This window comes from Cibotium barometz, chromosome 46, assembly GCF_041138505.1.
Source record: "Cibotium barometz isolate CiBa-2024 chromosome 46, ASM4113850v1, whole genome shotgun sequence".
Classification (NCBI taxonomy): domain Eukaryota; kingdom Viridiplantae; phylum Streptophyta; class Polypodiopsida; order Cyatheales; family Cibotiaceae; genus Cibotium; species Cibotium barometz.
Genome location: NC_141091.1, coordinates 19,782,047 through 19,854,135, shown reverse-complemented (window position 1 = coordinate 19,854,135; position 72,089 = coordinate 19,782,047).

Genomic DNA, 72,089 nt, shown 5'->3' with positions numbered 1-72,089 from the left:
AAGAGATGGGGCTTGAGAGATTGTATCTCCGCCTCCGTAGTCAGGAGGAGCTCCTGGACTCACAATTTGCAGATGACACAACATCGTACCTATCAGAAGATGTGGGGAATCTCCAAAGATTTGTTCGTTGAGGTGATCAATATCTCCTGTTACACATCAGGAGCATAGATCGACTGGCACAAGTCGTGTGGTTTTTGGGTAGGCTCTACACACGCCCCGACTTGGCACCCAGTTAAGGATTTCCAGTGGATCCCAAGGGGGCCTCCACTTGACTATCTTGGATGTCAAGTGGGCATCGATATCTCTCTTGAGCAACAGCTCACCCCTCTTTTTTTGAGCATTTGGAAGAAGCTTTTATACTAGAGTTCTGTGAGGCTCTCCCTGGCTAGTAGAGTGGTGACAGCGAACCAGGTCCTTTTTGCCACCATGTGGTACATGACTTCTTGTTGGGTCTTCTCCCATGCATGTATTGGTTAGGTACAATGGTTGATCCATAACTTCTTATAGGCCCACAGTTACATCGAGAGTGATCATTCATCCACAACATAGAGGCGGCCTAGGCATCGTTGACCCGGCTATTCAGAGCCCTGCTTTGCTGGGCAAGCTAATTACTAGAGGACTCCTTCCTAGTGATGACCCTTGGAAGGACTTCCTCTTGGCTTGGATTTTAGCCCATACTCCAAGTCTAGGGGGACCTTGGCCACATAGTACTACATGGATCTCCACAAAGGCGCATGCCTATGGATGTAGCCTAGTTTTTAAGGATAGAATTGCATCTAGTTTACTCTGAGCTTGGGATCGCCTCATGTCGGCCCTTAGGCAGCTAACTCTAGTAGCCTTAGAGGGAGCATCTTTGGTAACTGTTGATTTAGAACCCCCTGATTCGTTTACCTAGTGGCCGTACGTTGGGAGCTCATTTATCATGGGGCACGTTAAGAATAGGACTAGCCAGGTCCCTTGGAGATTGGCTTCACACATGTAGTTACCCTCGGAGGTTCAGGAGAGAGGCCTAACAGGGATCTGGGGTAGACAGAGGTTCATCATCGACATCAACTCTGCTATTCCTCGAGAGTGGCTGACTCCTACTATCCCAAACTGGAACCTCCCATTGTGGCTAGGAGTGTTTACCATGCATGATATTCTATCGGCAGTCAATGGAGCGGATGAGGGCTGTGGTTAATCACTTTTTCTATTGGTCCCCATGGCAGCTTAGAGAGATTCGAGCCCCCCTTGGTTCATTCGTTGCACTTTACAAAGGGTGCAGGTGATTGGATTTCAAGCACGTGAGTGGCACATAGACCCCCCGCCAACCAAGGTGACCAGGGAGAGATTCTGATGGGGTCTATGGATATGGGAGAGCCGACCTCTCACGTTCCTCCAGTGAGACCCGAGAGAGTGGACTTGGCGTGATCTTATTTATTGGGAGGAGACTCTAGATGCTCCCTTTTTTTGCATACACAGTGTGGCTAGGTCGTAGGGTTTAGATGTCAGAGATTGATGGCACCCAGGCAACAGCAGTACATTGCTAGTCACCAGGCCTCTCCTATCATTTCCTCTCACATTTTTGGAAGAGGCTCTGAGAGATTTTTTGGCCTCGAAACAATACTCTTTCTTTGGCTAATGGGACATAGTAGGTTGTTAGTCGGCACGTGATTGGCCATTGGAGGTCGACAGCAGCTTGCGCGAGGTGTCTTTGGGATTGCTTGAAGTCTCAATAGGTTTGGATGCAAATTCTCTGCATCTTCACGATGGACCCCTCAACTGGCAGAATCATTACATGGGGCACTATCGGTTGGGCCACAGAGGCTGAGGTTGTCAGGATTTATGAGAGGAGGATGGTGGGGGGATAGCCATTTAGGTCTCTCAACCTTCATATTTCGGTAGTACCGTCAAAGCCACATCTACTAACCCACAAGAGACCCAACTCATGCCAGAGTTGGGAGATTTGTAGTAGCATTACAGCCTACTAGCACATATGGCGAGCTAGATGCAGCGAAGCCATCGAGGGTGCCCACACTCCGCCCTCTGTGGAGTCCATCAGGAGCATTTGGCTCAACATCATCCATACCCTCCGTGGTTGGTGAGCCTTGATCACCATGAAACTTGGCAAGTATAGGAAAGAGGTCTCTCTAGGCATGCTTGTAAAGTTTCATGGCCATCAAAGCTAAGATGGGTTGGGTGGTGTGCTGGAATTGCACAAACCATAACCATAACCGTACATTCATGGGGCACTGGGGAGACGTTGAGTATTGCAAGAGCAGCTGTTGCTGCATCGGCCTCATGAACAACACAAAGCCCTGCTAACACTACCACTGCTACCATGTTTGCCTTCCTGCTGCACTCCATACCTCTCTCTCCCTTTCTCTCTCTCTCTCTATTTATGCTCAAGGGTAGTATATGAATTGCTTCTCTGAGTACTAAGGTACTGCTCATTGCCCCTTTTATACAGTGACACGTCCCCCATGGCAGTTACTTTCTACCATGGAAAAGGCCAAGTAGCAACTGCCTTACAGAGGAAGAGCTCCCTAAAAAAGGCCAGATCATCAACGTGCCATGTGTCTATATATATATATACATATTATGGTTACTCACTCGATATTATGGTTATTCGAAATATTATTACTAGTGGGTTAACCCCCTGCTCTGTACTTCACGTCTCCAACCTCCCAAATTCAAATTCTACCCCAACCTCCTCGAACTCTTCTCAAACCTCCACATGGTAGCTTTGTGAGATTCTTCTTTAAGATAATATATAGAGAAGCGATAGAGATGGGGAGGTCATTTTGGTGTGTCTATATTATGGTTAGTTTAGGTGCTATCGTTATCATTATGTGGATGTGTCTATGTGGTTAATCTAAGTGGAGGTCATTTTGGTGTATCTAGGTGGTTAATCTAAGTTATTGTGTGGACGTGTCACTTTCGGTGTGTCTATATTGTGGTTAACCTAAGTGCCATCGTTATTATGATGTGGAGGTTCAGATGTCCCTTTACTCTCCACTTTGTCTAAACTGCTCAAAATTTGTGTAAATCATCTTTAAAAAAACACCTCAAATAAATTTTAAGCAGGCCAAAATGCTATGAAAAAATCATCCATATGCAAGTAAATACATTTACAAAACTATGACAATTTTTATATAAAAGGTCTCAACATTTTCAACATCCCCAAGTTGCATTACACGATGTTGTTTTTGGGGATTTTAAATTTTATTAAAAAGTGTGACTTCTTTATTTTGGACATTTTAATCAACAAAACAATACTCGATCTTTTCTATATATCTAAAAAGAGTATCTAAGAAGTTTTTTCAAGTTTTACAATCATATAAGAAAGTTTTATAAGAATTACATAAAACTGTCCCAAGACCTGAGCTAGTTTAGTGGCTCAAGCCATTATTGTGTCTCAATTTACAAGACTAGCGGCTAACTCCAGACGCCCCCCTTCTCTCTCTCTCTCTCCTTCTCTCTCTCTCTCTCCTTCTCTCTCTCTCTCTCTCTCTCTCTCTCTCTCTCTCTCTCACTGTTACACACATACACACTATCTCTCCTTGTCACTGTCTCTAGCCACATCAACATCTACCACCCCATGTTTAGATGTCAAGCTCAACTAGAGCTAACACTCATGGTATGCCTGGATGACCGTTCGCACCGCATTCATATCATTGGTGTGTTTAGTAGTAGCTCCTCTATGTATCGTGTCCACACTATAGACACTAGTTCACTTAGGACACTCTTATATCTAATACAATTCCAACAATATTTCCATTTTTTCTCATCACTCCACATCCTTTCACATTAGTCCTCATCTTCCCACATTTTTTTTCATCGATCCCCATCACATCACATCACAGCATTCCCACATCAAATCACATCCAATCGCATCATCACACCAATCCACATCATCCATACATCCATCCACTTCAATCCACATTATCCATACATCCATCCACTTCAATCCACATTATCCACACATCCATCCACATCTTCCATGCATCCATCCACATCTTCCATACATCCATCCACATCAATCCACACGTCAATCCACATCATCCATACATCTATCCACATTAATCCACATTATCCACACATCTATCCACATCTTCCATACATCCATCCACATCAATGCACATTATCCACTCATCCATCCACATCAATCCACATTACCCACACATCAATCCACATCATCCATACATCCATCCACATCAATACACATTATCCACTCATCCATCCACATCAGTCCACATTATCCAACATTCATCTTCCATACATCCATCCACATCAATCCATACGTCAATCTGCATTGCTCGCACATCAATCCACATCATCCATACATCCCTCCACATCAATCCACATTATCCACTCCTCCATCCACATCAATCCACATTACCCACACATCAATCCACATCATCCATACATCATCCATATCATCCACATCAATCCACATTATCCACTCGTCCATCCACATCAATTCACATTATCCACACATTCATCCACATCTTTCATACATCCATCCACATCAATCCATACGTCAATCCACATTATCCACACATCAATCCACATCATCCATGCATCCATCCACATCAATCCACATTATCCACTCATCCATCCACATTACCCACACATCAATCCACATTCATTTCATAAGTATTCCCATTCTCATCACATCTTTTTCTATCTCATCACTTATTTCTTCATTTATCCTCATCAGATCATCTACTTGCATCTACCCATACATCTCATCACTTCACATGCATTAACATCCATCGAGTTTACATCTCATCTTATCACATCCATTTCATATCACATCTCATTCATTCACATCTCGATTCACATGCTAACATATTCATTCACGTCCCTTATCGTTCATTCACATCCCGATTCACATGTTATCACATTCATTCACATCCTATATCATTCATTTACATCCTATATCATTCATTTACATCCTGATTCACATGACATCACATCTCATCTATTCATTCACATTTATCTGATTCGCATCACATATCATCACATCTATTTACCTTTCATTCTCATCACTTCTATTCTCATCACATCCATCCATCCATTCTTTCTCATCTATCCGATTCGCATTACATCTCATCACATCTATTCACCTCATATTCTCGTCACTCCTATTCTCATCGCATCCATCCATCCATTCATTCCCATCTATCTGATTTGCATCACATCTATTTACCTCTCATTCTCATCACTTCTATCCTCATCACATCCATCCATCCATTCATTCCTATCTATCTGATTTCGCATCCCATCTCATCACATTTGTTTACCCCTCATTCTCATCACTTCTATTCTCATCACATCCATCCATCCATTCATTCCCATCTATCTGATTCGCATCACATATCATCACATTTATTTACCTTTCATTCTCATCACTTCTATTTACCTTTCATTCTCATCACTTCTATTCCCATCACATCCATCCATCCATTCATTCCCATCTATCTGATTCGCATCACATTTCATCACATCTATTTACCTTTCATTCTCATCACTTCTATTCTCGTCACATCCATCCTCTATTCATTCCCATCTATCTGATTCACATCACATATCATCACATCTATTTATAGAATGTAAGAGGATTCTTATTTTTGATATAAAGATTCTTTACGCATCTATTTATGCATAAGAACAACTTCAGTGGAAAATAACACTTTTATGAAAATCCGTTTATGCATCTATTTATGCATAAATTCAATTTTAAGGAGAATAACACTTTCGAAATAAAATTAAATATTTTATGCATCTTTCTATGCATAAATTTAGTTTTAATGAGAATAATTCTTTTGAAATAAAAATAAATTTCTTTATAAATTAATGAAAATAACTCTTTTGAAATTTAAAAAAAATATTTATGCATCTTTCTATGCATAAAACAAAAACTAATGAGAATAACTCTTTTAAAATAAAAATAAATTTCTTCATGCATCTTTCTATGCATAAAATAAAAATTAATGAGAATAACTTTTTTGAAATAAAAATAAATTTCTTTATGCATCTTTCTATGCATAAAATCAAAATTTGATGACAGTAACGCTTTTATAAAAAAAGTTCTTTTATGCATCTATTTATGCATAAATTCAATTTTAATGGAAGTAACACTTTTATAATAATTTTTTTTTAATGCATCTATTTATGCATAAAAATCAATTTAGATGAAAGTAACACTTTTATAATCAAAATATTCCCAATATGCATCTTTTATGCATAGAAATTAATTCTAATGAAAATAACACTTTTATTATAAAAATATTTCTAATATGCATTTTTCTATGCATAGAATAAAAATAACACTTTTTCAATACACAAGCGGTGGGGATTACTCTTTTTGAATAATAAAAGATAAAACTTATTTCACAAAATTTAAGAAAATTTTGCCATAACCTCCTTTGTATGGCTGACCATTTTTTAATTTTTTTCATTCTCAAGTTACTTAGAAATTATCCCAAATGGATTAAAGCATTCTAAACTAATCAAATTTCACTTTTTAAAGAGAAACAATATGAAAAGTTTAATTCTAATAATTTGATTACACATCTAGGATAAAGAAAGGCCGAATTCAAGAATGAAGAGAGGGGGAAAGCCTTTCGAACAAGGCATAGCATCATTTTTCATAAAGAAAACAAAAATTAAAAAACCATGAAATGGAATAAAGAAAAAGTAGGACTTCTAGCTTACATGATTTTTTGTGAGCTTTCCTTTGGCTTGATGGTTTGAGGGATCTACTCTTGTTTGCAACAAGAGTGGCCACCAATTCTTTTGAAGAGGAAATGGTCAAAAACTAATGAATTATCAATAAATTCACTGTTTTTGGCTCTAGGGAGGAGTAGAGTAACACTGCATAAAACACTATTAACCATTTACGAAGGGGGAGGCTTCATTTATAGGAAAAAGTGAGCCTCTAACCAAGCAAACTGATTTTAGAATTTTCCAGATCAGTTTGGTCAATTTTTGACCATTTTTAGGTCAGTTTACCTTACTTTTTGGATCTAGTTGAAGCAGGAGAGATGAAAATATCTCATTATTTGTGAGTTTAAAACTTAACCACACATGTGAAATAAGCACCTCCTTCATGAGGGGAACTCCCCCACACTGAGGTGTAGAAAATGCATCATTTCTTCTAAATATCTCTTCTTTTTGAACTAATAACCTTGTCCTTAGACAACTCTTCATCTTATGTCAGTATTCACTCATTTTTGGGGGGATTTCCTTTTATTCTTCAATTTATCTCCTCCCTACATTTCGATTAATCTAATTGGTCCATAGGAACCTTAATTCAAAAGTTTCAAAAAAACTGGACCCTTAAGGTTCTTTTTACGTGATTTCAATTTATTCCAATTGCACATTGGAAATTTCTTTTTGAATATCTGTTTCACGGGAAACCATTTTAGACACTAGGAGGATTTTTATATCCAAAAATATCTCAATTTTGAGTTACCTCCCTTTAGACATTAAACATGATCTTTCTTTTATTTCAGAGGGGAATAATTATATGATTAGAAGGGGAGGTTTTTACACCTGCACACTTCAAAAGCCGGAGGGAGGAATCTTACATCCTACCCCACTTAAAAAACGCGAGATGTCCTCATCTCGTAAAATTAGAGGAGAACTCTTTTCCTTAAGATCCAACTAATTATGGGGTTCCTTATAGTCTGGTGATCCCAACAGAATCTTGGGATAAAGATCCCTTATATAAAACTCATCATCAAATAATAATTCACTCAGATCGTATCATTCAAATCCTTATCACAATAATGGTCCATTAGACCAAATTTTCTATCTGAACAGTACTTCATGAAAATTTTCAATTATACATATTTTTAATTTGACATCCCTTAACTTGATCCACTGGGTCAAATGTTAACAACAGCAATCTGCCAAGCGCAATCCACTAATCTCATAGTGATTTGCTAAAGTCATTAACGTGATTCCAGCTATGAACATCATCACAGGGAGTCGTCCCATTCATCCTCATTGTGGTTTTGCTTAGTTTATTACATTTCAACCAAAATTCAGGAATCTTTATTTTTCAATTAGAATCCAAATCAACTCATCAGTTCTCAACCAGAATTTAAAATCATATCAATCACATTCGAATTCATCATCTGGATAGTATTAATGCTTATAATTTCAAGTCTTGGATTTACTCGTATATACTACCAGTAAAGAGCTGCAGTTATACCCTCGGTATATACGGGTAGTCACTGTCCTTGGAACTATAAGGTAAATACCATCATGTCTAGGCCTCAAGCAAGTCAGGGATTCCATACAATTACGGTACTTCCATCTCAAGACCCAATTACCAATTTACGAATTTCAGTTTGAATATCAATTCATATGAATTTTTTCACACAATTACAACCTTTTATTGCTTCTTCATAAATTTTTGACATTTTTGGCTTTTCGGTTGATCCTCATTAGCCAATTCGCTCTGATACCAGCTGTGAGATCCCTATCCCCACCGCGCAACAAATTCAGGGGTTCTAGCAGCGGAAGTAGCACTTCTTGCGCAGGGCAAGGTCTCACACTCGGAGCCTCACCCACCATGGATATCTGGAAAAGAGACTAATCCATTGGTTCTTCCAAAACCGCTCTCGGAAAAACTTCCCTTGCCCGGAAGGCACGGGCGATTCCTCCAGGATAACTTTTCTCTAATGTACTCAAAAGCCTTAACTAACTGAACTTATCTGACAATCAAACCCGTAAGTCCCAAATCAGATCAGGGAAAAGATTGCACTTGGATCATAGAGACCAATGCTTTTTTCCTCATTGAGAGGCATAACCGTTTGATTCTTTTCCATTAAATAATTTTTGTCTGGGATTAACTTCATCTATCGTACCATAACAGAATTGAGTCTCAATTTAAGGATCCATCAGTCCAGCCTAACCCCATCCAGTCCCATGGGTTAGCCAACCGCCCACCAACCACTGTAGTGATGGGATCCAATTAAGAATTTGGTTGGGTTTTTTCCCGCGTACCAGGGAAAAGAGTTTCCAGGCCCCCTAGCCGAATATTCATGCAAACTTAAAACTAGTCACACCACTTACACACCCAATATGAAATTGCCTTTTTTCTCAGCATCAGCTATCTTTAAAAGAGTCATTTAATGAAACCATTGTCACTGATCACAATCCTCAAAATCTCCGCTTGAATCCTTATTTTCAATCATTCCTTCATTGGTGTACCTATGGCATCATTGGCAACCTTAACGCTCACCACCTCTTCACTCAGGGGCCTTTTTGATAGTTCATAGCTCATAGTAACCGGTAATATATTCACATATCAAAATGGAATCTCCGTTGAAGATCAACCAACTGATCCATATAAAAGAGCCATGGACTCATCCGTTGAGGACCAGCAAGGTCAACCAACAAGATCCATGCCCGAATTTAGAAAACAACTCTTACTCCTTGTTCCAATATCTTCCCCGACGTACGTGTGGGTATTTTTGGCAACCCAGAGCCCAAGCACCGTATGGTCAGCACCCTCTAGGATCCTTCGTAGGTTAGCTAGCACTTTACTCATAGGCTGCTTCCTTGGTCCCTCATCCACCACTGTACCATAAGCTCACCATTTAAATCAAACTGAGGCTGGTCGACCTCGGCCGACCTTGCTATGCGAGACGTCCTCCGTTGACTCTCCGTCATAGTAGTTGCAACTTTTACAGATAGGTCTCCACGACCTCATTCACAAGATGGTCAAAATGCTTCCCCTGCATTCTTGACGTAAAACAGTCATTTAAAAACAGATTTCACATACAAATACAATTCCAACAATATTTTCATTTTTTCTCATCACTCCACATCCTTTCACATTAGTCCCCATCATTTCTCATCTTCCCACATTTTTTTTCATCGATCCCTTATAACATCACATCATTCCCACATCAAATCACATCCAATTGCATCATCCACATCATCCATACATCCATCCACTTCAATCCACATTATCCACACATCCATCCACATCTTCCATACATCCATCCACATCAATCCACACGTCAATCCACATCATCCATACATCCATCCACATTAATCCACATTATCCACACATCTATCCACATCTTCCATACATCCATCCACATCATTCCATACGTCAATCTTCCACATTTTCCACATATCAATCCACATCATCCATACATCCATCCACATCATCCATATCAATCCACATTATCCACTCATCCATCCACATCAATCCACATTATCCACACATCCATCCACATCTTCCATACATCCATCCACATCAATCCATACGTCAATCCACATTACCCACACATCAATCCACATCATCCATACATCCATCCACATCATCCACATCAATCCACATTATCCACTCATCCATCCACATCAATCCACATTACCCACACATCAATCCACATCATCCATACATCCATCCACATTATCCACATCAATCCACATTATCCACTCATCCATCCACATCAATCCACATTATCCAATCATCCATCCACATCAATCCACATTATCCACTCATCCATCCACATCAATTCACATTATCCACACATCGATCCACATCTTCCATACATCCATCCACATTAATCCATACGTCAATCCACATTACCCACACATCAATCCACATCATCCATACATCCATCCACATCATCCACATCAATCCACAATATTCACTCATCCAGCCACATCAATCCACATTACCCACACATCAATCCACATTCATTTCATAAGTATTCCCATTCTCATCTAATCACATCTTTTTCTATCTCATCACTTATTTCTTCATTTATCCTCATCAGATCACATCTACTTGCATCTACCCATACATCTCATCACTTCACATACATTAACATCTATCCAGTTTACATCTCATCTTATCACATCTATTTCACATCACATCTCATTCATTCACATCCTAACACATTCATTCACATCCCGATTCACATGTTATCACATTCATTCACATCCTATATCATTCATTTATATCCTGATTCCCATGACATCACATCTCATCTATTCATTCACATTTATCTGATTTGCATCACATATCATCACATGTATTTACCTTTCATTCTCATCACTTCTATTCTCATCACATCCATCCATCCATTCTTTCCCATCTATCTGATTTGCATTACATCTCATCACATCTATTCACCTCACATTCTCATCACTTCTATTCTCATCGCATCCATCCATCCATTCATTTTCATCTATCTGATTCACATCACATCTATTTACCTCTCATTCTCATCACTTCTATTCTTATCACTTCTATTCTCATCACATCCATCCATCCATTCATTCCCATCTATCTGATTCGCATCCAATCTCATCACATCTGTTTACCTCTCATTCTCATCACTTCTATTCTCATCACATCCATCCATCCATTCATTCCCATCTATCTGATTCGCATCACATATCATCACATTTATTTACCTTTCATTCTCATCACTTCTATTCTCATCACATCCATCCATCCATTCATTCCCATCTATCTAATTTGTATCACATTTCATCACATCTATTTACCTTTCATTCTCATCACTTCTATTCTCGTCACATCCATCCTCTATTCATTCCCATCTATCTGATTCGCATCACATATCATCACATCTATTTATAGAATGTAAGAGGATTCTTATTTTTGATATAAAGATTATTTACGCATCTATTTATGCATAAGAACAACTTCAGTGGGAAATAACAACTTCAGTGGCAAAAAACACTTTTATAAAAATTCGTTTATGCATCTATTTATGCAAAAATTCAATTTTAAGGAGAATAACTCTTTTGAAATAAAAATAAATTTCTTTATGCATCTTTCTATGCATAAATTAAAAACTAATGAGAATAACTCTTTTGAAATAAAAATAAATTTCTCTATGTATCTTTCAATTTATAAAATCAAAACTAATGAGAATAACTCTTTTGAAATAAAAATAAATTTCTTTATGCATCTTTCTATGCATAAATTAAAAACTAATGAGAATAACTCTTTTGAAATAAAAATAATTTTCTCTATGCATCTTTCTATGCATAAAATAAAAACTAATGAGAATAACTCTTTTGAAATAAAAATAAATTTCTCTATGCATCTTTCTATGCATAAAATAAAAATTAATGAGAGTAACTCTTTTGAAATAAAAATAAATTTCTTTATGCATCTTTCTATGCATAAAATTAAAAGTTGATGAAAGTAACGCTTTTATAAAAAAAGTTCTTTTATGCATCTATTCATGCATAAATTTAATTTTAATAAAAGTAACACTTTTATAATTAAAAAAATCTTTTATGCATCTATTTATGCATAAAAATCAATTTTCATGAAAGTAACACTTTTATAATCAAAATATTCCCAATATGCATCTTTCTATGCATAGAAATTAATTCTAATAAAAATAACACTTTTATTATAAAAATATTTCTAATATGCTTTTTTCTTTGAATAGAATAAAAATAACACTTTTAGATTACACAAGCGATGGGGATTACTCTTTTTGAATAATAAAAGATAAAATTTTTTTTACAAAATCTAAGAAAATTTTGCCATAACCTCCTTTGTATGGCTGACCATTTTTCAAATTTTTTCATTCTCAAGTTACTTAGAAATTATCCCAAATGGTTTAAAGCATTCTAAACTAATCAAATTTCACTTTTTAAAGAGAAACAATATGAAAAGTTTAATTCTAATAATTTGATTACATATCTAGGATAAAGAAAGGTTGAATTCAAGAATGAAGAGAGGGGGAAAGCCTTTCCAACAAGGCATAGCATCATTTTTCATCATAAAGAAAACAAAAATTAGAAAACCATTAAATGGAATAAAGAAAAAGTAGGAGTTCTAGCTTACATGAATTTTTGTGAGCTTTCCTTTGGCTTGATGGTTTGAGGGATCTACTCTTGTTTGCAACAAGAGTGGCCACTAATTCTTTTGAAGAGGAAATGGTCAAAAACTAATGAATTATCAATAAATTCACTATTTTTGGCTCTAGGGAGGAGTAGAGTAACACTGCATAAAACACTATTAACCATTTACAAAGAGGGAGGCTTCATTTATAGGAAAAACTGAGCCTCTAACCAAGCAAACTGATTCTAGAATTTTCTAGATCAGTTTAGTCAAATTTTGACCATTTTTAGGTCAGTTTACCTTACTTTTTGGATCTAGTTGAAGCAGGAGAGAGGAGAGATAAAAGTATCTCATTATTTGTGAGTTTAAAACTCAACCACACATGTGAAATAGGTGCCTCCTTCATGAGGTAAATTCCCCCACACTGAGGTGTTAAAGATGCATCATTTCTTCTAAATATCTCTTCTTTTTTAACTGATAACCTTGTCCTTAGTCAACTCTTCATCTTATGTGAGTATTTACTCATTTTTGGGGGGATTTTCTTTTATTCTTCAATTTATCTCCTCCCTACATTTGGATTAATCTAATTGGTCCATAGGAACCTTAATTCATAAATTTTAAAAAATCTGGATCCTTAGGCTAAGGTCCTTTTTACTTGATTTTAATTTATTCCAATTGTGCATTGGAAATTTCTTTTTGAATATCTGTTTCAGGGGAAACAATTTTAGACACTAGGAGGATTTTTATATCAAAAAATATCTCAATTTTGAATTACCTCTCTCTAGACATTTTCTCTCTCTCTAGGCCAAAATAGGGTAAAATAGGATCTTTCTATTATTTCAAAGAGGAGAATAATTATAAGATCAGAAGGGGAGGTTTATATACCTGCACACCTTAAAAGCCAGAGAGAGTAATCTTACAGCCACTCTTTGAGGCCATCTGTAAAAAACATGATTCATGTGCACCGCTCACCCCGTCCAGGCTTGGATGGCCATAAAACTTGGCAAGCCCTCATCCTTTTGCTTGGATGGCTATGAAACTTGGCAAGCATGCCTAAAAAAACTTGGCAAGCATGCCTAAAAAAACCATCATCCTTTGCTTGCAAAGTGTCATGGCCATTTAAGGTCAGACGAGTTGAGTGGTGTGCTAGATTCCCCTAGTTTTTGGCCCTAACCCCACCACTTTGGAGCCATATGCAGAAAGTGTGATTTGAGTGAGCTGCCTAACCTGTCCAAGCTCTAATGGCCATGAAACATGAAAACTTGCTTGTAGCTCAGCTCTAGATCTTAGACAAGCTTTGATGCCATGAAAAGAGTGGGAGGTGAGAGAGCTTGAGCTCTTGTAGAAGCACACACACAACACAATGGAGAAGACACACTCACAAGGTGGGAGGGTAAAACCTTACTTCTTCTTACCACAAAATAATGTCTACAAAAGATAACATAAGAGTTGTATGTGAAATCTAATTTTAAATGATTGTTTTATGTCAAGAATGCTGGGGAAGCATTTTGATCGTCTTGTGAATGAGGTCGTGGAGACCTATCTGTTAAAGTTGCAACTGCTGCTGATGACAGAGAGTCAAACGGAGGACGTCTCGCGTAGCAAGGTCGGCCGAGGTCTTGACCAGTCTCGGTTTGATTTAAATGGTGATCTTCTGGTACAGTGGATGAGGGACCAAGGAAGCGGCCTATGAGTGAAGCGCTAGGTGACCTGCAAAAAGGATCCTAGAGGCTGCTAACCATACGGTGCTCGGGCTCTGGGTTGCCAAAAATACCCACACGTACGACGTCGGGGAAGATATTGGAACAAGGAGAATAACACTTTCGAAATAAAATTATGCATCTATTTATGCATAAATTCAATTTTAAGGAGAATAACACTTTCGAAATAAAATTAAATATTTTATGCATCTTTCTATGCATAAATTTAGTTTTAATGAGAATAATTCTTTTGAAATAAAAATAAATTTCTTTATAAATTAATGAAAATAACTCTTTTGAAATTTAAAAAAAATATTTATGCATCTTTCTATGCATAAAACAAAAACTAATGAGAATAACTCTTTTAAAATAAAAATAAATTTCTTCATGCATCTTTCTATGCATAAAATAAAAATTAATGAGAATAACTTTTTTGAAATAAAAATAAATTTCTTTATGCATCTTTCTATGCATAAAATCAAAATTTGATGATAGTAACGCTTTTATAAAAAAAGTTCTTTTATGCATCTATTTATGCATAAATTCAATTTTAATGGAAGTAACACTTTTATAATAATTTTTTTTTAATGCATCTATTTATGCATAAAAATCAATTTAGATGAAAGTAACACTTTTATAATCAAAATATTCCCAATATGCATCTTTTATGCATAGAAATTAATTCTAATGAAAATAACACTTTTATTATAAAAATATTTCTAATATGCATTTTTCTATGCATAGAATAAAAATAACACTTTTTCAATACACAAGCGGTGGGGATTACTCTTTTTGAATAATAAAAGATAAAACTTATTTCACAAAATTTAAGAAAATTTTGCCATAACCTCCTTTGTATGGCTGACCATTTTTTAATTTTTTTCATTCTCAAGTTACTTAGAAATTATCCCAAATGGATTAAAGCATTCTAAACTAATCAAATTTCACTTTTTAAAGAGAAACAATATGAAAAGTTTAATTCTAATAATTTGATTACACATCTAGGATAAAGAAAGGCCAAATTCAAGAATGAAGAGAGGGGGAAAGCCTTTCGAACAAGGCATAGCATCATTTTTCATAAAGAAAACAAAAATTAGAAAACCATGAAATGGAATAAAGAAAAAGTAGGACTTCTAGCTTACATGATTTTTTGTGAGCTTTCCTTTGGCTTGATGGTTTGAGGGATCTACTCTTGTTTGCAACAAGAGTGGCCACCAATTCTTTTGAAGAGGAAATGGTCAAAAACTAATGAATTATCAATAAATTCACTGTTTTTGGCTCTAGGGAGGAGTAGAGTAACACTGCATAAAACACTATTAACCATTTACGAAGGGGGAGGCTTCATTTTGTAGGAAAAAGTGAGCCTCTAACCAAGCAAACTGATTTTAGAATTTTCCAGATCAGTTTGGTCAATTTTTGACCATTTTTAGGTCAGTTTACCTTACTTTTTGGATCTAGTTGAAGCAGGAGAGATGAAAATATCTCATTATTTGTGAGTTTAAAACTTAACCACACATGTGAAATAAGCACCTCCTTCATGAGGGGAACTCCCCCACACTGAGGTGTAGAAAATGCATCATTTCTTCTAAATATCTCTTCTTTTTGAACTAATAACCTTGTCCTTAGACAACTCTTCATCTTATGTCAGTATTCACTCATTTTTGGGGGGATTTCCTTTTATTCTTCAATTTATCTCCTCCCTACATTTCGATTAATCTAATTGGTCCATAGGAACCTTAATTCAAAAGTTTCAAAAAAACTGGACCCTTAAGGTTCTTTTTACGTGATTTCAATTTATTCCAATTGCACATTGGAAATTTCTTTTTGAATATCTGTTTCACGGGAAACCATTTTAGACACTAGGAGGATTTTTATATCCAAAAATATCTCAATTTTGAGTTACCTCCCTTTAGACATTAAACATGATCTTTCTTTTATTTCAGAGGGGAATAATTATATGATTAGAAGGGGAGGTTTTTACACCTGCACACTTCAAAAGCCGGAGGGAGGAATCTTACATCCTACCCCACTTAAAAAACGCGAGATGTCCTCATCTCGTAAAATTAGAGGAGAACTCTTTTCCTTAAGATCCAACTAATTATGGGGTTCCTTATAGTCTGGTGATCCCAACAGAATCTTGGGATAAAGATCCCTTATATAAAACTCATCATCAAATAATAATTCACTCAGATCGTATCATTCAAATCCTTATCACAATAATGGTCCATTAGACCAAATTTTCTATCTGAACAGTACTTCATGGAAATTTTCAATTATACATATTTTTAATTTGACATCCCTTAACTTGATCCACTGGGTCAAATGTTAACAACAGCAATCTGCCAAGCGCAATCCACTAATCTCATAGTGATTTGCTAAAGTCATTAACGTGATTCCAGCTATGAACATCATCACAGGGAGTCGTCCCATTCATCCTCATTGTGGTTTTGCTTAGTTTATTACATTTCAACCAAAATTCAGGAATCTTTATTTTTCAATTAGAATCCAAATCAACTCATCAGTTCTCAACCAGAATTTAAAATCATATCAATCACATTCGAATTCATCATCTGGATAGTATTAATGCTTATAATTTCAAGTCTTGGATTTACTCGTATATACTACCAGTAAAGAGCTGTAGTTATACCCTCGGTATATACGGGTAGTCACTGTCCTTGGAACTATAAGGTAAATACCATCATGTCTAGGCCTCAAGCAAGTCAGGGATTCCATACAATTACGGTACTTCCATCTCAAGACCCAATTACCAATTTACGAATTTCAGTTTGAATATCAATTCATATGAATTTTTTCACACAATTACAACCTTTTATTGCTTCTTCATAAATTTTTGACATTTTTGGCTTTTCGGTTGATCCTCATTAGCCAATTCGCTCTGATACCAGCTGTGAGATCCCTATCCCCACCGCGCAACAAATTCAGGGGTTCTAGCAGCGGAAGTAGCACTTCTTGCGCAGGGCAAGGTCTCACACTCGGAGCCTCACCCACCATGGATATCTGGAAAAGAGACTAATCCATTGGTTCTTCCAAAACCGCTCTCGGAAAAACTTCCCTTGCCCGGAAGGCACGGGCGATTCCTCCAGGATAACTTTTCTCTAATGTACTCAAAAGCCTTAACTAACTGAACTTATCTGACAATCAAACCCGTAAGTCCCAAATCAGATCAGGGAAAAGATTGCACTTGGATCATAGAGACCAATGCTTCTTTCCTCATTGAGAGGCATAACCGTTTGATTCTTTTCCATTAAATAATTTTTGTCTGGGATTAACTTCATCTATCGTACCATAACAGAATTGAGTCTCAATTTAAGGATCCATCAGTCCAGCCTAACCCCATCCAGTCCCATGGGTTAGCCAACCGCCCACCAACCACTGTAGTGATGGGATCCAATTAAGAATTTGGTTGGGTTTTTTCCCGCGTACCAGGGAAAAGAGTTTCCAAGCCCCCTAGCCGAATATTCATGCAAACTTAAAACTAGTCACACCACTTACACACCCAATATGAAATTGCCTTTTTTCTCAGCATCAGCTATCTTTAAAAGAGTCATTTAATGAAACCATTGTCACTGATCACAATCCTCAAAATCTCCGCTTGAATCCTTATTTTCAATCATTCCTTCATTGGTGTACCTATGGCATCATTGGCAACCTTAACGCTCACCACCTCTTCACTCAGGGGCCTTTTTGATAGTTCATAGCTCATAGTAACTGGTAATATATTCACATATCAAAATGGAATCTCCGTTGAAGATCAACCAACTGATCCATATAAAAGAGCCATGGACTCATCCGTTGAGGACCAGCAAGGTCAACCAACAAGATCCATGCCCGAATTTAGAAAACAACTCTTACTCCTTGTTCCAATATCTTCCCCGACGTACGTGTGGGTATTTTTGGCAAACCAGAGCCCAAGCACCGTATGGTCAGCACCCTCTAGGATCCTTCGTAGGTTAGCTAGCACTTTACTCATAGGCTGCTTCCTTGGTCCCTCATCCACCACTGTACCATAAGCTCACCATTTAAATCAAACTGAGGCTGGTCGACCTCGGCCGACCTTGCTATGCGAGACGTCCTCCGTTGACTCTCCGTCATAGTAGTTGCAACTTTTACAGATAGGTCTCCACGACCTCATTCACAAGATGGTCAAAATGCTTCCCCAGCATTCTTGACGTAAAACAGTCATTTAAAAACAGATTTCACATACAAATACAATTCCAACAATATTTTCATTTTTTCTCATCACTCCACATCCTTTCACATTAGTCCCCATCATTTCTCATCTTCCCACATTTTTTTTCATGGATCCCTTATAACATCACATCATTCCCACATCAAATCACATCCAATTGCATCATCCACATCATCCATACATCCATCCACTTCAATCCACATTATCCACACATCCATCCACATCTTCCATACATCCATCCACATCAATCCACACGTCAATCCACATCATCCATACATCCATCCACATTAATCCACATTATCCACACATCTATCCACATCTTCCATACATCCATCCACATCATTCCATACGTCAATCCTCCACATTTTCCACATATCAATCCACATCATCTATACATCCATCCACATCATCCATATCAATCCACATTATCCACTCATCCATCCACATCAATCCACATTATCCACACATCCGTCCACATCTTCCATACATCCATCCACATCAATCCATACGTCAATCCACATTACCCACACATCAATCCACATCATCCATACATCCATCCACATCATCCACATCAATCCACATTATCCACTCATCCATCCACATCAATCCACATTACCCACACATCAATCCACATCATCCATACATCCATCCACATTATCCACATCAATCCACATTATCCACTCATCCATCCACATCAATCCACATTATCCAATCATCCATCCACATCAATCCACATTATCCACTCATCCATCCACATCAATTCACATTATCCACACATCCATCCACATCTTCCATACATCCATCCACATTAATCCATACGTCAATCCACATTACCCACACATCAATCCACATCATCCATACATCCATCCACATCATCCACATCAATCCACAATATTCACTCATCCAGCCACATGAATCCACATTACCCACACATCAATCCATAGTCATTTCATAAGTATTCCCATTCTCATCTAATCACATCTTTTTCTATCTCATCACTTATTTCTTCATTTATCCTCATCAGATCACATCTACTTGCATCTACCCATACATCTCATCACTTCACATACATTAACATCTATCCAGTTTACATCTCATCTTATCACATCTATTTCACATCACATCTCATTCATTCACATCCTAACACATTCATTCACATCCCGATTCACATGTTATCACATTCATTCACATCCTATATCATTCATTTATATCCTGATTCCCATGACATCACATCTCATCTATTCATTCACATTTATCTGATTTGCATCACATATCATCACATGTATTTACCTTTCATTCTCATCACTTCTATTCTCATCACATCCATCCATCCATTCTTTCCCATCTATCTGATTTGCATTACATCTCATCACATCTATTCACCTCACATTCTCATCACTTCTATTCTCATCGCATCCATCCATCCATTCATTTCCATCTATCTGATTCACATCACATCTATTTACCTCTCATTCTCATCACTTCTATTCTTATCACTTCTATTCTCATCACATCCATCCATCCATTCATTCCCATCTATCTGATTCGCATCCAATCTCATCACATCTGTTTACCTCTCATTCTCATCACTTCTATTCTCATCACATCCATCCATCCATTCATTCCCATCTATCTGATTCGCATCACATATCATCACATTTATTTACCTTTCATTCTCATCACTTCTATTCTCATCACATCCATCCATCCATTCATTCCCATCTATCTAATTTGTATCACATTTCATCACATCTATTTACCTTTCATTCTCATCACTTCTATTCTCGTCACATCCATCCTCTATTCATTCCCATCTATCTGATTCGCATCACATATCATCACATCTATTTATAGAATGTAAGAGGATTCTTATTTTTGATATAAAGATTATTTACGCATCTATTTATGCATAAGAACAACTTCAGTGGGAAATAACAACTTCAGTGGCAAAAAACACTTTTATAAAAATTCGTTTATGCATCTATTTATGCAAAAATTCAATTTTAAGGAGAATAAGGCGGTTGGCTAACCCACGGGACTAGGCTGGACTGATGGATTCTTAAATCGAGACTCAATTCTGTTATGGTACGATAGATACAGTAAATCTCGAACAAAAATTGTTCTATGGAAAAGAATCAACGGTTGTGCCTCTCAATGAGGAAAAAAGAGTTGGTCTCTATGATCCAAGTGCAATCTTTTCCCTGATCTGATTTTGGACTTACGGGTTCGGTCAGATCAGTTCAGTTAGTTAAGGCTTTTGAGTATGTTAGAGAAAAGTTATCTTGGAGGAATCGCCCGTGCTTTCTGGGCAAGGGAAGTTTTTCCGGGATCGATTTTGGAAGAACTGATGGATTAGTCTCTTGTCTAGATACCCATGGGCGAGGCCCCAAGTCTGAGACCCTGCCTTGTATAGGAAGTGCTACTTCCACTGCTAGAACCCTTGATTTCGTTGCGCGGTGGGGATAGGGACCTCATAGTGGCGAGGGTCAAAAGGTAGGGGAATCTAGCAAATTACCCAACCCATCCGAGCTCTGATGCCTATGATTGCAAGAATGGCCAGGGGGACTGGCTAGGCCAACTTACCAATTTTCATGGCCATTAGAGCTAAAATGGGTTAGGCGGTGTGTTGGAAGCACGCTTTCTACATATGGCCTCAAAGATTGGTGAAGCCTAAAAAGTAGGGAAATCCAGCACATCGCCAAGCCCATTTAAGCTTTAATGGCCATGAAACTTTGGAAAATGGGGAGGGGGACTTGGCTTCGCCCGCTTGCCAAGTTTTGTGGCTGTTGAATCTCGGATGGGTTTGGTGGTGCGTTGGAATCATGGTTTTTTTATATGGCCTCAAAGGTGGACAAGGGCCAAAAACTGGGGGAATCTAGCATAGAACCCAACCCATCAAAGCTTTGATGGCCATGAAACTTGTAAGCAATGGTAAGGTGGCCCCTCTAGGCCCAGTTTCCAAGTTTCATGATGACCATTGGAGCTTGGATGGGTTGGGCGGTGCATTGGAATTGTGCTTTTTCCAAATGGCCTCAAAGGGTGGTGAGGGCCAATGTTGCGTGACGAGTGAAGATCAATGCAAGGATGCAACAAAAAGATACTTAGGGCTCTTGTAAAGAGTTCCAAGTTGTAGATGAGTGCGGGAGTGGGTTTGACAATAATCCCACATGGAAACTTTTGGGAGTTTTAGAGTTTTTGTATAAAAAGTGCTCATTTGAGAGCTTAGGGACACATTGGGCAAACTCATGTTTGAGCTCTCTTGAGACTAGCTCTCCCTCTTCTTCCATAGAGGTGCAAGCTCTTCTCTCTCCCCATCTACATTGTTGTAAGTTCTATGTTTGTTAATTCAATGCAATGAGTTGATATTTGTCTCTCTTCTCATGTCAATTCTCTAGTGTGTATGTTTCTTATTGATAGCTTCAAGGTTTGTGTGCATGCTAGGGAAATGAGTATTTGAGAATGAAGAATGCTTTGATCTTGTGTATGCAATAGCTAAGCTTTCTTCTTGTTTGGATGCATGGATGAGTGGAATGTGGAGTTGAGTGAGCAATAGCAAGATTGAGCTTGTGTGTGTGTTAAGTCTATGTCAATAGTAGTAGTATTCTTAGCATTCTCTCCATCAAATGGATAAGCTTTTGTGCACCGGTATGGGTTGAATCCCTAGCTCCGAAAGGGATGCAAATCCCATTGGATTGAGCTACGTGTGGATCATACTACTCTTGCTACAAGTGAGAGAGTTTTTCGTCTCTTCATTGGCGCCGTTGCCGGGGAGAAGACTCAAATCCGGTTGAGAGTGTGTGGAAACCACCACCATTTCCTCTTTTGGTTGCAAAACCATTGAGTGATTAGGTTAAGTGCGGGTGTGCGATCCCGGTGTGAGTGGATAAGGTTAGGATAAGAAAAAAAAACATTGAACGGTTAAGGTTTCTCCCGCATTGTTTTTTATGTTTTATTGCTTTTATTCCTTTTCAAGGACCATCATTATGCTTACATTCATTGTTTTTTTTCCCATTTCATGCTTTCATGCTCTTCGTTAACATGTAATTAGTAAAAAAAATAAAAATAAAAGAGGTGCGTTGCTAAGCTCTTCCATAGCTTATGCAAGTTCTATAGGCGCCCAAGTGAGAAGCCCCCTTAAGGATGAGAGGAGAGAGGGAAAGAGAAGGGAGAAAGGAAGAGAGGAGAGGTTGAAATTTTGTTTTTTATTTTTTGTTATATATGTATATATATATATTTTAAAGAAAACACATGAAATTCGGCTGGCTATAGGCGTTGTAGAAGGTCGGCGTGGAGTGGTGAAGGGCTGCAGCGTGGAGTTGAGAGGCCGTAGGTGGGCTGAAGCTGCGTGGAGGCGGAAGGCGTTGCGTGGAGTTGAGAGGCCGTAGGCGGGCTATGGGAGGCGTGAAGTTGAAGGCGGTTGGAGAGTAAGCCTGCGTGGCTGGCTTGAGAGGCCGCGTGGAGGCAAGACAGTGTGGAAGAGAAGGAGGCCGTCGAAAGAGGTGGCCGAGCGTCGACTGGCAAGGGCAAGCGAGAAGTAAAGCGAAGTGCGAGGAGGTCGTCGGAGAGGAGGCGGCGGCTGGCGAAGGTTGCGTGGAGAGCAACGTGGAGTAGCCGACGTGGAAGGAGGGTCGAAGAGGAGAAGGCGCCTGAGAGCGCCTGCATTGCTGTGGCCAACGCAGCAGTGTGGGCGCATTGAAGAGGGCAGCTGCTGCTGCTGGCGCTGGGCTGGAGCAAGCGGGCAGAAAAAGAAACAGCACGTGAAAGCGGCGAAGAATCCGGAACGGAGCTGATAAGGTTAGTGATTTTTTTGTTTTTTTTTATTTATTTATTTTTTATTTTTGTTAATTTCCTTGTAATTGTAATTTTTTTAAAAAAATAATAAAAATAAAAATAAAAATCATAAAATAATAATTATTTTTTTTAAAAAAGAAAGAAATAAAAAGAAAAAGAAAAAAAATAAAAAAACAATTTTTGTGTTTGTATTTTGAGTCCACTTTTCATTTTTTAAATTTCTGTAATTTTTTGCATAATTAGTGTAACTTGCATTGTTTTAAACTTTTGTAAATTCTGTGCATAATTAGTATTTTTGTTTAATTAGTAAAATATATATATATATATATATAACAAAAAAAGAAAAGAAATAGAAATAGAAAAAATTCTATAAATTATGTGTTCTCTTTAGAAGTCCATATTATTTGCATATTTTACAATTTTTTATTTTTAAATTTTTGTAATTTTTTGCATAATTAGAGTACTTGTATTTTTTTATTTTTTTTTGTAATTTTGTGCATAATTAGTATTTTTTTAGCGTAATTCATATTTTTGTGTAATTAGGAAAAAAAGAAAAAAAAGAAGAGTAAAAAAAATAAAATCATTAAAAAAAATTTTAAAAAAATAAGATAGGTATTTATACACATATTCATTTTAGTTGCATTTAGTGGTTAGGTAGGGTAAAAAGTATAAATATATATATATATATAATTTAAAAAAACATAAAAAACCAAAAAAAATTTGACCTTATGCACTTACGATCGGGACGTCACAGACACTGCCATAGGGCCTAGGGCACCTTCTAGAGTACCTATGCAGGAAAGTGGGACCCAATCAGTAGGAAATTTGGCAGATATTGCTGAAACCTTTTCTGAATCCCAATCTGAGACCCTTTCCAGAACAACTAGCTCATTGTCCATGGACAATCTAGGGCCGTCAAATAGTCATCCCTTAGCCCCAAATAGGACACCCACAAGATCTTTTAATCCATTTGAAGCCGACACTATGGGGTTAACACTCAATGTGAGACTCCAATATGTCTACACGAATGCTCAAGGAGCTGAGATCTTTAGGGATCCACAACAACGGTATCTTGTTAAGATCGCAGACATTTTCTCAGAACTTGATAGAGCACCTCTAGTCAATGACCAGGGTAACATGTACATGGGTGGAGATGGTGTTCGCTACGAAGTCACCTACCATCCAGAGAATGTAGACAAATTAGGGGAGCTCTCTAAAACCGAGTTCTTAGACTTATCAAAGCTTTCCAGAGAAAGGGAGTCTAGAGATGACTGGCTCATTGAGCCGGACATGCCAGGACCATCCAATACCCAGTCCTCAAAGCCATCCATAGATGATTTACTTCTTGTAGATCTAAATTTGGAAAGGGATAGGAAAGGCAAGAGCAAAATGGATCAGGGGGCTGAGAACCAATGGGAGTTTGTACGACAAATTCCAGTGACAAAGGTCTTACAGGACGACCCACTTCAAGAGGTCTATAAGGACTCTTTAGAGGGATATTATGCCACAACTAGATTGCCAGAGCTAGATCTTCCTCTAGCATTTGTGGTGGTAGTTGAGAAGCTCACAGGACACATGAACCGAATCGTTGATGGGCCAATGAATACCGAACCTTAGATTGGAAGGAACCCACACCACACATGAATGTACTCGCATTGCAAGAATGAGACAGGAGCGTGAGCAGCAAAGGGGTGGAGTGGCTCCACAAATGCATCAACAATATACTAATTTTGAACGTAAGCCACCGATGGCACAAGAGCAAGCACGACCTGTTCTTGGTGCTCAACCTCCTGCTCCTGGGACTGCTCCTGTGAGGGTTGTTGACTACGACAATTCAAATATGTGTAGAGACTTGGTAAACCCAGGCTATGTGGAGGACAAATATGCATCATATTCATCCAAGGAAAATCTCTTTGAAAGTCCCGCATATCAAAGCCAAGCACTGGAGACTCAACCAGGGGAACAAAATTCTTTGATGTTGCTAGGCGACTACCAACCTAGGACTCCAGGCCCCTCAGGTCAATGGCAGCAAAGGAAATTAGAAGCCAAACTAATGGGCCCCTGTTATGAGTGCGGAGAACCCCATCGTGATTGTCCACATCGCTCAAGGCAAACAGCTCGATCCAATACAACAGTACCATAGTTTCCACCAATTGAAAGATATTGTCTAGGGTGTTGTGTAGAACACTTCCCAAAGGATTGTTTGCTGAAACCACATGAGGAAGGCACCTCTCAACCAAAGGTCTCACTCAACCTTGTAGAGGCAGTTCCATCGCCACCTTCATCTGAGAATGAGGATGTTGTGCCACTTAGAGTCATGACTAGATCGCAGACACGAAATGCCAAAATGCAAACTGATGAGACACCTCAAACTAGGGATGCAAAGGCAAATCTAGTGGACAAGACCCTACATTCCAATAGAAAAAGAACCACTAGGAGGAAAAAGAACCACAACAAGAAAACTAAAAGTGCATCCACTAATTCTCAAGAAGCCTCTAAACAAAACATGAGGGATAAAACTTTTACATCCCAAGAAGTGCATGAGGAGCATCAACCTCAACCTGGGCCTAGTGCTAAGCAAGATGAGTTCTATTTTTGTGGATAAGGTGAATGAGACTCTAGATGCTATCATTGATGCTCTTTATAAGTCGCATTGCAGCTTTATCTAAGCTACCCAAGAAGCTTCAAGAATACCCAAACCCTCGTGAGGAGAAGATCATATTAGCTGTACATCAGCAACTCATTAGGGAAGCTCAATCAATACTTGAAGGACCACCTCCACCTATTCCTCGGGGCCCAACCTCTCTTAAGCCAACATTAGAAACCATACCAGAAGTGTCATCAAGTCGGAAAATGAAAAGTGAGCTCATTTCACAAGCTCATAGATCGAGAGGTCTGTACCAATTGACACCCCATTGAAAGAAGGAATTCTGCCACCACCTAGCCTTGCCTTCCCATGCAATGATGAAGTTATTGATGCTAACAAGGACATGGCAAATGAGATGTGGACAGCAGTTCATGAGAAAGTTAATGAGAACATGTCCTCTATTAGTTCACCTCCATTCTCTGAGGTGGATTTTACCAGGGGCACAGAAAACAATTCTAGATGCCTAAGCATCCAGGAGGAAATTCAAACAATTGTTTCTCCTAGAAGTAAGCATACAATGAAAACCTTACCATCATATTTGGGAGAATATGAGAACTGTTCTCAAACCTTGAGGATACCCTCCATGCATAGAAGGTTGACAAAGGAGATGGATATGGGTATCGTGCAAGATATTTTGTCAGCACCAGCAGTGGCTTGTACCTTACCTTTGCTTGATTTGATAAAGCTTCGACCTGAGTTGTGGAATGATATTGCCACATGTTTGTCAAAGCAGGTATTGCTACAAAAGGGTCACCATCAGTGTACTATACACCCTGAGACAAAGCATGTTATGCCAGTTCTTATCAACAAAGTAGGAAAATTTTGTGAGGACGATCAGGGAAATGCTACCCTCCCATTAGAAGTGCTTAGAACATCCCCTTGGGCTGCTTGAGAACATATTGGTCACCACATGTGGGATTGAATATGAGCACACCTTTGCAGTAGTGGATTTTGGAAAACATCCAAACTATGAAGTGATATTGGGCATGCGACAATTTCAAATGATTCAAGATTGGGGATACAATTATTTGTACCTCCGACATGATTCTGTCATCACAAAGGTCAACCTAAAGAATCACTCCTATCGTGATGTAACAAAGTCTCCAATAGATGAGTTTGATTTTGCTTCATCTGAGGGCTCAAGAGTTACATTGTCAGACGGGCGAGAAGATCTGTGGATGTGTGGAGCCTCATGTAAGGATTTCAACACTGAGAGACTTAAGGAGGGTAATCGAAGTGTATCAGATGAGGCATACATTCCACAACCCTTCCCTGAGCATTTAATTGATCCACTAGAATGGATTCATGTCCTTGCAACATTATGGACATGTGCTTTACCTAAGCCAATTCAATTTTGTGACTCAGATGGATATGACATTATTCTTATACGACTGGTACAACCACGTGACCTAGATGATTTGTACTATAGGAATGCACCCACAACAGCACTGCATGTAGAGGAAGTCAGATGGATATGACATTATTCTTATACGACTGGTACAACCACGTGACCTAGATGATTTGTACTATAGGAATGCATCCACAACAGCACTGCATGTAGAGGAAGTCTCAGTGGAGGATTTAACACTCGAATCTGCTAATGATGCTGATAAGGAAGATGGATGGGACTCTGATTTTGATAATAATATGATAATCCCTGAGGAAGAGTTAGGAAAGGCACGCCTACTCTTGAGAGGAAGGGAGGTTCAAGTAGAGATCCCTCGAAGCCGACCTAAATGTAAATGCTGTAAGAGCCATAAGAGAATCCGTAAACAAGATGAGAGGGAACGACGTGAGAGACTACAAAAAGAAAAGAAGGAGGTTAAGAATGAACTCTCTAGACCACCACCTCATTTCTCAGGAAAGAACGGATATCTATACTATGTCCAAGCACAAGATAGTATCAAAGACCAAGTAAAACGATCAGATGGATTCCAAGCAAGAGAAAAGCTAAAAATTGTTAGCAAAAATCGTAAAAAAACGAAGAAACAAAAACCAAAACTCAAGTCTAAAACTGATTCAAAAGAGAATGTCGGAAGTGCAAAGATAACGGTTGAACAAAAAAATCCGATGCAAGATGGCAAAGGAGAGCTCAAAACCACATGGTCTTCAATGAGTGACGACTCAAGTGGACAAGAACAAGGTCTCAATGTTCCCCCCAACTTCACACAGTACACTCTTCAAGATCGGAAGATTGTTCTTCAATAGCCCATGCGACAACAGCCAAGCATGCCAGGGGTTTCATATGATGGTCCAGAAGATGCAAAAAAGATTGATATTGCTAAGCCAGGAGAAGAGCCTCGCTATGTGTGGATTGCCACAGACTTGTCCTTAGATGAGGAGAAGTTATTAATTCAAACAATAAAGGAGTATCACGATGTTTTTGCTTGGAGTTATAAAGACCTCAAAGGAGTTGATCCAAGCATATGCCAGCATACAATTCCATTGCGAGAGGATGCAAAGCCTTCCAAGCAACGTCCTTATACTTACAATGAGAATTTTGCACGGAAGATAAAGGAAGAAATAGACAAGGTCTTAGAGGCAGAATTTATCTATGAGATTGAACACACTGAATGGGTCTCCCCTATTGTAGTGGTGCCCAAGAAAAATGGAAAACTTCGAGTATGTGTAAACCTCAAGAAGGTAAATGCAGCTACCGTACGTGATCATTACCCACTTCCAATCACGGATCATGTTCTGGAATGAGTTGCAGGGAAAAAGGCATATAGTTTCTTGGATGGATTCTCCGGTTACAATCAAGTGTCAATTGATCCAAAGGATCAACACAAGATAGCCTTTGCTACTGAAGATGGTATCTTTGCCTATTGTGTTATGCCATTTGGTCTAACAAATGCACCAGCAACCTTTCAGCGGTTAATGAGTCATGTATTCAAGGAGTACCTTAGGCAATTTCTTGAGATCTTCATGGATGACTTATGTGTTCACTCACAAGAGCGTGATGATCATATAGAACACCTCAGACTTGTGTTTCAAAAGTGTCAACTTTATCGTATATGCTTGAATCCTGACAAGTGTAAATTCATGGTAAGACAAGGGAAAATCTTGGGCCATATTGTTTCTCGCAATGGGATTTCAATAGATATGGATAAAATTAATGTCATTGTCTCATTACCTCGGCCTATCAACCCTAAAGGGGTACAAACATTCATGGGACATTGTGGCTATTATCGTCGATTCACCTACATGTACGCTGTCCTAGCCAGACCATTATATGCTCTTCTTGTAAAGTTTAATTGGACTGATGAGTGTGAGGAATCCTTTGAAAAGTTGAAGCAAGCATTAGTGACTGCACCCATCTTACGGGCACCAGATTGGAACCAAATCTTTCATGTCCATATTGATGCTTCAAACTTTGCAATTGGATGTATTTTGGCTCAATCGGGAGAACATAATAAGGATTTCCCAATCTCATATGCTAGTCGACAGTTGAACAATGCTGAGAAGAATTATACCACAACAGAAAGAGAAGGTTTGTCCATGATATATGCAGTGAAAAAGTTTCGCCATTACCTTTTGGCAAACAAATTCATATTTTTTGTGGACCATCAAGCATTGCTATATTTGGTGGATAAGCCTTGTGCAACCGCACCAATAAAAAATTTTATTCCTTTCTTTTCTTTTCTTGTTTGTTAATAAACATTTTGCAGAGATCTCAGCTAAACAAGAGCATCAAACACGCCCCAACAATCCACCTACCGTGCACACAAATTAGGAAGGGGAGAGACATGCAATGCCTACAAAGAGCAAAGAGAAGCAATCTGAACAACATCAACGAGCACTAAAACAGGTGTATTCAAATCATAATCTTTTGTTCTTTATGTGCTTTTAACTTTTGGATACATTGTTTGCATATTCACACACAGTTGGCTGGTTTAAGTTTTAAATTAGTTGTTAAATATGGTGAGTAATTTCTAGATTCTTAGAGGACTTAGTAGAAGATATTTCTATTTAAAGATAGTGTAGGATATATACCAATGGAGTATGCCAAGTTCTTATGCTCTCAAGGTATATTAGTTATCCCTAGTGGTAGCTACCTCTTAGGTATGAGCTAGGTGCTAGGATTAATAAAAAAATTTACGAAAATATACCCTAAAAAAATATATACAAGTGAATCGAGACATGACGTGTCTACAGCCATGTGGAATGCTTGGTAGGACTTGGGGTTGTCTTAGCACCTTGGGGCCGATGCCTTGGTTTCCATGGGGTGAACACTGACGTCTAAAAGCTTCAGAAAAAGTCCTTCAAGGACTCTATCGCCTTGATAGATGTTGGTAGGACTCTAGGGTACATTATGGGCCCTCGAGACCGATGCCCTCATCTTCATGGGATACTCCTTAGGACAAAAAGAAAGAAACGGGTTTGTCGCCTTTGAGATACTTAGCGGCCTTTAGATTCTCTTGGCGGAGGCCTCTTGGCCATTGCTTGGGTCTCATTGGGATGGAACCTTCCTCTTTATTCATCTTTTACAAAAAAAAAAGGGGAGATAAGAAGAAGAGATCCAATCACCATTGCTCATATTTAGGAGTAGGCTTGCCACTTAGGAATAACTTGAATACTTGTAGGACATTGAGACTGCGGTCATAACCTGTGGTGTGTAAGCACACTTGCCTTTGCATAGCACTATCTACCACTTAGTCTCACTTTGACTAGTCTTTACTCCCTATTTTAGTACTCTTTAAAACTCTAATCAGCCTTTCACTTGTATGCTCACGTGTGAAATTGTCATTGCTGGTTTTTTTTTCTTTACTTTTCTTTTTTTCAATAAAAGGGCTTTACTTGTATCCATTGTTTTTTGCAGATCTTGCTTCTACCGCGCTCGAGGACGTGTGCAAGATAGGAAGGGGGGAGTGTTGCGTGACGAGTGAAGATCAATGCAAGGATGCAACAAACAGATACTTAGGGCTCTTATAAAGAGTTCCAAGTTGTAGATGAGTGTGGGAGTGGGTTTGACAATAATCCCACATGGGAACTTTTGGGAGTTTTAGAGTTTTTGTATAAAAAGTGGCTCATTTGAGAGCTTAGGGACACATTGGGCAAACTCATGTTTGAGCTCTCTTGAGACTAGCTCTCCCTCTTCTTCCATAGAGGTGCAAGCTCTTCTCTCTCCCCATCTACATTGTTGTAAGTTCTATGTTTGTTAATTCAATGCAATGAGTTGATATTTGTCTCTCTTCTCATGTCAATTCTCTAGTGTGCATGTTTCTTATTGATAGCTTCAAGGTTTGTGTGCATGCTAGGGAAATGAGTATTTGAGAATGAAGAATGCTTTGATCTTGTGTATGCAATAGCTAAGCTTTCTTCTTGTTTGGATGCATGGATGAGTGGAATGTGGAGTTGAGTGAGCAATAGCAAGATTGAGCTTGTGTGTGTGTTAAGTCTATGTCAATAGTAGTAGTATTCTTAGCATTCTCTCCATCAAATGGATAAGCTTTTGTGCACCGGTACGGGTTGAATCCCTAGCTCTGAAAGGGATGCAAATCCCATTGGATTGAGCTACGTGTGGATCATACTACTCTTGCTACAAGTGAGAGAGTTTTTCGTCTCTCTAGCCAAAAACTAGGGAAATCTAGTACATTGTCCAACCCGTTTGAGCTTTGATGGCCATGAAGCTTGGCAAGTATAGGGAAGGGGTATCTCTTGGCATGCTTGCCAAGTTTCAGGGCCATCAAAGCTCAAATGGGTTGGGCGGTGCTCAGGAATCGTGCTAACCATAACCATAACCATACATTGGCAACTATAACCATAACCATAAATGTGACCATAACCATAAGAATACATTGGAAAAACTATAACCATCACCACAAAGGTGACCATACTGTGACCTTACTGACCATAGCCATGGCTATGAACCATAACCATGGCCATCCAAAAACCATAAACCATAAACATGACCATAACCATATATTAGAAACTATAACTATAACCATAAACATGACCATAACCATAAACATGACCATAACCATGACCATAACCATGACTATGAACCATAACCATGCCCAACCAAAGATCATAAATGATAAGCATGACCATAATCATAAGCAAAAGCATACTCTAGAATGATGGGATTAGTAACCCTAAACCTAACCCTAAATCATGACCATGAATTACCTTTAAAAAATGAAAAACATTACTAGTATATATCAAAAAATGGCTCAACATGTGGGACTAACCTAGTAGAATGTGAGTTTAGTCATCATAAACAAAAGTGTCATTAAATGTACCTAAACATCACTAAAGATGTACAAAAGGCAATAGGATGGCTAGACATGTAGTACTAACCAAGCTAATTTGAGTTTAGCCTTGTGATGATCGGTAGTCAGGATCGTGTGTCTCTGGGGCCTCCGCATATGAATCCACCTTAACAACAATAGGATAAATGTGTTATAGCTTGCTAACTGTCTTGAACTCAATTTGCAATGGTGCTCAAAGACAACTCCGATGGAGTTGGTCCAAGAGGTGGGATCTTCCTGGTGCAAATGCCGTGCAACTGTCTTTGTGCCTTTTCCTCACTCAAGACACATTGTCAGTGCTGTTATGGACAAATGTCGACCTCCACTTGCTCCATCCACTCTCGACAGGTTTGTTGCCAAAAATCAATCATCTTTTGAATAACTATCTCCTTAATTAGGATCCATAGTTGTTACATTGGTAACAGAGCTTGGTGAGGAGATTTATTAACATCATATAATATTACTCAGAGGAAAAATATTTCAATTACAAAGTTTCTTTCTCGGCTACTATGAAGACTTATTGAAAAAATTGAAGGCTTCCTGGGACAACAACGGAGCAATTTCATGGTGAAAGTCTCTCTATAAAATTGAAAATCATTGAAACTTCAAGAAACATGAAAGGCTTAAAGAAGCATCAAATCTAAAAGGAAAAGGAGAAAGGGCTTTTCTTTCTTGTCTTGAAGAGAAAAGTTGAAAGGAAAAGAAACATAACATTTATCTTTCTTTCTTACAGTAAAGTAAAAAGTAAAAGAAACAAAATATTTTGCTTTTTGTTCCTTTTACTAGTGTCATGACACATATCCGTTAAAAGGTCTATGACGTGCTTGAAAGCTTGTGCACCAACACACATCCACATATTTGCTACTTTTCTCTCATTATTCTAGCTTGAACACCAAAATCCATTGTGAAAATTTTAGCACTCTCTCTCTCTCTCTCTCTCTCTCTCTCTCAAATCTAAAGACGGTTATTAACCTCCTTTTCTAGATAAGTTTTTAGATATCCTTATGAATTTTTCTCTCTACCATTCTCACCTTGATTCTTATCTTCCCTACCATTACCACTTTCTAATCTTATGCATCCTTACAACTAACCTCCATCTCTCCCTCTCTCTCTCTCTCTCTCTCTCTCTCTCTCCCCCCTTTTCTCTCATACACACACACACACGCACAAAATGTTTTTCATCTTATTTTGTAATTTACTTAACCATTTTACTCTCTACTATCCTTACCTTGACTCCTATCTTGCTTACCATTCCACTTTCTAAACTTATGTATGCATGCTACCAAACCCTACCCCCTCTCTTCCCCCCAATGTTTCCCCTTCTCCTTTATAATTTACTTTCTTCAACATCCTAATCCATGTCTATTCAACCTGTGCCTCTCTTCTCACCCTTATCTTGTCTATTGCCATGTCTTTATCCAACGCCAACCACAACTTCTTGTTTCCATTTTGACCTCTCTCCGACCCTGCTTGTTCACAAGGGTGCAGGGGCAAGGATATCCACACCTAGACCATAATCACCTCCACAAGGAATCTTGCTACAAACCTGTTGATAGATAAACCTCATTAGCAACACCACCTAAGCTTTGCAATATCCCATCCCTCTTTTGTGTGTGTCACTCATAGAGAATTGTTATATCTACTCACCTCAGACCTGCACTTGCTCAATCTCATGCCCTTTTTCTCTTGACAACATGCATACATGCACACACACTCACTCTAGGGGGATGGATGCATGCTAAGGTGGACTCGAAACCTATGTCCTAGACATGGCTTTTAAACTAGTTTTTAGACATTTGAAAAAGTCATTTTCTCCCACATTTTATACGTTTGAGAAGCCTGAAAACAAAAAACAGTTTACAAGTAGCTCATGGTGCACTCATTTCGCCACCTCTCCCACATCTCTCTCTCTCTCTCTCTCTCTCTCTCTCTCTCTCTGTGCTTGTTGCAGGCCCCTTATTGTTGTTTCACCAACACACACACACACATACGCATGGACCTTTCACACACCCATCATAGATCCCCAAGCATTTAGAGGCAGATGTAGAAGTTCATCCTGTGTAGAGGGTTGTGAGTCATGCGTAAAGTTTTCTATCATTGCAATCAAGGATTATCATGTGCAGAGGATGCAAGGATGAAGTCTAAGGTACAAGAAAAATAGGAGCACAATGTAAGTGATGGTGCAAACAAGCAGAAGTGTCAAAAAATATGCAATGACGTTGTTTAGTACTTTAATCAACGAACCAAGGGTCTAGATGAGAAGACCGGGTTTGATATATTAGCTTAAGTTCTCCAACATCACTCCATGAAGGAAATTTCCATCAGTTTTTCACTATGAAACCACACAACTCTAATAGATGGCATACGACATACACTTGAAGCAATCAAAGTTCCTAGAAACTCTGAGGATATATTTCTTAAAAGGTCTATTCCAATGATTCTTATGAATGGCGTCAACACAAATACATCCTCTCTTAACATTGCAGAGGCTTCAAGGCAGTTGAACATGCACAGACGTAATTTCTATGTAGCAAGAGAGTGTTTGCAAACCTCTACTAAATGGTATTTTGTCATTATCTTCATGCCATCGGTAAGCCCGTACAGTAGGCATAATTAGTGAGATGAGGTAAAGAGCTTGTTTTCAATTTTTGGTTAAGCCATACTCATGATTCACCCAACAAAAATGATGTATGTCGTCGCAAGCGCCTTCTCAATCAATCTCAAGTAGCAGCAACAACCCATGCTCCCAACACCTGTGCTGATTTGGTGTGCTTTTATTTTGAAATATGCAAGTGAATGGGTGTGTGCGGGAACAAGCCCTTAGCTAGAGATTGTAAAAGGGAGTCCGTAATTGAGTGGGTAGCAGTGAAAAGATGAGAGAAATCTACTAGATGAGAGAATCAAGGATAGCATGAGTGAATATAGAGGTGTGGAAAGATTCTAGGAAAAGGTTCCCCCCAAATGTAGGGGAGGTGGCACAAATCAAGGAGAAATCAATGGTGGGGAGTGGGTGCTTGGCACTTTGTGGAAGTAAAAGATATAAATTGAGGCATTGGCCTAATGAGAATTTGCTGGTTTTTGAGTATCCATGCCTACATTATGCTATTAGATTAATTGTGCACTAATCTTACTTTAATGACTCTCTAATTGCTTACTAATCATGTTGATTCTTGCATTTGATCCACCATAGCTCTTTACATTGTTACAAATTCAACTTTTTATACATTGCATATTCCTTTAGTATAGATTTAGATACTAGATTAGATGTTTCCAACCCATATACAAACAAATGCCAAATTCTTTACTCTTCTATGATTTTATCTTCCTTGTATGTGCGTTGTTTCCTTCTTTTATTATGTGTCTATGTGTACTATGTCTCACTGTCAAATTTCAAGTCAGTCTTAGACTACTTGGGGAAGTTAAGTACTGGAAAATCTAGTAAATAAAAAGAAACCATCCTCCCTCACAAGACAAGGCATGGTTCAAAACGGTTTTCAACTTGGGGCAGCAATAAACCAAACCAAGGATGTAGGATGATGTGGATTGGTGTGGATGGATGTATGGATGATGTGGATGTGTGGATAATGTGGATTGATGTGGATGGATGTGTGGATAATGTGGATTGCTATATGGATGATGTGGATTGGTGTGGATGATGTGGATGGATGCATGGATGATGTGGATTGATGTGTGGATGATGTGATTGGATGTGATTTGATGTGGAAATGATGTGATGTGATAGGGATTGATGAAGAAAAAAAATTTGTGAGAAGATGAGAAAAGATGGGGACTAATGTGAAAGACTGTGGAGTGATGAGAAAAAATGACAATATTGTTGGAATTGTATTTCTATGTGAAATCTATTTTTAAATGACTGTTTTATGTCAAGAATGCTAGGGAAGTGTTTTGACTATCTTGTGAATGAGGTCGTGGAGACCTATCTGTTAAAGTTACAACTGCTAACGGAGAGTCAACAAAGGACATCTCGCGTAGCAAGGTCGGCCTGACCAGCCTCGGTTTGATTTAAATGGTGAGCTTCCGCCCGGTGTACAGTGGATGAGGGACCAAGGAAGCGGCCTATGAGTGAAGGGCTAGGTGACCTGCAAAGGATCCTAGAGGATGTTGACCATACGATGCTCGGGCTCTGGGTCACCGAAGATACCCACACATATGTCAGGGAAGATATTGGAACAAGGAGTAAGAGCTGTTTTCTGAATTCGGGCATGGATCTGGTTGATTGACCTTGCTGGTCCTCAAAACGGATGAGTCCATGGCTCTTTTATATGGATCCGTTGGTTGATCTTGCCGATCTTGAACGGAGATTCCATTTTTGATATGTGAATATATTGCTGGTTACTATGAGCTAGGAACTATCGAAAAGGCCCTTGAGTGGACAGGTTGTGAGCGTTCTGGTTGCCAATGATGCCATAGGTACACCGATGAAGGAATGATTGGAAATAAGGATTCAACCGAAGATTTTGAGGATTATGATCAGTGACACAATGGTTTCATTAAAAGATTGTTTTTAGAAGATTATTCTATGAAAAAGGTAATTTCATGTTGTGTGTAAGTGGTGTGACTAGTTTTAAGTTTGCATGAATATCCGGCTAGGGGGCCTGGGAACTCTTTTCCTTAGTACCCGAGACAAAACCTAACCAAATTCTTAATTGGATCCCATCACTACTACAGTGGTTGGGCGGTTGGCTAACCCATGGGACTGGATGGGGTTCGGCTGGATTGATGGATCCCTAAAATGAGACTCAATTTTGTGATGGTACGATAGATGAAGTAAATCTCGGATAAAAATTGTTTTATGGAAAAGAATCAACGGCTGTGCCTTTCAATGAGGAAAAAAGCGTTGGTCTCTATGATCCAAGTGCAGTCTTTTCCTTGATTTGACTTTAATACTACGAGTTTGGTCAGATCAATTCAGTTAATTAAGGCTTTTGACTATGTTAGAGAAAATTTTTATCCTGGAGGAATCGCCCGTGCTTTTCGGGCAAGGGAAGTTTTTCTGGTTTTGGTTTTGGAAGAACCGATGGATTAGACTCTTGTCCGGATATCCGTGGGCGAGGCCTCGAGTGTGGGATCCTACCCCGCGTAAGACGTGCTACTTTCGCTGCTAGCACCCTTGAATTTGTTGCATGTTGGGGATAGGGATCTTACACAAATGCTGCAAAAATAGTGGGATAATGTCTTTTATGTTGGCTATATATAGAATGTCTCTATATATATAGCCCTAGGATCTCCTCTATATATACTCATCTATTGTGTGTATTTCACACACCTTTGGGGATGTATATGACGTGTCTCTCTCTCTCTCTCTCTCACGTTGGTTCAACATGGTATCAGAGCGTGGTTACTTTTTCGCTATGAAAAGCATTCGTTTTTGGCTTCGCGCGGCTCCGCGCAGCGCGCGCGCAGAAAAATCTGCAATTCTGCGAAACGTAAAATCGCCATAATTTTCTGCTCCGGACTCGGAATTCAGTGTTTTTGAAGTCGTTTTGGGGGTATATGGTGCGTTTCGGAGCTGTCTAGCATATCAGATTTATCAAATTCTACACCGATTATAATCTGCAGCAGCAGACTGATAGCAATCTTTTGACCGTTGGCTATCAAAACTTCTGTCTGGACAAAAGAAGATAAGTGATTTAGTTTTCTCAATCTTTACAATGATTTATTGCTTGATTATGTGTATGTTATGCATGAGAAATTTTTTAGAGAAGATCTCGTTATCCCTTATATGTATGATGTTCGTATTAGATAGAGATTTGTGAAACTAATAAAATATTTCATGAGCATCGATTTTCATGTATAGATTGCATCATACTTGTGAAAAAGAAAATATCGTTTGTTTCTCATAGAAAATAAAGGTTTCTAGGAGAAAGAAGATCTTTCATGAGTATATGTTTGCATGTATATATTTCTTCATACTTGTGAAAGAGAATATATTGTATGTTTTTCATGGTTGCAAGATCCCCTTAAGAAGTTTTAGGTGACTTCTCTTGAATCATTTCAACTTTGAAGATAGTTTATAGGTTGATACGACGGCTTCTACAGTGGTTTACTTCCTACGACGGCTCATGGCAATTTTATCAAAACTAAGAGAAAATTCATATTTAGCGTTAAAAGATCTCTTGCATCATGCATAGAGTTTAGCCATCATCATGATGGTATTTGATATTGATGAGATGCATATTCCTTAGAGTTGTTTGTCCATGATAATCAACATATTTGATTCTTTCTTTCATGATGTAAGTAGAAGAAGATCTTTCATATCTTATGCAACTCATGCCATGGTCTGGTATACCTCTTATGCTACCCTAATGTACTTCTACAATAATCTTGATCTTTTTGATTGCTTCATGAGCTAATATGTTGTGATCTTGTTTTAGTGCTAGCTACAGGAATCACATGATTAAGCTTGGACGTTCATAATGTATTTATTGACAATCCAAGGTATTATCACATGATGGTAATTATGTCTTTCTTTTCGATCGATTGATGTTATGTATATGGATTTTGTTCATCAATATCATGATGGTATTTGATATTGATGAGATGCATATTTGTTAGAGTTGTTTGTCCATGATAATCAACATATTTGATTCTTACTTTCATGATGTAAGTTACTAAGTAGAAGAAGATCTTTCGTATCTTATGCAACTCACATTGATCATGACTTATGCCATGGTCTGGTATAACTCTTATGCTACCATGATGTACTTCTATAATAATCTTGATCTTTTTGATTGCTTCATGAGCTAATATGTTGTGATCTTGTTTTAGTGCTAGCTACAGGAATCACATAATTAAGCTTGGACGTTCATAATGTATTTATTGACAATCCAAGGTATTATCACATGATGGTAATTATGCCTTTCTTTTCGATCGACTGATGTTATGTATATGGATTTTGTTCATCCTGCCATGGTTTTATTTTGTGATGCTCATTATGATGATTTCTTTATATTCGTTGATGACGTTTCCATGGACTTTATCCATGATGTCATGGTTTTGGCTTGCTATCCTTTTGGTGTACGTCTGCTTAATATTACTTACATATCTGATGTTGGATCTTACTTTTTGAATGGTTACTCCTTCTCTAAATATCAATTCGTAGCCCTGTGCGTGTGAGCAAAAATCCCGCATACCAAACCAAAGGTGTGCATTAGTTTGTTTGAAATAGGTTGGTTCTAATTTGTGCCCATGAAATGCTTGTGGTAAATTCAATGATCCTGACTTTAGAATCGTTACAGTTACTTACTCATGGTCATCTCGGTGATGATCTGATAGTTTTAACTCATGATTTAGGAATTGTTATAGTTACTTGCTCGTGGTCATCTCGGTGATGATCTGATTGTTTTATCTCATGACTTCAGAATCGTTACAGTTACTTGGTCATGGTCATCTTGGTGATGATCTCTCGTTTGATTGTTCTCACAAGGAAGTTGTGTATTTGTTCTTTCTATGGCTTCGAGGAAGTTTGTCTTATGTGTAAAGAGGACTTTATTGATGCTTAGCATGCTGTTACTACTCGAGAGGCTTTGTAAGCATGCAACTATTTCTCGAGAGCCTTTGCAAGAAATAGTTAAAGGTGCCATGTGTTCTACCTTTGCTTGTTACATTACAACCAGCCTCACGGACTTAACAATTATTATTTTAAGTATGCAAGCCTCGGTGATTCTGACAGGTTTGGTGAGTTTGTAATTTTGGTGCCTTGGTATGATGCCATGGTGGTGATGGTTACACATTTTATTGATATATGTATATGTGTTCATTGCATTGATGTAATTCACTCACTACAATCCATGATGCCATGGAGTTGTTCCATGATGATGGTTACATGTTTCGTCAATGATGGTTGACTACGTTTCCATGGATTGTATCCATGATGCCATGGTGTTGTTCCATGATGATGGTTACATGTTTCGTCAATGATGGTTGACTACGTTTCCAATGATGATGGTTACATGTTTCGTTAATGATGGTTGACTACGTTTCCATGGATTGTATCCATGATGCCATGGTGTTGTTCCATGATGATGGTTACATGTTTCGTAGATGATGATTGATTATGTTTCCATGGATTGTATCCATGATGCCATGGTGTTGTTCCATGATGATGGTTATATGTTTCGTTGATGTTGGTCATTCCAAGCTATATGTTTTGTTGATGTTGGTCATTCCAAGCTACATTTTTCGTTGATGTTGGTCATTCCAAGCTACATGTTTCATTGATGTTGGTTCACTTGGCTAATCTATATTGGTTGATTATGTTTCCATGGATTTTATCCATGATGCCATGGTGTTGTTCCATGATGATGGTTACATGTTTCGTGAATGATGGTTGACTACGTTTCCATGGATTGTATCCATGAAGCCATGGTGTTTGGATGCACCGTGCCTTGGCTTTGGCTCATCAGATTGACTAGGTTTATTTAAGTCTATCAATGTCTTTTGTGGTCGACAATGCAACCATGCAGGTCTAAATGGCTATAATGGTGGTCAAGTCTTGGAATTCAATCTATGGCAACTAACAAGAAATTCCGTCGAGCATATTTCCCGAGAGGTTTGATTTCTCGTTCCGTCAGCTTATGAGGTTTATGTTCACGTCATGTCATCTTGACTACATGATAGAGGTTTGATTTCTTGTCCCGTCATCTTACGAGGTTGGTTTACGTTCACGTCATGTCATCCCCTGACTACAGAGGTTTGATTTCTCTTCCTGTCAGAGGTTTGATTTCTCGTCCTATCAGCTTATGAGCTTTATGTTCACATCATGTCATCATGGCTATATGCTGCTTGTGGATGTCAAAGGTTTGATTTCTTGTTTCGTCATCTTATGAGGTTTACTATCCTGATTGTGAATGTCACACGTTTGATTTCTTGGCCTATCATCTTATGAGGTTTACTTTCAAGTACGTCATGTCAGAGGTTTGCTTTTTCATCCTGTCAGAGGTGTCTACATCATAATTATTGTTTCATGTCAGAGGTTCGCTTTTTCATCATGTCTGGTTATCCTACCTATGGACGTAAGAGGTTTGATTTCTCGTCTTGTCATCTTATGAGGTTTACTTTCATATCATGTCATCTTGGAGGTTTGATCCAAGTTATAGTTGTCTCATTATCTTGACTCATAATATTGGAGGTTTGATCTTATGTCATAGATTTTTCCCATGGCAAAGATATGATTCTAGCTTTCCATGATATCCTTACTAACTAGAATGAGTGTCATTTTCTATTTTAGTGACAGGTCAATCTTCCAAGTCAACTTCTCCAAGTAACCAGATTTCCTTACCAAATCTAGTTCATTTGCCATTGATTGGATGATCTTCCACAAGTTGACATTGCCATGCATATCCTTGCGGATTGACTATATTCCTAAGCAACCATATAATAGATACCTTTATGTCTATTTCTTTATGTACATCTTTTCGTGTACATCTCATATTTCTATAACAAAATTATGGTTTTCCATTTGTTATGGAGACTTCTTCCATATTACAGGGTTTATGGATCAGGATTGTATTTGGATATTGTTAAGCTTCAATATAGAGAAGAGACTACAAAAATATTATTTGGCATCGACACCTCATGAAGATAGACTCGCACCCAACCTACATGAATGGATCAAGACAACATGAAAATGGATGACCTTCAAAGCCTTCGTTTGGCTATTGTACACATAAGAGTGATGAAGTATATATGGGAGTGATGTAGCTCCTTCATGGCTATTGTATATATGGGAGTGATGTAGCTCCTTCATGGATATTGTATATATGGGAGTGATGTAGCTCCTTCGCAGCCTTCATGGCTATTGTATATATGGGAGTGATGTAGCTCCTTTGAATAATACTTTGTAACTATAAAATAATTTAATATAGCGGTAGGTGTATATAGAGCTGTGGGTTTTTCCCTTGAGCCCCCAAGGGTTTTTTCATCCACAGTTAGAGACCCTTCTTTGAGCGGGGGTGTTGGCTATATATAGAATGTCTCTATATATATAGCCCTAGGATCTCCTCTATATATACTCATCTATTGTGTGTATTCCACACACCTTTGGGGATGTATATGACGTGTCTCTCTCTCTCTCTCTCACGTTGGTTCAACATTTTACAGGTGTCTCCTTGTAGACTTGTTTTATGCGTTTCCTTATTTGAACTTTTCCTATGACCTCTGTGACATACTCATAAGTCTTCCACTTTACCAGTTCTTGATTTGCTACATCAAGCTCACATGGACAAAAAAAAAGGTTTCGGACAGTTCTTACATGTTTGCAGCAGTAAGCATGCAAGCTTGTGCCACTCAATTGACTCTTCCTTTGGGCATACTGTTGACATCCACAATTCTGACACACTGAAGAATACGTGGCTGCATAGCCATTGCACTTTTCCTCCTCATTCGGCCTGCAAACCATACACAAGTAATCACATGCATCTCCATGTAATGATTTTGTATCGGTCCTCATGGAATTCACAGCAAGCCGCATTAAATCAATTCTTGTATGGTAAACACCATAGCACGTGTTTCTCTCCTTAAGTTTTCTAACAAAATAAGGCTTCAAGATTTGAAAAGCATGAAAGCTGATGTTAATGGAGGGATGTTGTTCTTTGAAGTTCATGAAGAATTCTGCCTGCATAACCAAAACAAAAAATTTACAAAATCAAGAGTTTGTAAGTATGAACTCTGATACTACACCAATAGTAGTTTTAGTGGTTTTAGTGTTGATACTGCTAGTACTATTAGTACTAATAGTCTAAATAATTCGAAGAAGAAGATCAAAGAGGTAATATCATGCTGAAGATAATAATGATGTAGATAGTGCCCTTGACTCCCTTTGGCAGAAGAAGAAGAAAGCAATACTTGGCCATTTAGGTGCTGAAGGGAGTTTTGATTGATGTATCTCTTCTAAAGTAAGATTTTGTCTACACTTGGATAGCAATTTAAGGAGCCAAATTTCCTTTCCTAAGAAAAAAATACTGATTAGATATACCTCGGTAAACTCCAAGTAGTGGCTGTGATGAACTCTGTAGTTTTTTTGACTTATCTGCTACCGCAGACATCGTTCTTGTTTGGAGACACCCTTGCTTGTCCAAAGTTGAATGACAGAGTGAACAACCTCTTCACTTAGACAATCATTCTTGCGTTTGTGACCTTCTCCCACCCATTTGAACTGTTTAGCTTATACATCAGCACCATGTTTCTTCAAATTTCTTGGTTGGATACCAAGGGCTTTAGCAAATCTCCTATCACTGTATTGTTTTGTTGCCACATTGTTAGCAACCATGTGAAGTGCTGCTCTCTTTTCAGCTAGCTTATCTGCACTTTCCACACCTTTGACCATGCTCAGTGATGTCTTTATGCTCTCTACAATCGCCTCCGAAATCATCTGGTTAGGAAACACTGTCTTCTTCACAATTTCTTGTAGTTCTGGATGTCGTAAAATCCTACCAAGAATTTCTGATCATCCTTCTCTGTCAACACTGCTAGTAACATTGAGGAAGTAACACAATGTAGACAATGCAAGACCACGCTTGTTCCTGTGCGAGCACTTTGAGATGATCCCGTGAACACGCATGGCTTTGTTGAATGTTCCATAAAAATGAGATATCTAGAGAAAGAACAAGCGAGGCAGGGGGAGAGGGAGAGGGAGAGGCAGAGAGAGGGAGAGGGGGGGAGGGAGAGAAGCGTGGTAGTGGTGGCAGAGTAGGAGAAAGCTTCTGAGAAATGAGAATCACATAAATCGGGGAAGATCGAGCACTCAATGAAGTCGAAGCGAACTACCATGCACGTCCAAATTTTTTTGAATTGTGGGAGGATTTCTATTTTTTGAGTTCTAAATTATCTTGCCATGTATCTTTATTTGATACTAAAAGTATGCTTAGTACCGACCGCCAAGATTTTGCCAAAAACACTACTACCGTACCATGCTTTCACCCCATGATCAAACAGGATTGGGGAGTATCTTGTTACCATTGGATTTCAGATATTCAATGCAAATTTTTCACTATATGTGAAAAAGACAGATAGAGGGATCGTGCTATTAGTCATCTATGTGGATGACTTGATTATCACTGGTGATTAGTGATGCAGACATACATGATGTCAGGATGCTTTTGAAGCAGAAGTTTGAGATGAAGGATTGGGTGAGCTGTGGTATTTCTTGGGCATAGAGGTGGTGAGATCACCTCATGGCATTTTGGTATTTTGTAGAGGAAGTATGGCTTGGACATATTGTCCAAGTATGGTATGACATGCTGTAAGCCTATCCAGTTCCATTGGAGTAGAACACAAAGCTTTCTACAAATACAGGTTGCATGGGTACACAAATGCTAATTGGGCAAGTGGTTTGGCAAACATGAGATCTACGAGTGGTTTTATGTTCTCATTTGGGAGTGCTGCTATGAGTTGGAGAAATAAGCAAAAATGAACAGTTGCCTTGTCAAACAAAGGCAGAGTACAGGGGTGCTGCTATGGCAGCGTGGTTTCAAAATCTACTTGGTGACATGGGAGAGCCTGGGATAGGGTAGTTGTCATATATTGTGACAACATGAGCATCATACAGTTGGCTAATAACCTAGTATATCATGCTAGAACGAAGCACATTGAGGTGCATTATCACTTTGTGAGGGAGAAGGTTCTAGTAGGAGATGTAGATCTCGTATATATGAGCATAGAGGATCAGGTGGCTGACATCTTCACAAAGGCATTGGGCACAGAGAAGCTCCATAGGTTTAGGAGCTTGCTTGGAGTGTAGTGTGTGGAGTTGAGCTCGAGGGGGAATGTTGAGATATCGAGCTCAACTAGTGCTACGGCGGGCATTAATGACCTGCCTGGGTGTGATAGCTTCAACATCTACACCACTGGCATGGTTGGTGAGATTATGGGTGATATGCGGCTAGTGGGATGACAGGCTATGTGACAACCATTTTGAACTACTAGAGACTGGCATAGTTATAGCGCTAGCTCATTTAGTTGGGTTCACATTATGGACCGACCCTTGTATGTTGTAGTAGTTGAGTACTAACCCATATAGTGTGTACTCTTATCTTTATGTTATGTTGGTTGAGTAGAGAAGAAGAAGACAGAAGAAAATTCAGCTATCCATCTCTCTCTTGTGTCTTGCTCTCTCTTGTGTGTGTTTTTACTTGCTAGGGTTTGAAGCTCTCCCTCTCCCCCACATTCTCTTTAATTGTGACCATGAATCATAGCCAATTAACATGAACCATAAAACTCAACATGAATATGAAACGTAGCCATAAGCATAAACAATGTCCATAAACCATAGACTATAAACAATAACCTAATACACATAAAAAATGGTAAACATTGTATACATTAAAAAATTGGTAAACACCATAAACATCATGGGCCTCACCGAGACATTGACATACATCACACTACTTGGCCCATCTATAGGCATCACCTAGGACTATTGGCCACACTGACGACCTGCTTGGAGGATTTTCCTCCCGTTGGCATACATCACACTGCTTGGCCCATCTGTAGGCATCACCTAGGAATTGTTGGTGGCCCACCAGAGACCTTATTGGAGGATTTTCCTCGTGGTAAACTTGAAAGGTAAACTTGTTATTTACCGAGTAAGTAGTGTGACGAAACTTGGTAACTGAGTAGGGCTTCCCGATGTGTGGTTGACTCAACATCGGAGAGCCTTCCACTGGCATAGTAGACTGGCCAAAACCATTTCTTCTTGGCCTCCTACATCAAAACACTGCCAATTGCCACATTAGAGGCATCCACGAAGACATTAAAGGGCAATTCCCAGTTTCGGGGATGACAGGTGCTTTGGACAGCATGATCTTGAGACACTGGAATTCGATGTTGCATTTCCCAGTCTAGTTGAAATTGGCCTTCCACAACTGCTCTATCAAAAGCGCTTTGATCTGCACTTTAGCCAAATTCATATTGCTTTGCATGGCAAAGGCACATTTAGCCAAATTCAAGCTTAATCTAGAAACTCGGCACTTGGCCAAGCACAATTGTATATACATCAGATGCTAAGATGATCATCAATGAATACCCGTATGATGATGGTCAGAGAATCAACAAAAATTTCTTGGACCATGTGCTGAAATGTGGCAGGAGCATTCTTGCGGCCAAAGATCATGATGTTTGATGCAAATACTCCCCATTCTATGATAAAAATTATTTTCTCTGCTAGTTTTTCGGGGCCATTTGAACTTGATTGTATCCACTAAACCCATCCAGGACGAAGGAGTACATCTCATGGCCACCCACACAACATCAAGCAAAGAATCTGTGAATGGCAAATGAAAAGGATCTGAGATGGTTGCGGCAATTAGCTTCCAATAATCCACACAGACCCGCAACTTTTGGTTTTTCTTTAGAACAATCACTGTGGGATCCCTTTGCCCCCTACACGCGGATTCCCGGTAGCTCATAGCAGAAGCAGCCTCCTCATGCGCGGGGTAGGGTTTCTCACTCGGGGCCTCGCCCATGAATGTCCGGGCACGAGACTAGACTAGTGGTCAGTCCGAAAATCGAAACCGAGAAAAATTCCCATGCCCGAAAAGCGGGGACGATTCCACCTTTTTGAATTTTTCTTAACGATTTTTCTAACGAGATCAAAATCTAAACTATCCTCCACCTGAATAAACCAGATAGAAGGAAACTATCACTGATATAATTTGATCATCTGAGCAATTCAATGCTTTTTTCCTAATCAAGATTAGGCACAGCTGTTGATCCACTCAATCGAGAAATTTATCAAGGAATTAACTATCTACTCGAATCTTAGCGTAATCCTAAGATTTTTCAGTTTGATTATTAAAACTCCACTGATTCCAGCCTAACCCCATCCGGCCCATGGGTTAGCCACCACCTTGCCACACTGGAATCGGTAGATCCAAACAAGTACTCACCCACCCATAATTGAAATGCCTTTCTTAACTTTAGCTTTAGAAAACAGATACGCACACACTCCTCTTTAAAACTTTAAAAAAATCCATTGACAAACAATTTACTGGTTACACATGTCATACTTCAAAATTTCCATTGAGTCTTTGTTTCTCACAAAACAATATCACTCTCGACTCTCCGTTTAAGACCAGCGAGTCAACAACGAGATCCAGTGATAGATTACAATAACATTGGTCTGTCATACAATATCTTCCTCGACATACGTATGGGTGTCCTCGGCACCATGAGCCCGTGCATCGCCTAGTCAGAACCCTCTAGGATCCTCCTTAGGTGTCCTGGCACTTCACTCAGGGACCGCTTCGTCGGCCCTCGCCCATCGTATTGGAAGCGCACCATTTTAACCATACCGAGGCTGGTCAAGACCTCGGTAGGCTTTGCCGCGTGAGCTGTCCCTCGAACACTCCCCGCCAGCTGTTGCAACCAAACTTCCCTTAGATAAACATATATGCTAAATGCTCCTTCCAGCATTCTGGCGTAAGACAGTCTTTTAAGAAAACAAGGTTTCTATGCAAGTTTATAGTTTTGATTTTGTTTGAATACCATGAATAAATCTTAAATCCATATCCCAATACTTCTAGATCTAGGTCTCAATTCTAAACAGAATTTCTTGAATTCTGTTAACTTGATCCTCAGATCAAAATCAAAAGTCTTAACTAGTCTCTCAAATTCGGTGGTTTGAGTGCATTTTTCCTGAACTGCTCACATCATCATTGACGAAGGAATTAGGTCTTGGTGGTCAATAGTCTGAATCAGAATTTGGGTCTGGAAAGGTTCTTCCTAAACTATCTCTCTCGAAAGTTACTATTTCAATTTCTCTTTTTCTAAATTTCGTTCGAATATTTGCTTATAGGTTTCTAAAACATGAATTTCTTGAGGAATAAAATAGTCATTTATCTCGATCTTATCTCGATCTCCGACTTCGATAGTTTTATTCAATTTTCTCATTACCATCTTAGTGAATATGAAACGGTAGCATTTCTTCTCACAGATTATCTACTTACTCATTTTTTTAATTTTTGTGAAAATTAAATAGAGGATTAAGGAGAACCCTTATTTAATTATAAAGATTCTATATGCATCTTATTATGCATAAAATCAGATTTTGATGAAAGTCACACTTTTGTCATCATAAAAAATCATTTATGGTGAAAATCACTCTTTTAATAAAAAATATCTTTTATGCACCCATTTATGCATAAAAACCATTTATGATGAAAATCACACTTTTAATATAAAAAAATATCTTTTATGTACCCATTTATGCATAAAAACCATTTATGATGAAAATCACACTTTTAATATAAAAAAATATCTTTTATGCACCCATTTATGCATAAAAACCATTTATGATGAAAATAACTCTTTTAATATAGAAAAAATTTCTTTTATGCAACCATTTATGCATAAAAATCATTTATGATGAAAGTAACACTTTTATAATAAAAAAATAATCTTTAATGCATACTTCTATGCATGAAAATCAAATATGATAAAAGTAACACTCTTATAATTAAAAAAATAATCTTTAATGAATACTTCTATGCATGAAAATCAAATATGATAAAAGTAACACTCTTATAATTAAAAAAATAATCTTTTAAGCATACTTTTATGCATAAAAATCAAATATGATAAAAGTAACACTTTTATAATAAAAAAATAATCTTTTATGTATGTACTTTTATGCATAAAAATCAAATATGATAAAAGTAACACTTTTATAATAAAAAAATAATCTTTTATGCATACTTCTATGCATGAAAATCAAATATGATAAAAGTAACACTTTTATAATAATAAAAATAATCTTTTATGCATACTTTTATGCATAAAAATCAAATATGATAAAAGTAACACTTTTATAATAAAAAATAATCTTTTATGCATGAAAATAGAATATGATAAAAGTAACACTTTTATAATTAAAAAATAATCTTTTATGCATACTTTTATGCATGAAAATGAATTATAATGAAAGTAATACTTTTATAATATTACTAATTTTCTTTTATACAAATAATCAAAATGCATCTTCTATGCATGAAAATGACACTTTAGAATATAGAAATCATAAGGATTACTCTTTTAGAATAATGAAAGATAATACTTATTTCTAAATTTTTGAAAGATAACCTCCTTTGTATGGCTGACCATTTTTCAATTTTAAGTCTCTAAAATTAATTAGAAATGCATCAAGAGTATTTACATCATTATAAAGTAACATTTTTCTACTTATTTAAGAGAAACATTATGAAAAACTTGATTTTATTCATTAATCATTCACCTAGGATAAAGAATGGTTGGATTTACTAGAGAAGAGAGGGGAATGTCTTTCGCACAATGAGGCATAACATCATTTGCAATGTAGAGAAGACAAAAATCATAAAAAACCATAAAAAGAATATAAAAGAGAAGAATCTCCAACTTACATTGATAATTTGGAGCTTTCCTTTGGCTTGATGGTTTGAGGGTTCTACTCTTGTTTGAGACAAGAGTGGCCACCAATCTTCTAGAAGAAGGAAGGTCAAAAACTAATGAATTATGAATACAATTCACTATTTTTGGCACTTGGGAGAGACAGGGTAACAATGCAAAACACTATTGAGTTTCAACAAAGGGGAGGGCTTCTATTTATAAGAAAAAGTGAGCTTCTAACCAAGCCAATTGATTCTAGAATTTTCCAGATCAGTTTGGTCAAATTTTGACCATTTTTAGGTCAGTTTTGCTCACTTTTTGGATCTAGTTTAAATAGGAGAGAGGAGAGATAAAAATATCTCATTTTTTGGGAGTTTAAAACTCATTCAAGCATGTGAAATAGGCACCTCCTTCATGAGGGGAATTCCCCCATGCAGAGGTGTCAAAAATGCATCATTACTTCTAAATATCTCCCTTTTTTAACTATTAACCGTGTCCTTAGTCAACTCTTCATATTATGTGAGTATTTACTCATTTGTGGGGGATTTTTCTTTTATTTCTTCATTTATCTCCTCCCTACATTTGGATGAATCTTATTGGTCCATAGGAACCTTAATTTAAAATTTCAAAAAAATCTTTACCCCCAGGATAATGCCTCTTGAACAGATTATACTTAATTTCTAATGCACCTTCTGAAAATCTTTTTGAACTTCTATTTCAGGGGAACTTATTTTAATAAGATGAGAATTTTTTCCATCCAAAAATATTTAAAATCTGAATATTCTCTCTCTAGAATATTTTCTCTCTCTAGGTCAAAACTGGCAGAAACAAGATCTTTTATATTTCTGAAGAGGGATTTGATTACAGGGGAAGATGTTGGTCATCTTGAGAGGCTGGGGAGGAATCTTACAATCACAATCAGGGACAACCATGTTGCCAAATCAATCGGATATATGAAGCCGACTTGAATCATTTGGTCTAGTTTCTCTTTCACCCTTTTGGCGTAATTTGGATTCATCCAGTTCCTCTGTTGTTGGATAGGAATGGCCTCCTCCTTTAGATTGATCCCATGCAGGTAGAATCTTGGATCAATCCCTTTCATGTCAGTGTAGCTCCATGCAAACACATCCTTGAAGGACGTGAGCAACACTCGGACTTCCTCACAGAATTCAACATCCAACCTCGCACTGACCAAGACCATCTTTGGGTCATCATTAGTTCCTAGATTCATCTCCATCACAACCGATCCTCCTTTACCCGCTTGGAGTGCTTCATGTTATTTGTCAAAAGCCTTTTTTATTGTAATGATCTATTGTCGAGGTACTACCATCATCAGCGAGAGCCTCATAAAAATCTTCAGCTTCATCTAGACTTTGCCCTATTCTTTACTGCAAATAAAACTTCTCCTTGGTGAGATGACTGCATCCTTGTGTGGAGGGCTTGGTCAATCTATCCATTATCCGGACTATGTCAACCTTGAATAGACTTACTAGGTTTGCATTTTGCTAGAGATACTCTTCCTCCTCGTCCAAGTCTAGCCCCTCTAGCATGTTTACTCCTTTGGCTACTTCCGGCCAGGATGGTTTCTCCACTATCTGCCTACTTGTGACAAAGATCCTTACTTTCTTCTTTCCACGCTAGATAGAGATCATATCTACATCCCAATATTTCTTGATCCGTGCTTGCTAGAGCCAGGGTATGCATAGTAGCATCGGGTAAGAAACTTTGATATCCTCCATCCGGAGTACCATAACTGCAATCTGGAAACTATATCTAGAGACTTCAAGTGTGAGCTTGTGGATCAACTCGAGTGGATGCACTCTCCACTGATCTAACATTTTGATAGCTAACGGAGTGGGCTCCCATTTTCTCAACTTGAGAATTTGGCACATTGCATCCAAAAGGATGTTGACTCCAAAACCACCATCATCCAGTAGAACTTCTGCTATATCCACTCCAGCCAACTTGACTTGGATTATTGGGATGGCTTCATGATAGATAGGGGCTTCCCTTGGTGGGGTGCTTACCTTCTCAATATTGAAGGCTTCCAATGACTGCAAAACAGTGGCTTCTCCTCTTCTTGAGGTTTCAAGAGACCCATCAACTGCTCCCTAAAACTTGGCACCAATGTGAGTAGTTCCATCGACATGTGTATCAGCTACCGCTTGAGATCTTCCCATAGATCGTATGGCTGGTGTTCGGCTTCTGCTAGCCTACTTGGGTAATCCACCTGCTTCTGTGCTTCCACACATCCTTCCAGCCGTGGTGTCTCCACACCTTGCATTGGCTTATGCATCTCCACTAGTGAGTAAAATTTGACTTCTTCTTCTGGGTTCATCTCTGGGAAACTGAATTGTGATTCCGATCGACATATAGACTTGAGCACATGCACGAATGTCTTGTCTTCCCTGAACCTTTGAAGGAAAGCATCACAAAACAACTGGCATCATAACTTGGAAAATGGTTGCACTCTGTCCTATAGAGTGTCAGGACAAACGCGGCCTTTTTTAAGTGTTGGTCCACCGGGCTAGGTACATTCACACGCCAAGCACTGGCAAATAGTAGGGTGTGAGCATCTACATCCTCCGAGGTTCTCCTAGAGAACTTGGGTACTTCATGATGATAGCTAGTCACCGCATCGTGTTGTAGTTGAGGAGACGAAATTTTGGGGATTGGTGATGGTGGAGGTCGTATGGATTTGAGGTTGGGGTGGTAGGGGTGACTAGTTCTTCTTCTGATCGGGGGCTGGTTGTTTTTGTTTAGATTCGGTAGGCTGATCTTGAGAGCTGGCGAACAAGAATTGCTGAGCTTGGTTGCACTCCAGTAGTGCCTTTCACGTGCTGACATGAAGGACATGCTATAAAGCAAGGGGGGCAGATTTAAACACAATGACAATTAGGCATCAAGTAAAATGGTACCAACAAGAAATAGAAAACGAGCATCGTGATTGCCAAAGTGTTGGCGAGGATAATTGACTGCTTATTCCCCCGAGAAACCTTTTGAGAGTCGCTGATTATGCACCCAGCATACACTAGGCGGATACAAACTCAAGACTTAACAAACACAGTCCATAGACTACAATGATCACCTAATGCAAAAGATATATAGACACGACTACTTAACAGATAACCTTACTAAGCATAACATATAAACGAAAATGACTACAGAGATGAGATCTTGAAGACACATATACACAAGGAGAAACAAAAAGAAGAACAATATTGCTTTATTTCAAAGAGGAAATAAGATACAATGAGCCGCCAGCCTTGCAAAGCTCAGGATCCATCCTTTTATACTGCTTACCCAGTATCCATTGGTACCATGATTCCCTAGCGATAAGGTGTGCCGACTGGGTGTTAAGGAAGTGACGTTCTTGCAATAAGTACTCTAGCTAATATTCAGCTCGACCGTGATAGTTGGTGGCTACCCAGCTACTGTGCTGCAGCTCTAGCCCATGGCACAAGCTGGCCAATGGCCAACAACACCCCTTGGGATAGCACTATCAAAGCCAAACTAAGGGTGGCCATAGTGGGTCAAAGACCCAACCGGATAGAGAGGTCCACTTCAAGTCATACGCCATCATGTTTCACAGCAGCTGGAGAAACTCAAGTTAAGGAACCTCTGCACACCAACATCGTAGATGCCGAGCTACCTCAACTAAATCTATTGAACAAACTAGGTCAATCCAAAACATAAAAATTACCAACCGTATTCCTTACCTTTGGTCAAAGATCCACTACTCATAGTGGTGGGTAGCATCTAATCACATTGCCCCACCCCAACTATGTTAGGCCAGATGTTGTATATCATCCCAGCAGACTAGATTAACTAAGTCCAAGAGAAATTGAGAATGGAGAAATTTCCTTATGGGAGAGGCCTTCTTCCTCATGGATAGAGCGAATCCTGACCCTTGAACGTAATCCTAGATGAGATCATTCTCGAAGCACCAAGGATGATCTTGGAAGTGGTATATGAACCGACATTCTACAAAATGTCATACGGGTTCCAATGTAAGAAATGGTGTCGTATTGCACCCAAAAGGATATGTAGCATGAATTTCAAAGCCACTATATGTGGGCAATTAGGGGTGGTACAAGAAACTACTATGGCACCATAAATTCACGTATACTAATCGAAATCAAAGGGAGAAGGATCAAAGATAATAATTCGATAAGACCTATCTGAAGAAACTACCTGCAAGAAAATGCAAATTCAATACCACAAAGGCAACCTATTGGCTAGAAGGTGGCCTGAAAGGTAATGAAAGATCCATGCCCCCTCCGTGCAACAAATTTGAGGGTGCTAGCAGAAGTAGCACTTCTTGCGCGGGGCGGAGCCTCTCTTTCGAGGCCTCACCCCACGGATAACCGGACAAGAGACTAATCCCTCAGTTCTTCCAAAACCGAATCCGAGAAAACGTCCCTCGCCCAGAAATCACGTGCAGTTCCTCTTGGATATTTTTACTCTAACGTAGCCAAAAGTCTTAACTAATCAAACTGATCTGACTGAACCGATAAGTCCCATGGTCAGATCAAGGAAAAGACTTGCACTTGGATCATAGAGACCAATGATTTTTTCCTCATTGAGAGGCACACCCGTTGATTCTTTTCCATGGAACAATTTCTATCCGAGATTTACTTCATCTACGTACTATAACAAAATTGAGTCTCATTTTAGGGATCCATCAGTCTAGCCTAATCCCATCCAGTCCCATGGGTTAGCCAACCTCCCAACCTGTGAAAATTTTGGGAGTTTCTACTATGGGGCTGACAATCCTTTCCACTTGTGATCATTTCTAGTGTTGGTTAATGTCTGTGCATGCGCCACAACAGTTTAAAGGTGAGTTGCATACAATCCTTATTTTGGGGGATTTTTATTTTTATTTTTTGGGGGGGGTCTACTTGTGATCATTTCTAGTGTTGGTTAATGTTTCTAGTGTTGGTTATTTTTATTTTTTTGGGGGGGGGTCTACTTGTGATCATTTCTAGTGTTGGTTAATGTTTGTGCATGCGCCACAACAGTTTAAAGGTGCATGATGCATACATATGTCTATGTCACATAGGCACACCTAGGTATACATTTAAATACATGAATTATGCTATGCAAGTATGCTCACTAGGGGGTCCATGGGCCATTGGAGACAAGGTTTTTACCTTGGGTGTTTTGTGTGTGTGTGTGTGTGTGTTGGTTGACATGCTATTATGCATGTGCATGGGTACATAAAGTTGAAACATGCACGATGCAAGCTCCATAATATAAAGTGATGAATGCTTTGTTAATTCTCCAGAACTTCATGCAAACTTCAAGCTAGTCACACCACTTACACAGATTCAATTGTCTCTAAAACAATCTTTTAATGAAACCATAGTGTTAGTGATCATAATCCTCCAAAATATCCGGTTGAATTCTTATTTCCAATCATTCCTTCATCGGTGTACCTATGGCATCATTGCTAACCAGAACGCTCACCACCTGTCCACTCAGGGATTTTTCGATAGTTCCTAGCTCATAGTACTTGGAAATATATTCACTTATAAAAATCTAGATGGAATCTCCGTTGAAGATCATCAAAATCAACCAATAGATCCATATAAAAGAGTCATGGACTTATCCGTTGAGGACCAGCAAGGTTAATCAACCAGATCCATGCCCGAATTCAGAAAACAACTCTTAATCCTTGTTCCAATAGCTTCCTCGACACATGCGTGGGTGTCTTCAGTGACCCAAAGCCCGAGCACTGCATGGTCAGCATCCTCTAGGATCCTTCGTAGGTCACCTAGCACTTCACTCATAGGCCGCTTCCTTGGTCCCTCATCCACAGTACCGAAAGCTCACCATTTAAATCGAACCGAGACTGGTCAAGACCTCGGTCGACCTTACTACGCGAGATGTCCTCTGTTGACTCTCTGTCAGCTGTTGCAATTTTATCAGATAGGTCTCCACACGACCTCATTCACAAGACGGTCAAAATGCATAAGAATGAATTATGTATCAATTTCTTAAAATAAATTACCATAGCTCCACTACTATTACTAGAAAATTTCAATATTCTTGAAAAGAATAAGACATAGTAATGTAATTATGATAGTATAACTATCTTTTAACCTTAAATCCAATTTATGGATTTATCTCATAATATTACTATAATTTTCAAGCATGTAAGTATAAAAAACCATTTTCTTAACCTCCCTCTACTTCACAAGCCTAGAGTTTGATTTGTGAATTAAGAATTTCTCCATGAGAAGCATTGAATAGAAAATTGGTCGTAGGAATGACTATTCTTTGGGGGAGAGAGAGATAAACATAAAAGCATTTTAATTTAAGCATAAATGTAAACTTTTCTTAATTATTCATTACAACACTTAAGAAAATCTTGATTTGCATTATAAACACTTAATTAAGAAACTTCTCAAGCTTGAGAGGGGTTGAGAAGTGAAAACATTAGGAATAGTACAGAAAAACCATAAAATTACACTTTACCTCTTATTTTGCTTGCTTCTCTATCAAAAAGGAAGCCCCAAACCAATCAATTGGTTTGTGTGTTGAAAGGAAAGCTCCAAGGATGGTTGAAGAGAGAGAGAGAGACGCCACTCTCTCCAAAAGTAGAGGATTTTTAAGGGATAATAAAAAATATCATTATTTTAGTATAATATTGGCATGGTATAGTTCACAGATGAGAATTCTAAAGAATGAGGGTCTATTTATAGGTGAGGGAGGGCACTAACTGAGTCCAACTAAGTTCTAGAATTTTCCAGCTTTAGTTTGGCTGAATTTGGACAAGATTTGGACTAGTTTGGCTCCCTTTTTTATTTGGTTTGATCCAGGAGAGGAGAGATAAAAATATCTTAATATTTTTGAGTTTAAAACTCATTCACATGTGTGAAATAGGCGCCTCCTTGAAGTCCCCCCTTCTCCTTACTACCAAGGTGTCAAAAATGTTTCATTATATCCAAAATATCTCATTTTTTTAGTATTATCTCATAGTTTTTTACTAATAAACCTTGTACTCAGTCAACTCTTCATCTTATGTGGGCATTTACTCATTTTTGGGTATTTTCTTTTATTCATTGGATTTATCTCCTCCCCACACTTGGATTGATCCTATTGGCCCATAGGAACCTTAATTGGACCTAAATCCAAAAATTTCTGAAAATCGAGACCCTTAGGCTAAGGTCCTTTATAAACATTTTCAATTAATTCCAATTGCACATTGGAAAGTTCTTTTTGAATTTCTATTTTAAGGGAAACCATTTTAGACACTAGGAGGATTTTTATATCAAAAAATATCTCAATTCTGGACTACCTCCATCTAGACATTTTCTCTCTCCAGGCCAAAATAGGATCTTTCTTCTATTTCAGAGAGGGGAATAATTACAAGATCAGAAGGGGAGGTTCTTACACTTGTACACCTCAGAAGCTGGAGGGAGGAATCTTACATCCTACCCCACTTAAAAAACGCGAGATGTTCTCATCTCACAGTGGTGGAGGACAACTCTTTCCCTTAAGATCCAACTGATTCTGGGGTTCCTTATAGTCTGGTCAACCCAAGAGAATCCTGGGATAAAGATGTAAGGTCCCTCCCAAGCCATGTATGTGTCTCTTTTAATATAGATTTCAATAAGGAAAGAGAGTGTACTTAGAGAAGAGTGAGACAATAAGGCTAGAAACATTAGGAAAGTGTTATAATAAAAATATTAGCTCCAAAAATCCTAAAAGAAATAAGAAGACAAGAATAGTTCTGTTACGAGATAAGTATCTCCAAAAATAGAAATTTGAATTTAGGTGATAAGAGGTTATATTTAGAGTACTTTTACATATTTAGAGTCCATGCATACTAAAAATATGGAAAAGCAATGCGTTTTTAAATATGGCACGTTTACAGCTATATACAGACGTTTTTGCCTATTCTACCCACGTTGGCTTGTAGACTAAATGCCTTCTAGTTCTTTTGAATGGTTATACAACCATATTCTAAGTTTTTATCAGAGAGCTATGGTCGAAACAATTTACTGATTCTGTCAGGGTCTCTACAGGAAAAACTATAAGAAGGCAGCAAGTAGCCTCAAGGTAATCTTAGAGCTCGAGATGTATATATCCCTTAATTCTTATCTAATATCGTAGAAGAGAAGCTTAGATTGCTATGGTCTTTTGGAGGAAGAGACCAAAAACTCCATGGCTTTTCTTTTAAAGAAAGAATAGTATGTCGTAGCCCTATAAGAGAAGGCTATTTTGCCATAGATCTTCGAACGAAAGAGAGAAAAGTCAGAGTACGAGTAAGAGGAGATAAATCTTGGGGATGATTGGATGATTTTAATCGTAAGAGAAGGTATTAGAATACTCTCTGTTCTCATATATCAAGTTCTGAAACTCTTATTAAAACGAGCAAAGACAACGATAAACGATAAATTTCTATAAGGTATATATATTTTTTATTTTTCAATTATATATCCTTCTTAGGGGTGGAGGTATGGCCCCGGATTCTCTATTAATTGTTAATAGTGATCTATTTGATTGATTTACTAGTTAAAGTTTGCATTCTTTTAAACAACAACAAATGCCTTAATAAAGAATGTCTTATCACAATCTCAAGTTGAAATGCTAAAATCTTTGTGAAATGGATTGTTTTCTTTAGAAGGTAACATGGATTCTAGTCCTATGGTTTAGTTGAGTAAATGGATTGTTATCTTGGTTAAATTAAGATACAGGTACAACTCTCCCTGCCTTGACGTTACCCCGTTCTTGTGCTTGTATAGCCAGACGACGGAGACGTTAGCAAGGCTCGGAGTTGGCGCATGGTATCCCTCATACCATTGGGAGAATGAGGTTCACCGATTGAGGCGAGTGATTGTGATGCTGCCTAGTTTTGAGGGCCCAAGCTAGTGCGGTAAATTAGCCCACCCTAGTGCATAGACATCCCTGTGGTGAGGGGCGGGAGGATCGAGGGACGAAGCCTGAGAGGGTGACAGGTCGGCTTGAGTCCTCGCCACCAGCAGCGGCCGACGATGAGATGTATGGTCCCATAGGGTTTTGCCCAGCATGTAGAGGTTGACGTGTGAATGCCATCCATTGGATGCTTTACAGTAGGACGATCATCCAAGATCTTGAATCCATCTCAGACAAACATGGGTCTAACTTTGGATGTGTAATTCCCAGAGGATCATGCTATTAGATGTGTTAATCCGAAGATACTAGATGTGTATTTTTTAAAAAATTAATCATCTCAGACGTGTTAATCCTGATAATCTTTAGATGCGTCAATCCCAAGGCACCAGATGTGTAATTCTCAAAAAATGAAGATCTCAGATATATTAATCCAGAGTGCCTTTACAAAGGTCAATCCATAGTGTGAACACAACTACACGATCTAGTGCTATAACTATGCCATAACTCTAATACACCAAAGTGGTTATCACACAACCTGTAAACAATTGGAGACATATCAACCACCATAATCTCGTGAACCATGGCAATGGCATAAGTGCAAAGCTGTGATCATTCATCCTTACTCGTCTAAAAATCATAAGAAATGCTGAATTAGTTGGAAGCATTGTTGTCAATCTAACCACTAGAACTAGAATAAGTTATGGGATGCCATGAAAGTACACCTTCGAGAAAGGTTTTGTCCTCCAAGATTTTAAGAGGATAAAATGAATGAATTTTTGGAGCTAACCCAAGAAAGGAAGACCCTAAAAGAATACCACCAAACTTTTGTTAAACTTCTCCAATTTGCTCGAGATAGATGAGGCAACTCTTCTCCACCTATTCATTTGGAAGCTTAATCTACCATTGAATAACCTCATCAAGAAGGCAGAACCATCCTCTATTTCAGAAGCCATAATTATAGCCAGAGACTATGATAAAGTTTCTTTATATAGAAAGTGTCAAGAAGGACATGAGTCCTTCTATGTTAATCAAGAAGAGGTGCCCTAATTCAAGAGGAACGTCAAGTCCACCCTTGACTACAAGGAATCATGAGCTAGAGCAAAAATTAGGTCAAGAAATAGGGATAGTAGGGTTAGAGATAACCAAATTCAACAAGTATTTCTATGAGTAAATAGAAGAGGATTGGTGCAAGATTCATGTGAAGTAATGTGCATGATGAATAGAGGTATTCTACAAGACAATACTAATATTATGAAATTTGCTATCATAGGTTAGATTGCGTAAAGGATTGATTCCCTTATGTTTTTCCATGACAATTTGTTAAGTACCATATTACATGGGGGTATAGAATAAGGAATTCAAAGGTTCATATCATATGAAAGATATATGGATGCATGAAATTAGGTAATAAGGCCAATTAACTTTAGAATAATAAAGACCTTTTGGAGAGGCACAACAAAACGAGCCAAATACATGAAATAAGGGACTCTTTAAGAACAATGTTTAGATAAAAGAAGATTTCTACCTAGTGGGGAGACACCACTTTGGATGAGACAAGAGGATTTACTTAGATACTACCCTAGCTTGCGAGATGAGGACATCTCGAATCTTTTAAGTGGGGGAGATTGTAAGGTCCCTCCCAAGCCATGCATGTGTCTCTTTTAATATAGATTTCAATAAGGAAAGAGAGTGTACTTACAGAAGAGTGAGACAATAAGGCTAGAAACATTAGGAAAGTGTTATAATAAAAATATTAGCTCCAAAAATCCTAAAAGAAATAAGAAGACAAGAATAGTTCTATTAAGAGATAAGTATCTCCAAAAATAGAAATTTGAATTTAGGTGATAAGAGGTCATATTTAGAGTACTTTTACATATTTAGAGTCCATACATACTAAAAATGTGGAAAAACAATGCGTTTCTAAATATGGCACGTTTGCAGCTATATACATATGTTTTTGCCTATTCTACCCGTGTTGGCTTGTACACTAGATGCCTTCCGGTTCTTTTGACTAGCTATACAACCATATTCTAAGTTTTTATCAGAGAGTTATGGCCAAAACAATTTACTGATTTTGTCAGGGTCTCTACACAGGAAAAACTGTAATAAGAAGGCAGCAAGCAGCCTCAAGGTAATCCTAGAGCTTGAGATGTATCTATCCCTTCATTCTTATCTAATATCGTAGAAGAGAACGTTACATTGCTATGGTCTTTTGGAGGAAGAGACCAAAAACTCCATACCTTTTCTTTAAAGATAGAATAGTATGCCGTAGCTCTGCAAGAAAAGGCTATTTTGCCATAGACCTTCGACGAAAGAGAAAAGTCAGAGTACGAGTAAGAGGAGATAAATCTTGGGGATGATCGGATGATTTCAATCTGTAAGAGAAGGTATTACAAGACTCTCTATTCTCATATATCAAGTTCTTATTAACGAGAAAAGACAACGATAAACGATAAATTTCTATAAGGTATATATATTTTTTGTTTTTCAATTATATATCCTTCTTAGGGGTGGAGGTATGGCCCCGGCTTCTCTATTAATTGTTAATAGTGATCTATTTGATTGATTTACTAGTTAAAGTTTGCATTCTTTTAAACAATAGCATGTGCCTTAATAAACAATATCTTATCACAATCTCAAGCTGAAATGCTAAAATCTTTGCGAAATGGATTGTTTTCTTTAGAAGGTAACATGGATTCTAGTCCTATGGTTTAGTTGAGTAAATGGATTGTTATCTTGGTTAAATTAAGGTACAGGTACAACTCTCCTTGCCTTGACATTGCCCCGTTCTTGTGCTTGTATAGCCGGACGGTGGAGATGTTAGTAAGGCCCGGAGTTGACCCATGGTATCCCTCATACCATTGGGAGAATGAGGCTCCCCGATTGAGGTGAGTGATTGTGATACTGCCTAGTTCTGAGGGCCCAGGCTAGTGCGGTGAATTAGCCCACCTAGTGCATAGACATCCCTTTGAGGGGTGGGAGGATCGAGCGATGGAGCCTGAGAGGGTGACAAGTCTGCTTGAGTCCTCGCTAGCGGGGTCGACCATGAGGTGTATGGCCCGGTAGGGTTTTGGCCAGCATGTAGAGGAGACTGGAAGGCCAAATTCGCAATCATTGGGTAGTATAAAGGAAAAGAATAAGAGAGCCGATTTGTCTTGTATAGAATTGATTCATGTATAAATGTTTTTTATAAATCTTGTCTTTGGCATTATTGTACTGTGAAAAAAGGTTGTTTTAACAAACCTTGTGAAAAGGGCCTTAATTAAGAAACATGTTTATTTATGTCAAACAGTGTGGTAGGATTAATTAGAAAACAAATTGATGCGTGAGTAGGGTGGAAAGTGGGAGGATGGAATGCCCCAATGGCACCATCCTATGGACAGGTGGACCCAATTAGTCAGGTAGCTTTCCAACATATTAAGTGAAAGCCCTACATTAGATAAATAGGTTCTCGGGCAATTCTATTCTAGAAGTCTAGGCGTGCGGATGTGCCTTGCATGGATGAGGAAAAAAGCATTGTCTCTAGGAATCAAGACTAGTAGTTGCCCAAATTATGATCAATTACCCTATGGGTGATTTTATTTTTAGAAGACCACGCTCCCCCTGTGGGATAGAACTAGGTCTTACCTATGAATCGTATCCTTGAATCTCTGCATGGTCAAGGTGTTAATGAGTAGGAAATTTTCTCAAAGTTAAGACTTAGTGGACTATCTTAAGTGTTTCCTCTATTTTGGAAGGGAGGAACCTTACAAGAGATCCCTTCATATAGAACTCATTATCAGATAACAATTCATTCAGAACATATCATTCATATCCTTAACACATGGAGTAATGAGTTATACCCTCGGTATATACGGGTAGTCACGGTCCTTGGAATTGTAAGGTAAATACCATCATGTCTAGGCCTCAAGCAAGTCAGGGATTCCATACAATTGCGGTACTTCCATCTGAAGGCCCGATTAAAAATTTATGAATCTTCATTCTGAATATCAATTTGTATGAATTTCATCAAATAATTACAACCTTTTACTGCTACTTCATAAATTTTTGACATTTTTTGCTTCTCGGTTGATCCACTTTAGCCAAGTCACTCTAATATACTAGCTGAAAGATCCCTGCCCCCTCCGTGCAAAGAATTCAAGGGTGCTAGTAGTGGAAGTAGCACTTCTTGTGCACGGGGTAGAGCCTCTCACTCGCGGCCTCACCCACGGATATCTAGACAAGAGACTAATCCCTCGGTTCTTCCAAAACCGAATCCGGAAAAACTTCCCTCGCCCAGAAAGCACGGGCGGTTCCTCTTGGATATTTTTACTCTAATGTAGTCAAAAGCCTTAACTAATCAAACTGATCCAACCAAACCCGTAAGTCCCATGGTCAGATCAAGGAAAAGACTTGTACTTGGATCATAGAGACCAACGCTTTTTTCCTCATTGAGAGGCATAGCCATTGATTCTTTTCCATAGAACAATTTCTATTCGGGATTTACTTCATCTATCGTACCATAACAGAATTGAGTCTCATTTTAGGGATCCACCAGTCCAGCCTAACCCCATCCAGTCCCATGGGTTAGCCAACCTCCAACCACTGTAGTGATGGTATCCAATTAGGAATTTGGTTAGGTTTTGTCCCGAGGTACCAAGGAAAAGAGTTCCTAGGCCCCCTAGCTGGAACTTCATGCAAACTTCAAGCTAGTCACACCACTTACACACCCAATATAAAATTTCCTTTTTCATAGATTCAACTCTCTAAACCAATCTTTTAATGAAACCATAGTGTCAGTGATCATAATCCTCCAAAATATCCGGTTGAATTCTCATTTCCAAATCATTCCTTCATCGTGTACCTATGGCATCAGTGGTAACCAGAACGCTCACCACCTGTCCACTTAGAGGCCTTTTCAATAGTTCCTAGCTCATAGTACTTGGCAATATATTCACTTTTAAAAATCCAGATGGAATCTCTGTTGAAGATCAGCAAGATCAACCAACAGATCCATATAAAAGAGTCATGGACTCATCCGTGTTGAGGACCAGCAAGGTCAATCAACCAGATCCATGCCGGAATTCAGAAAACAACTCTTACTCCTTAATACAATATCTTCCTTGATGCATGCGTGTGGGTATCTTTGGCGACCTAGAGCCCGAGCACCGTATGGTCAGCACACTCTAGGATCCTTCACAGGTCACCTAGCACTTCACTCATAGGCCACTTCCTTGGTCCCTAGCACTTCACTCATAGGCCGCTTCCTTGGTCCCTCATCCACCGTACCGGAAGCTCACCATTTAAATCAAACCGAGGCTGGTCAAGACCTCGGACGACCTTGCTACATGAGACATCCTCCGTTGACTCTCTATCAGCTGTTGCAACTTTATCAGTTAGGTCTCCGCCACGACCTTATTCACAAGAAGGTCAAAATGCTTCCCTAGCATTCTTGACATAAAATAGTCATTTAAAAACAGGTCATAAATATAGTTTCTCTAACAAACTCTCGTCTTTCCACATTGTTCCACTTAAATCCACATTACTTAATCCAAGTCCAATCATATGTATTCCCATCGTCCTTCATCCATTCTCATCCAATCACATCATTTTCCAACTCATCACATCTTTTCACATTTATACTCATCACATCTCATCCACTCGCATCTACCCATATCCACATCTCATCACATCACATTCATTCACATCTCATCCATTCATATCTACCCGATCCACATCACATTACATCCATTTCACCTCACATCTCATTCATTCACATCTATCCCGATTCACATCCCATCGCATCTCATCCATTCACATCACATCTCATTCATCCACATCTATCCTGATTCACATCACATCACATCACATTAATTCAAATCACATATCATCCATTCACATCTATCCCAATTTACATCACATCTCATCACATCCATTTCACATCAAATCTCATTCATTCACATCACATCACATCTCATCCATTCACATCCCATATCATTCATTCACATCCCATCCCATTCATCCACATCCATCCAATCATTCACATACACGACAATCCATAAATATTCATACATTCACATCTATCACTTCACATTCACATATATTCACATTACATCACATCACATCACATCTCATCCACATCCACATCACATTGAGATCCACATCTCTTTATATTACACCACATCTCATCCACATCTACATCACATTCACATCCACATCCCTTTACATCACATCACATTCTTTCACATACACATCCACATCCATTTACATCATATTGTTTCACATACACATCCACATCCATTTACATCACATTCTCTCACATACACATCCACCTCCACCTCCACTTATATCACATTATTTCACATCCACATCCACATCCATTCTTTCACATACACATCCACATCCATTCTTTTACATACCCATCCACATCCATTTACATCACATTCTTTCACATACACATCCCCATCCATTTACTTCCCATATCTCACCCTTTCACATATCCTCTCATCTCATCATTCACATCCACATCCATTTACTTCACATCTCATCCACATTCATTTTCATTACACCACATCCTATCACATCCCATTTACATCCATTCACATCCATTCACATCCTATCGCATCCCATTTACATCTTATCACATCCTATCACATCCCATTTACATCTTATCACATCTATTCACATCCTATTGCATCCCATTTACATCTTATCACATCCATTTCACATCCTATTTCTATTTAGTATCTTTTTCTACCTTAATACTGATAACGTGACTTTTTCTAAATTTCTGCCAATTACTTGGCCTAGATAAAGGTTATTTTTCTCGACAACTATTTCCATATTATTTCTCAATTTCTCAATGAATTATATTCAATATTCCTCTTTTGAATAAAAGAATTCGTGGGATTTACAAAAATCAATTCTACCCATATTTCCACTTTTGATAAATAATCATAAATTGAATTATACTAAAAATTTCTCTTTTTTTCATTTAATTTTCTTGGACCTAAAATATCATGGGAATTCCTCTTTTTGCATTTAATTATTTACATTCCAATGTCTCATTAAAATTGAATTTTTGCATAGGAAGATGCATAAAAGATTTATTTTTATTTCAAAAGTGTCATTCTCATTAAAATTGAATTTTTGCATAGGAAGATGCATATCTCATGCATGTTGCATAGAGCTAATGTTCTAAACAGTATCATATCGGTACAAAACACTGGTATCATATGGCTACCCCAAGTTCTCCTTCCAGTCTTTACCCAGTATCATGCCAGTGTTCAATCGGTATAATATCTGTTAGAGAATTTACTATATATATAGTACATTAGAGGATTGTTAGAAAACATGGGAGCTCAAGGATGGATTGAGCACATGATTAGAGCAAGGATTAAGAACTAGGAAGCAAGACTATGCTTAAACATGGCTAGATTAGCCAAAGACAAATCATATGAGCATAATGACAATGTGATTAAGGCAAAAGCTTGGTGATTTCTTCATTAGATGAGGAGCCTTTAAATAGGCTGAAGTACAAAAGGATTAAGGAGGAGATTAGGATCTAATCCTAATCAAGATGCTAATCACTTGCCTAGAAGCGAGCACCCAAAGCCTAGAGTAGAGTGCAAGATGTAGAGATACGCCACTAAGGCATATAAAAAGCTGAAAATAGAACCATCCAAAAAGGAGCTACTAACCCTTAGAGAAATAATCTACTAAGGTCCACTACTAAAGCCATGCTACTAAACCTTGGAGAAATAATCTACTAAGGTCCACTACTAAAGCCATGTAGAGGGGCCATAAATTCCAATACCCTCCCTGGACCTCAACATGGCCAAGAAGTGTGAAGGAATACCAAAATACCCTCCCATGTTCCAAATACTAACTATGGGACTATCCAAGAAGATTTGCCCTCTCATGAGGCAAATGTCTAAAACGTTACATGAGCTACATCATGTGGTGCTCAGAGGTAACCTACAAAAGTCCCACTACTACTACTAAAAAAGTTACATGAGCTACATCATGTGGTGCTCAAAGGTAACTATCCAAAAGTCCCACTACTACTACTAAGAAAGTTACATGAGCTACATCATGTGGTGCTCAGAGGTAACATACATCAAAAAGACTTCAAAAAGCCCAATCAGAGTCAATAGAAGCAAAATTTGCTTCTTCTTCCTTTGTCAAAACTTCTTTTTCCTCAACCAAGTGTGCTTTATCCTTCTTTGTTGGTGTAGTTCTTTGTGCTCTTGGTCTTCTTTGTGTCTTTACATCCATGAAGAGCTTTTTCTCCAATTGGATTATAGTCCTTGTCTTCCTTCTTGTGATGATGCTGACATCTTTTCTTTTCTTGATGAAGCTCAATCTGCATGGTGTGCATGCCATCAATGAAGGATTTCGAGATGAATACAGAAATCCCATTGTCCTAAACAATGCTGATATAGATTTATACCTGATTTTGGATTAACAAATTGACCACTCAAATCAAGGGGCAAATCTGATTTGATGCTTTACAGAGGTTTAGCAATACTCAAATGTGAGATATGAACCATTAATGGCCCTAAAAACCTCAGATGATTAGCACTAATCAATGGTATTAGTGAATGTAATTTTTTGGTTTTTTAGCAGAAAATACCCTCATTTGTAGAGCATCGTCGGAGGGACAAATCAAGGGGCTTTCTTGATATAAACCTTTGGCAAGCTATAGCAAGTCCTCAATGTTAGGTTTGAACCCTCAATGGTCCAAAATCACCTCAAAGATTAGCATTAATCACTTGATTAACAGAGGTAAAAAAACTGTTTGTAGTGCAGAAGAAGGGGTAACCTTGGAGTAAAAGAATGGGTGTCTTTCACTAAACATTTTCAAAAAAGCTTCAACATGCTTCAATAGCAATGTGTCCACATGATAATCATCACCTTAAACACTTGATTAAGCAAAGAAATCATTACTTAATCTCTATTTTGACCAAAGTGCCTTCTGTAGTTGCCACAGTGCTGGAGGAGCTATAAGAAGTCGTTTTCAGCCAAATCTGATGCTACAGGCACGTTTGCCATTCCCGAAAACCCCCGGGGCTAAAGGGAATTAGATCAATTTGTAGTGGTTGACTCAATTTTTGCAAAAATTCAGATTTTTTTCTTCATGATGGTGACGACGATTCCGCGTGCTCCGAGCTGCGTTTTGCTTCGTGCCTTCACGTGGAGGGTCGCCTAGGAGATAGCTTGAAGCCCCTAAGAGGGCTTGATCATTGGTGAAGTGGTTTGTGCACAGCAAGGCAAAGTTCAGCTATGGGTGCAGATAAGCTATGGTGAAAAGAGGTAAAAGTGACTTAATTAATGAGGGATGATTAGCAAATGAGATTAGAGACTACACATAGCTTGAGGGTGACTAACTTGGCTCTGATACCATGTTAGAAAACATGGGAGCTCAAGGATGGATTGAGCACATGATTAGAGCAAGGATTAAGAACTAGGAAGCAAGACTATGCTTAAACATGGCTAGATTAGCTAAAGACAAATCATATGAGCATAATGACAATGTGAATAAGGCAAAAGCTTGGTGATTTCTTCATTAGATGAGGAGCCTTTAAATAGACTGAAGTACAAAAGGATTAAGGAGGAGATTAGGATCTAATCCTAATCAAGATGCTTATCACTTGCCTAGAAGCGAGCACCCAAAGCCGAGAGTAGAGTGCAAAATGTAGAGATTCTCCACTAAGGCATATAAAAAGCTGAAAATAGAACCATCCAAAAAGGAGCTACTAACCCTTAGAGAAATAATCTACTAAGGTCCACTACTAAAGCCATGCTACTAAACCTTAGAGAAATAATCTACTAAGGTCCACTACTAAAGCCATGTAGAGGGGCCATAAATTCCAATAAGGATACCATGCTCTTAAGCCAGTATGATAGCAGTGTTAAACTTGTAGCTGGTCTTTTCCCTATCAGTAGTGTTAGTTGTATACAGCTATCATTCCCTAGTCTTTTCCCTATCAGTAGTGTTAGTTGTATACAGCTATCATTCCAAAACCGATATCATATTGGTTTGGGAGCGGTGTGATACTAGTGAAAAGCATCAAGAATGCTTATTTTTGCTATATCCTAAGTGTATAAAGGTTGTTTTTGATCAGGTATCTTACTAGTTTAACACCAATCTCTTACTGGTTTTCTTGGTTTTGTTTATTGTCGCCCCAAGTTGAAAACCGTTTTGAACCCGGCCCTGCCTTGTGAGGGAGGCTGTTTTCTTTTTAGTTGCTAGATTTTCCAGTACTTAACTTTCCGAAGTAGTCTAAGATCTATAGGTTGACTGACTTGAAATTTGACAGTGAGAGATAATACACATAGACACATGATAAAAGAAGGAAACAACGCACATACAAGGATGATAAAATCATAGAAGAGTAGAGAATTTTGCATTTGTTTGTATACCAGTTGGAAACATCTAATCTAGTATCTGAATCTATACTAAAGGAATATGCAATGTATAAAAAGTTAAATTTGCAGCAATGTGAAGGGCTATGGTGGATCAAATGCAAGAATCAACATGATTAGCAAGCAATTAGAGAGTGATTAAAGCAATATTAGTGCACAGGCATGGATACTCAAAAACTAGCAAACTCTCATTAAGCCAATGCCTTAATTTATAGATTTTACATCCACAAGGTGCCAAGCACCCACTTACCACCACTCATTTCTCCTTGATTTGTGTCACCTCCCCTACATCTAGGGGGTACCTTTTCATAGAGTCTTTCCACACCCCTATATTCACTCATGCTACCTGTGATCATCTCATCCAGTAGATTCCTCTCATCTTTTCACTACTACCCACTCAATTACGGACTCCCTTTTACAATCTCTATCTAAGGGCTTGTTCCCGCACACACCCATTCACTTGCATATTTCAACATAAAAGCACACCAAATCAGCACAGGTGTTGGGAGCACGGGTTGTTGTTGCTACTTGAGATTGATTGAGAAGGCGCTTGCGACATACATCATTCTTGTTGTGTGAAACACGAGTATGGCTTAACCAAAAATTGAAAACAAGCTCTTTTACCTCATCTCATTGATTATGCCTATTGCACGGGCTTACTGACGGCATGAAGATAATGGCAAAATACCATTAGTAGAGGTTTGCAAATGCTCTCTAACTGCATAGAAATTACGTCTATGTATGTTCAACTACCTTGAAGCCTCTGCAATGTTAAGAGAGGATGTATTTGTGTGCCGGTGCCATGCAAAAGAATCATTGAAATAGACCTTTAAAGAAATAGCTCCTCAGAGTTTCTAGGCACTTTGACTGCTTCAAGTGTATTTCGTATGCCATCTATTAGAGTTGTCTAGTTCTATAGTGGAAAATTGCTGGAAATTTCCTTCATGGAGTGATGTTGGAGAACTTGAGCTAATATATCAAACTTGGTCTTCTCATCTAGACCCTTGGTCCCCTGATTAAAGTACTAAACAATGTCATTGCATATTTTTTGATGCTTCTGCTCGTTTGCACCATGACTTTCATTGTGCTCATATTTTTCTTGTACCTTAGACTTAATCCTTGCACATTTTTCTTGCTTCCTCTGCGCATGATAATCCTTGATTGCATTGGCAGAAAACTTTATGCATGACTCGCAACCCTCTACACAGGAGGCTAAACTTCTACATTTACCTCTAAATGCTTGGGAATATATGATGGGTGAAAGGTCCATGCGTATGTGTGTGTGTGTGTGTGTTGGTGAAACAATAGTAAGGAGGCTACAAGCACAGAGAGAGAGAGAGAGAGAGAGAGAGAGAGAGAGAGAGGTAAACAAAAAGGTGGTAGCAGGTTTAGGGTATAGAGGAGATGGAAAGAGACAGAGTGGGTAAGCGAGAGAGAGAGAGAGAGAGAGAGAGAGAGAGAGAGAGAGAGAGAGACTGGGAGAGGTGGCGAAATGAGTGCACCATAAGCTACTTGTAATTGTTTTTGGTTTTCAGGCTTCTCAAATGTACAAAATGTGGGAGATAATGAGGGAAAATGAAATTTTCAAATGTCTAAAACCAGTTTAAAAGCCATGTTAAGGACATAGGTTTCGAGTCCACCTTACCATGCATCCACCCCGCTAGAGTGAGTGTGTGTGCATGTATGCATGTGGTAAAGCAAAAAAGGGCGTGAGATTAAGCAAGTGCAGGTCTGAGGTGAGTAGATAGAACAATTATCTATGAGTGACACACACAACAGATGGATGGGATATTGCAAAGCTTAGGTGGTGTTGTGAATGAGGTTTAGCTCTCAACAATTTTGTAACAAGATTCCTTGTGGAGGTGATTATGGTTTAGGTGTGGATATCCTTGCCTCTACACCCTTGTGAGAGCAAGGAGGGTCGGAGAGAGGTCAAAATGGAAACAAGAAGTTGTGGTTGGAGTTGGATAAAGACATGGAAATAGACAAGATAAGGGTGAGAAGAGAGGCACAGGTTGAATAGACATGGATTAGGATGTTGAAGAAAGTAAATTATAAAGGAGAACTGGAAACATTGGGGGGGAGAGAGGGGGTAGGGTTTGGTAGTATGCGTACATAAGTTTAGAAAGTGGAATGGTAAGCAATATAGGAGTCAAGATAAGGATAGTAGAGAGTAAAATGGTTAAGTAAATTACAACATAAGATGAAAAACATTTTGTGCGTATGTGTGTGTATGAGAGAAAGGGGGAGGAGAGAGAGAGAGAGAGAGAGAGAGAGAGAGAGAGAGAGAGAGTAAGGCTCTTCCCTCCAGATTTGGATATGTAAAGTTGTAAGAGCCTCCCCTTTAGATTCTGTAATCATCCCCTATTTCTGAATACAAGAAAATATTGTTTTTCCTTGTTTTTGGCCTAGAGAGAGAAAATGATCTAGAGAGAGCTAATAGGAAATTGAGATATTTTTGGATACAAAGTTTTTCCTAATATCTAAGATGAATTTCCCTAAAACAGAAGTTCAAAAATAATTTTCCAATTTGCATTAGAAATGAATTGAATATGTGTATAAAAGACCTTAGCCTAAGGGTCCACATTTTCAAAAATTTTTTATTAAGGTCCAAATAAGGTTCCAAAGGGCCAATCGGATTAATCCAGGTCTTGGGATGACAAAAATACAAAGAATAAAATAAAATCCTCCAAAAATGAGTAAATGCTCACATAAGATGAAGAGTTGACCAAGTACTAGGTCTATTAGTTAAAAATTAAGGTTTATTAGTAAAAAAATCAAAATTTGACACCTTAGTAAGGAGGGAAAGGGCTCATTAAGAAGGCACCTTTTTTTCATCATTACCTTGAATTTTTTATTCAAAAATGAGATATCTGTATCTCTCCTCTTGCAAACTCGATCAAAAAGCGAGCTAAAGTGGTCCAAACCTATCCAAAATGGATCAAACTGAAGCTGGAAGCCTGCATTAGAAATG